At 48.4% G+C, this 71,868-nt stretch overlaps 2 protein-coding genes across 3 annotated transcripts; one reads left to right on the top strand and one right to left on the bottom strand.

Annotated features, from left to right (window-relative positions):
- Nucleotides 1–34,846: 34,846 nt before the first annotated feature.
- Nucleotides 34,847–38,685, top strand: LOC135898708 (uncharacterized). Of its 2 annotated transcripts, XM_070536612.1 has the most exons (9): nt 34,847–35,320; nt 35,947–36,009; nt 36,066–36,122; nt 36,465–36,521; nt 37,199–37,255; nt 37,346–37,432; nt 37,507–37,554; nt 37,615–38,359; nt 38,457–38,685. In XM_070536612.1, exons 1-9 carry the CDS (start codon nt 35,003–35,005, stop codon nt 38,672–38,674), a joined length of 1,650 nt encoding a protein of 549 aa, XP_070392713.1. In that variant the 5' UTR covers nt 34,847–35,002; the 3' UTR covers nt 38,675–38,685. The 2 variants fall into 2 exon arrangements, with proteins under 2 accessions (XP_070392713.1, XP_070392714.1); XM_070536613.1 differs by lacking the exons at nt 34,847–35,320; nt 35,947–36,009; nt 36,066–36,122; nt 36,465–36,521 and adding exons at nt 36,881–36,984; nt 37,071–37,124.
- Nucleotides 38,686–39,021: 336 nt separating this feature from the next.
- LOC135898709 (uncharacterized) lies at nt 39,022–42,371 on the bottom strand. The gene is made up of 3 exons (XM_065427809.2): nt 42,245–42,371; nt 40,194–40,826; nt 39,022–39,860 (listed from the first exon to the last, which is right to left on the bottom strand). Exons 1-3 carry the CDS (start codon nt 42,330–42,332, stop codon nt 39,022–39,024), a joined length of 1,560 nt encoding a protein of 519 aa, XP_065283881.2. The 5' UTR covers nt 42,333–42,371.
- Nucleotides 42,372–71,868: the final 29,497 nt, after the last annotated feature.

The following is a 71,868-nucleotide window of genomic DNA, read 5'->3' as shown; positions in this document are numbered from 1 at the left end:
GAGACAGCCAGAAAAAGGTCACAGTTACGACCTCAGGGAGATGGTGAACGAGAGATGTGGAAGAGGAGAGGGAATCATGATCACGAGAGGGAGAGAGAGAGAGTGAGGAAGAAGGAAAGGAGAGAGATTGCCTCCAGCGAGGAGAGGACGCACATCTCGTTTGGAGTGGCTTTGTTACCGGGGCGCGCGCGCGCACAATTGACTGGACTGCACAAGACCGGTCCTTTAACTCGGCGGTGGGCCAAAACCCGATTGAAACTTTACCCCCGCGCCCCGACTAATGAGGCCTCCCAATTTGGCTGGATTGAATCGGCCATGCAGCAGTGGCAGCAGCAACAGCGGCGGCGGCACACGGAAAAGCTAGGAGCGCCGTCGCTCCGGCGACGCCCGAAAAGAGCCTAACGACGTGCGGCCTCGGACGCCGGCTTCTCACGCACACACAACACGGAGACGCGCGCGGTGGCTGGAACGTGGAGGCAGTAAGGGAGAGAGGATGGACGAATAAAAAGGGCAAGACACAAAAGAAGAATCAAATGAAGACGAAATGGAAAGAGCCGGCATCGGGGCCCTGGGCTGACGGAGCAACGAGCCCGTGATGAGAGTCCTAGCGGGACCCGTCCGCCCCCACTTCCAGCTTCCTCTTCCCCGCCGCTACCACCAGTCCCCTCGCTGTGCCGTAGCGGCACAGCGGGCGGTGTTATTAAAAGTGCCTCATCAAGAAGCGAGCTGCGGCGTGCGCCTCCGCCGCCGTCATTATTATCTGCAGCCCGGGCCTGGGCTACGTAAATTAAAATCTCGGCCCTCGGAGTTAATGAGCAAGCACCGCTGGGCCCCGCCCGGGCGCGGCGGCGTCTGACGAAGATGCGCGCTTCCCTTCTCTGACGCCGCCGCCGGCGTTGGCTGGCTGCTGTGAGCCTGAACGACCGCGCCAAAGGCAACGGGCGCTGGGGAGAGGGGATAGTGTAGAAGGACGATGGGGACTAACATAAAGAAAGAAGCAAAAAAGAAAAGGAAGAAGAAAAAAGGACATGGGAGCGAGAATGTGAGCGTTCGCACTCTCCTTGTTCCTTTCTCCGTGATCTTTCTTTTTGGCACCGCCTTGCCACCACGTGACAGCGCCGTGTTAAAACGCGTAACCCGACCAAAAGAGGTGCGCCGCCTGTCCTCTTGGTGTCTCGCTCTCTCATCCCGCGCCGCGACGAGCGACAGTCGCCCGGCTCGGGACGCTTTGCTTCTCACGTCGCGGGCGAGCGGCACAGCACGCGCCAACCCCCCGCCGCCGCCCCCTTCCCATCGTGCTACGAGGACGAATCGATTTTATTAATTAAAAGGAGGACGACGAACGCCGCGCACTCCTCCTGCACTAAGGATAATTAGCGACTTGTCATTAGGGGACTCATAAAGGAGAATAACGGGCGCTGCGAAAGGAGGACCGCCTGGGTGGTGTGGGCGGGGGGGGGCGGGGAAAGGGAGAGAAAGAGGAGGAAGCTCCCAGCGTCAGAGATCAGAAAGAGGAGGCAGCGAAGGCACAGAGAGGGGAAAGTAAACGCCTCGGCGCAGTATAGTAGTGAAAGCGGGCCTTGAAATTATACCAGCAACGAACCAGCTGCTCGCGCTGCCGGAAAGCGGTGGCAGGAGGAGGTTTGTCGACGACTTTAATCTCGCCCGGCGTCTGTTAGTCTTCCCGAGTGCTCTATAGATCGTAGTATGCGGCAAATTGCGAGAGTAGCTTGCTCGCTCCCGTGAGGGTGACGCAATTCCGAAACCACAGTGAATATGCGCTGGTCGAGACTGGGGTGAGATCGGAACACGGGAAGAAATTAAGCATTAGAAAGAAATCATATAAGACGAAAAGACTGGAACAGAAAACAAAGAAGTGGAGAGCTTGAGAATGAGCTATCACTCATTATAGAGTTCCATATTAACGGTCTCCTAAACTGCCGTATTTCGGCGAGCTCAGAACTTTGGGCATCAGAACGTAACGTGCATCGTGTTCAAACGAGCTTTATATTTCTAGGACCGTTCAATGCGTTCACCACACTGCTGCACCTTGCGCCATAACCCGCCCCTGAGAAGGGGCCGAGGCCACGCATCGAATTTGCGTTCGCATAACAGGACGGTAAGTCCCGTTTCTTAGCGCGCCCGATTTTAGCTGGCGTCATGACATCGTCGATGCCGAGACCGAAAAATGCACGGTAGAAACGCGCCCAGCGCCGTATACTTTTTTCTCCGTCTGCATGGCGTACGGGGGCACGTTCAAGACGGCGCCGACGATCCTTCATTTACAGACTAATTAGTCTTCTCATTACGCACTAACGGATGTCCGTGATGAAAAAGTAATGAACTTCATAATTACGCCCAGAGAAGCCGCTCTTTCGCGGCGTCGCCCTCAGCTCTCGCGCTCCTATACCAGCGCCCTCATAAAAGCATCGACCGGAGCACTAATCTCAACCTAATTAGGCGCTGGCGGTGGAAAAAAAAGAGACAAGAATTGCCTCTAGGCACACGGTATACGCACATTGGCCAGCAGAGGGCGGACGTGTTTGCGCGGAAGGAACGAGGGGAGAAAGGGAAACCATGAGCTCGAGTACTCTCCGTCTCTGCCCGCAAAAACGCGCCAACAACTGCGACGTCAGGAGCCGAAAGGAGAGCGGGACAAGGATGCAGCTCCAGCCGGCCGCCATCTTCCTACAACTTCTCTAGACCCTACAGCGTGCGCGCGCGTGCACGCGCGTATAGCACTTTCCACGCAAGTCTCTCTCTCTCTCTCTCTTTCTCTCTCTGCTGATGGTACTGCGGTGTTGGCAGACGCACTTCCCGGATCAGTCTGCCGGCCACCGCAGGGCCTGGAGGAAAGCCCCTGCGGAGAGCCTCTTGATTACGGCCTTCTTTTCAAAGTCTAATGACGGTCGGCCCTCGAGTCCCGATATCCCCTGGGCGGGATCCTGAGAGAGATTTCCCGCGTTTCGGGAAACGAGGGACCACTGCACCCCGCCAGCTAACGCTCGGTCCGTGGCAGAAGAATTGCGGCTTTACCTCACGGCCAAAGGTCCGCCTCTTTCGGGCTTGGACATGCATGAGATAGACGTTGTATACGGCCGACGGTCTGTGCCCGGGATGTGAGGGGTAAAGCAAGGCTGGAACGAATGTCCCGTTGTTTCTACTTTCCAGCTGCGATCGACCCTTATAACTATCACTCGGGGAACCATACTCTGCAGCAGTAGTTCAGATCATGGCCTTGGCCTGACGCCACCTTCATGTGAGGGGATGTTTAAACTGGAACGAAGTATCGTGCCCACAGAATATTGTACACAACCAATGCAATATTGCATGAGACACTGGGTGCAATGTTTTTTCATGTGAGCTTGAGCAGGTGAGGTTCATTGCGCTTGTGCTGCCATGGAGCAAGAGAAAGTCTCAAGTTGTTTAGTGAACTCATCGCTTGAATGATTACTATGAGAGCTGCTCCCTTTGATATGGCTCACATAATGAATGCGTAATACTGAGCGTCTCGAGCCGGCCACGGAAGACATTTAATTTCTGCCCAGTGATGCGTTAAAGACGGCATCAAGATGGTTCAAAAAGATCGCTGCTTTTTTTTTATAACCCATTTGGACGGCACTTGTTGCTTGCGAGCAATAGCTTGTTATTAGACAGAAATGATATGCCCTAATGACAGGCACTATATATGTGTGAAACTGCAGCAGCCCTTTATAAGATCATCCTCTAGAGCTTGCATGAGACAGTGCAACTTAAGAAGACACAAAGACAACACTGAGCGCTAGCTATCATGAACTGCCATCGACCCTCCCAGTTCCGCATCAAAGATACAGGAAAGAAGAGCAGAAGCTACCACTCACCCAACAATGCCGGTTAAGGTTAGTAAACTACCGACCTTCCATGGTAACCTGTTTACCTGAACGTAATGACCAAGTGTGATTCTGCTGGCAATTAAAGTGTACGCGGCTGCCACATCCCACCAGGAGAACTAATTGCTGCAAACAAGTTGATGCAGTCAGTGATAGGCTCCGAAATAGTGGGGTTACAGGCCACTCTTCATGCGCTGGAGTTACAACCGCTGCATATAATTGGCTTTAAGTAAGACAGCAAGAAGGTTGTTGCAACCTCTGCGTGCTCTGTGCTCAAAACTATTTGGGTGCCTTACTGCAGACCGGTAATTAAAAAAAGAAAGAAAAAAGTTAGTCATGGATGTTTAGTTTCATACACCATGGGAGCTTTACAACGCTCCACCAGTGATGAAATGTTGCATGACGTCTTATTGAGATCTGTAAAGCCGCTTTCTCATATATTCTGGATCGGCAGGCGCCTGATTTCTTTATTACAATTGTTACGATTATGTTAGCTCATTCAATTTCATTCAGTCACTTAGCGAATCGCTGACGCTCTGGTCGGTTCATTTCCCTCCCACCAATTTCATTTAAAGACGTTATGAGAGATCCGGGTAACAGCGTTTCCGTTCGTCCATCCGTCGGTTGGTGTTCGGTTGTTCGGTCGGTTGATCGGTAGATCGGTCAGCATCGTCCCTTTTAGAGCGAAGCTTTTTGGACTTTTCCTTGGACTTTTCGACTGCTGCTGCTGCTGTAAGGGTAGCTATAGGGGCTTGTTGGTATGCCGACCAACACAGATATGCCGAACAACATCTGGCGCCGTGTGTGTCAGATGTGCATTTATGCTGCTGTCTTACCCGCGGCGTCGGCAGGTGGTTCAGGGCTTGCATATACATGGCAGGAGCGTTGTAGAGAGGAAAGGCACCGCGAGAAACTCGTTTAGCTTTCGCCATCACGTCGCAACACTACCCTCTGGAGCTCCCTGTGTATCACCACCACTCTCTTTATGGCTGTTTTATCCGTAACCCCCCACAACCGCATTGTAGAAACTACAGTGTAAGCAGGCGGGGAGGTAGATAGAACGATAGAGAAGACAGTCCAGAGGGTAGGGAGATAAAATGGCAGATATGATGAAGGGAGAGGAGGTAGAGAATGGGTGCAACCAACTCCTATACAAGGGCGAATAGCGGGAGAAGAAAAAGGTGACGTAAGAAGGCAAGGAAATGCTACTACTAGACACGAGATCGGTTGCGGACAAACTAGACAAATTTAGGTTCTAGGTACGGTTATTTACGGTTATTTACGGCTATTTCTGAAAGAAAAAGAACCGCATGCAAATTTGTAAAGCGGACAATCGAAGCAGGGCGAGCCGACGCAAAGCCGCATTAAATTTCCATGGCGTCTAGGCGACACTACGGAAGCGGCCGCACGTCAAATCAACACTTTTGTGCTCGCCATGGTAACTTCGCGGTCAAAATTAATGGGGAGCCCACCACTAAGGCGTGCCTCATAAATAAATTGTAGTTTCGACACGTACAGCCCCGTAATTCAATTTATGTTTACCACTTCTCCCAGTGGCGCAGCGAGAAATTCCATTCGAGCTCACGTTGCAGCTCGGCCTCCTCAATATAGAATTTGTCAGGGATCAAATACACGAATAATTACTTAACTGTCATTACCAAAGATGCTGCAAACAAATTCATGAACGCTACGCACTATCAATATAAGTAAAAGAAGTACGTTTTCATAAAAGTATATATTCTTATGTCCCAAAAGTTGCGCCAGAAGTAACTGATATTGATGTTTCCATGTTTTTGTCTATTTAATAAGCAAAAATATATTGGGCCCTTGCTCCTACATCCGTCGGTTTGTCCGAAATTTTGTAAACATTGCGCGCCTTCTCAGTCAGCTCCTCAAGAAGGACGTTCCATTCATTTGGGGCCCTGAGCAAGCTGGTGCTTTCACCGAGCTGACTGGGCTGCTTACGTCCCCACCCATCCTTGCCAACTTTGATGCATCAGCCCCAACAGAAGTCCGTACCGATGCCAGTGGCCACGGTACTGGCGCTATCTTGGCACAGAAACAACAAGGGTGTTATTGCCTACGCCGGCCGCCTTCTTTCCTCTGCTGAGCGCAAATATTGCATCACTGAACGCGAGTGTCTGGCTCTCGTTTGGGCAGTGGGTAAATTCCGCCCCTATTTGTACGGCCGCCAATTCACAGTCATCACTGATCACCATGCTCTGTGTTGGCTTTCGTCCCTCAAAGATCCTTCAGGGCGCTTTGGCCGCTGGGCTCTGCGCCTTCAAGAATACAACTATTCAATTGTATACAAGACCGGCCGCTTACATCAAGATGCGGACTGCTTGTCGCGCCATCCTGTCGACCCTCCTGACGTTTCTGCGGCCGGCATACCTGTCACCGTTCTCTCTCTGGCTACTTTTCGCGATATTGGAGCCGAACAACGTGGGGACGCCTCCTTACAAAACCTTATTCAACGACTCACTTCAACGACGCCCGATCCTTCCCTTCGCATATTCGAACTCCAAGATGGTATATTGTACCGCTCTAACATGCGCCCGGACGGCCCTGCCCGACTCTTCCTTTTGTCTGGGCATCTGCGTCAAACTGTTCTCACCCAGCTTCATGATGTACCGACTGCAGGTCACCTTGGCGTGTCACGGACTTATGACCGCGTTCGTCGGTGCTTCTTTTGGCCTGGTCTATTCCGTGACGTCTGCCGTTATGTCGCTGCGTGTGATCTTTGTCAACGACGCAAAAAGCCGACTACACTCCCTGCTGGTCGCCTTCAACCACTTAACGTACCATCAGAACCATTGTTCCGTGTAGGTGTTGATCTTTTAGTCCCTTTTCCTACGTCTACTTCGGGAAACAAGTGGATTGCTGTAGCAACAGACTACGCCACCCGATATGCAATCACACGGGCTCTTCCGACAAGCTGTGCAACCGATGTCGCCGACTTCCTCCTAGAGGACGTCATCCTTCACCACGGCGCCCCTCGACAGCTCCTCACCGACCGAGGCCGTTACTTTCTTTCTAAAGTTGTCAATAACATTCTACACTCATGCGCGGCTAAACACAAACTTGCTACTGCTTACCATCCACAAACGAACGGTCTAACTGAGCGCCTTAACAGCACTCTTACTGACATGCTGTCCATGTATGTCTCCGTTGACCATCGCGACTGGAACGTTGCGCTGCCGTTCGTTACTTTTGCCTGTAATTCATCTCGCCATGATACCGCAGGCTTCTCTCCATTCTTCCTCTTGTTTGGCCGCGACCCTACGCTACCTTTCGACACCGTTCTGCCTGCTAGTCTGAATTATACATCCGAGTACGCTCGTGAAGCCATACTCAAAGCACAAGAAGCATGCCATATTGCCCGACGTCGACTTGTGGAGTCGCAGGACAATCAGCGGCGCTCTTAAGACGCCCGCCATCGGGACGTCCATTACACACCGGGCGCCCTGGTTTTCCTTTGGTCGCCGTCGCGACGCGTTGGCCTCTCGGAGAAATTACTTTCAGGCTACTCTGGCCCTCAAAGTGTGTTGCGTCAAGTAAGTGAGGCCACGTACGAAATCGCCACTCTTGAGCCAACCATGGCTCAGCAACGCTCCCACGTGGTCCGCATCGCGCGTCTTAAGTTGTATCTTTCACCCACCTCCTAACCAGCACCGAGCCGGTGCTTCAGCCGCCGGGGGTCATGTGACACGCTGACGAAGAAGATGTTTTAATCCTGGTCGGAAGACGACGACGCTCTGAACTTCGCGCGCTGTCTAGCATGTTGTCAGCTGCTACAATTATTGTAAATATCTTGTAAATATACGTCTGACTGTTTTTAACCCCGTAACAGTTCGGAACCAGCAAAGCAGTGCAGGGCGCTGATATGAAAACCGTAAAGGCCATGAAATGAATGAGGTGATGACAAATATTTCAACGAAATTTTGTCATTCAACAACCTTGTTAACGTTTTTGTACATATGCAACAGCCGGGGAAAAATCTCTATGACGCTGTCCTTCGTTCCAATATATTGCGCAGGAGCAGCTGTCACCGGTCGTGTATTGTGAGTAATTGCACTGAAATTATAGTTGCCACAGAGAGCACACATAAAAAGAAGGAGTTGTGCAAAATATACATTAGAAATGAGAAGATACAATGGAATACACAAATGCGAAGATGCAGCCTGATAAAGGGCAAAAAAGTGTCACTGAAAACAAAGTTCACTGCATGTATACACAAATCCTCGCAACAAGATATTTAAGTATACATATTAGTATCCAATAAATCTACGTATCTAAGCAAAAGTCACTGCATATAATGCGTCAGACAAGGCAAATAAACATCTTGCGCCATCACGGATTCACAGATCATAGAATCCCAAGGCCCGCCCCTCCTTCCTCCAATCCCCCCGATGCATCGCGCGCGATGGAAGGCGGCGCGCTTCCTCCCCGCTTTTCCCTCTTGTGCACACAAGACTGAGCCACCATCATCAGCTCCCCCCTCCCCCGCATGCTTTGAATCGCACATACAGCATGCGGCGCGCGGTGACGATGTTATCGCCCTTGGACTTTATATGGAACATGACGGCGATGGCAGGAATGCGCCTGGAGGGTCCATATAGTTGCGGTCGCAATAATATAATAAAAGTACCCGGCAAGTGAAGAGCCCCGTGACCCATTACTTTCCGCAATATAAGAAGTAACAAAATCCAACATTTACCATGCGACAGTTCGCTGCGCCGCAACAATGTATTTTTTTCTTTTGTGGGGCAGAGGCACCGAAGTGAAAAAAAAAAAAGAAAACCCGAAGGAAAGCATGTTGGCCACGATCGAATGCCTACTTTGGCCACATAATATGGCAACCGAAGGAATATAGAAGAAAACTAAAGACGCTCGGTTGACAGAGAACCATACGCATACTGCTCGGTATCCTACACCGGCGAGACAAAAGACTTTCCGGAGAGGCTGCGATGACATCGAAGTTAAGGTGACGCCCTCGAGCGAGTTGATGAGAACTTTATACCGATAATGTTTCAGAATTCAAATCCATGCACTCCGTAGATTCCACAGCGCTGTTTTGGAGGCACAGACATTTAACTGCTTTGGTGGTGAGGTCCCTTGAAAGCTGGCTTTTCCGCAAAGGCTTAGTAGGCGCAAAGAAGACAGCTTTCAGCGGTCGTCTTCACCATGTTGACGTAAGTGTACAATCAGACGCATAATCGTACGCGTGTAATCAAAGATGTGCCGTCTTTGTGGAAGGTGTGGAATTAAGGTATGTATTTGTGATAATTCGCGTGACGACTCGCTGTGAGCTACGAAGCTTCTGTGAGCGCCGTATGAACAGAACCAACAAGACATGGCCTCAACCGGTCGCTCGGCTCTTGTACTATAGTGAACAATATGAGCGGGGACACGCGAACGCGTGGCAAATAGCCTCGAAACCAAGTTAGCGCGATACACGGATGGCGCTGTAGAAAACAGAGGGGACATGGGGGCGCTCTTCCGCTAAGTGTTTGGACTCCCGTCTCACTAGCGTTGCTACAAAACGGCAGCTGATTGCGTTTCATCGGCAGCTAGCGAAAAGGCGGTTATAGCATGCCGAGTTTGGCAATGTGTCACTTATAGTTTGCGCCAAATGCTCTCTCTCTCTCTATGACACGTACGGAACGTCTGGCAGTGATACCGGCTTGATACTATAGTGCCTGTTATAGCGTTCACGCGCAGAAAAAAAGCAGTATTGTTTTTTATGCCTACTTTTCTGTATCCTGGTTCTCGTGAACGGAGAGAAGCTGCACGCAGCAGTCGGTTGAGAAGGTTTTATTGGGCGCTTGCGACATGGTAACAAACTTTGAATGCACATAAAAAAGTACCCCATTATATTACCATTTGCGTGCCCTTTTCTTGCGCGTTTGGTGGGCTAATAACGCGTCATGGCTCCGCCAGCTTGAATGACGGCCTCCATTATTTCTGGCTGATATCTGTAAAGAGCCTCGACGAAGGCTGTGTCACCTTGCAGACGTTTCCACTCTACTTGTAAAGCTTCCCACAGTTCTTCAACGATCGCCAAGTCCAAGCAGAACGTGGAAAGGTTAGCCCTCATATGTGCACAAACATGCACTATTATGTTCATGTACGCGCCCTTTGTGCACCACTCAAGGTGCATTACCCCTCGTTCATCTAAAAGACGTGTCAGGCCTTTGCTGTATGCACAGGAGACAAGTACTGTTGGAATGGACAGTACCCATCCGGGTGTCGACCATCCAATGCATATGGGATCATCTCGTGATCCACCCATGTGCAATACGCATCAGTCGTAAATCTGCCAGAGATTCTTACAATAATCACCTACACGTTTACTGACGTGCATCCACTTGCGGTCACCTCCTTGATGTTCTGCGGACAGAAGCGTTTGTTCTCCATGCCCCACACTCTTTTCTGCTGGTCCCAGCGGCTCGAGAAAGCAGATTCGTCGGAGAAGATAAGATATTACCAATCCACCGGACTCCATCTTTGGTTCTCAACAACGAACTAAAGCGAGAGCTGTTGTTGGTACCTGTGAGAAGGGGCTCCTGAGTGGCGACGCGACTTCGGAGTGCGGCGTCCCTTAACCCTCGCCGTACCGTGCTGTCACTTACATTTGCCAGGTCGAGATTACCGCGCACATCCTTCGCACTTTGAAGTGGCTTCTCATTGACTTCAGCAACAATTTGTTGATCTTGGTCCTTCGACGTTACGCGGGATCGCCTCTTGTGTGGCGCATCCTTAATGCGCCCTTGATCTCGTTGTGCTTGGACTATCCTGCTGACGGTCTTCAACTGGCAGGCTGTCAAGGCAGCAATGTTGCCCTGCGTGTAACCTTTCTTTCGACGACTTCTTCCCGCTAATGCAAATGCACTCGCGACATCGTTAGGCGCTGAAACAAAGATGACTGCTAGGCACGGACGGCCGGGGTCTATTTTATAAGCATATTGCACGAAAACAAATAAAATAAGACAGGCGTATCAATGCTCAGCCAACAACACCTAGATATAAGCAAATCCTGTGCATCACGGCAGGCTACGTCACGGCCGATCCCTCAGTAGTTACGTAGCCTGATAGGTTATCGGATGTGGTTGAGCGCGCTGATATGACCTCATATCATCGCTAGCGGCCGGTGACACGCAGTAAGCTGCCGTTTCGTAGTAACGCTAGCGAGGCGGTAGTGAAAACGGTTAGCGGTATCGCGGTGCCCTTTACACTTATTGTTTCCGACAGCGGCCGCCGCGAATCGCCCCATGACAGCTTCGAGGCTATTTGGTTCGACAGGTTCGAGGCGTTCGCGTGTTCCCGCTCATATTGCTCACGATAGTGCACTCGTAGATTGGGCATTCCAGATGTCGCCTCAAGAGAACTTCTGTGAAACATAATTCCGATATTGCAGTCTACTGTGCCAACTCGGAGGGGAATGCGGCAAGCTCTTTAAGTCCATCTCTCAACACGAACTTGAAATGTAGGCGAGACTTCGGTAATGCATATTTGAGCATAATTTGCATAGTAATACATTCCAGACATGCAATAATGCTTTTTGCTTTCGTATATAGTCATTGCACCCACTGTAACAACAGCGGCCCCCTTCCCTACGAGCATGCCAAAGGAAGAATTATGCGCAGAAAACCAGCGGAATCAAAGTGCATGGCATACACCAAGAACGGTGGGGGATAGAAGTTCGGAATGGAATTGGGTGTTCATCTTATAGAGACCAATTCGAGTAGATAGTGCTGGCATGGCGAAAAAGAAGTCTTGAACCACTGCATAATCGGCGTATTCTACGACGTTTCTAAGAATTGTGGGCACGACTATTAGCGCCCCAAAATCTCCGTGCTCGCGAAACAAAGCATATACGTTGAAGGAGCGCTTATCACCAGAAACAGGTAACTGCAGGAAGAGAGAACGAGAGAAAGAAAGAGAGGGAAAGTGGGAAATTTAACGAGATTTGAGTGTGCAGTTTGCTGCTCTGCGGCGAGGTGACAGAAAGAGATCAGAAAGACGGGAAAATGTGACACGGGGCAAAAATCGCCGAACTACAGCAACTCTTTCATTTCCTGAACCCAATAGCTATGAACAAATATTTTGAGTTTCTGAAACTGGGATGGGTTATAGAAAAGCCCACGAGACCGGTAAAAAGCCTCGGTGCTCCTGGAAGAGACCGGGATGTGACAAGAAAGGGTTGGGATGTAAACCAGGAAAGCTTCTTCTTGGCTACCCTGCGCTGGGGGAAGGAAAAATAGGAATAGAAATTAACTTTGCAAGCGCTGAATAGCGCCTTTTTTGGTACGACATCTCTTCTTTTGTATGACGCACAAATTTCAAAAGAAAGAAAACAAAATTAACAGCAACGGGCAGCAGAGACGACATACACTAGCGCTTGTGTATGTCAACTCTGCTCTCCATTTTTTTTTTCTGCGCAAAACACTAGAAAGTAAATAGAAAGATGAGAGAGAGGAAAGAAGGCTGGTGGCACTTGTGGGAACAACTGAGGAAACTGTAGTGCCTACGGAAGAACGCCTGGAGAAGGCTAAGAGGCCTCCAGCTTTCGGAAACAAGCATGCAAGGTGCATGCAGCAGCAAATGCGTGCTGTCCGCAGCGCCAACCACTGAACGCGGGGCATACAAGAGACGAACCTTCCGTGTTAACGAGTTAACGAATCTTCTGAAAAGTGGCATTAACTGAATACAATGGAATTCTGCCCAATCCCTCGTAGTGATCATCAGTCACACCGAGAGGAAAATTAGATCAAATAAGGTTATCTAAAAGAAATAAAAGAAATAAAAATAAACTCCGTGCGATAGATTACCGCGTTACGCTCGAATCCATTCCTTAGATAATTACTGTTTCTATCTTTCTACAATCTTTCCCTTTCCCCCAATGCCAAGTAGCAGGCTAGAACTTTGATTCAAGCCGAATTTTCAGCCTTTCTCTCATAATAAATACCTCTTTCTCTCCCTCTCTTTCTCAGAGTAAGAGGGCCCCCGCCGAAAGGCCCATCGCAAGAGAAATTCACACCTTTTTACCACGGTCCCTACGATGGGCCGCACTTGACATACTCACAAGTCACGCCAGCGCCATTTCCAACTAATGATCGCTAACGAAATGGGATATAGAGCGCAATGTAATGAAATGCGCTCGGAGAATACAGTGGCAACGCACGCTGAGAGAGCGACACGTATGTGAAAGCCACGTGCCGAGAGAAGAGAAAACTGCGGCGCCGTTCTCTTCTATACCACGCGCACGTAGAGCGTCGGCTGTAGCATGCCCGCGAAGGGATTCTCAGCCTGAGGTGGTGGTACCACGGCCATCTTTCATATTTACGAGCGGGACGTGCAAATAACCACGCGCCACTGCGGCGGCGCCTCCGAAGCAGACGACAGAGTGCGAGAACCTAATCAGAATGGCGAATGATAACAACAATAAGAACGGCTCGCTCGCATCTGGAAGGCTTGGGCGACACCGATGAGGGGGTGAGAGTGGAAGGAGGGGGGGGGGGTGGACGCGGCGCGAAAATAATGAGAGGCGCAGAAGCATCCGAGTGCGGATGCGAAAAGCGCGCGCGCACACACATAAGCGAGAGAGAGAGAGAGAAAGAGTGCTCGCTCGCGGGGGCGCTTGTTATGGAAATAAGTTTGTGATTATCCTCGCATGAGGCTGGCGCGGAGGCTGAGCGCGGGTAATCAGAGGAGTGCTGCCGCTGCAGCGGCGCCGCGCATGCCTCGAAACGAAGAGCCAGGAGCCTGCCGAGTCTATAGCGGCTTGGCACCCGGCGACGGTCGGTGCTGGCTGTGCGTGCACCTCCGCGTATTTACTCCCCGATCCATGGCGACGCCAACTGTGGGCGCGTGCACGGTCCATGGCTTTTTTAGGGAGCTGTCGCCGCTTGCGTTGTATCGACGGATGACGCAGTATTTGCTGCGGCCACCTTTGCAGCTTTGACTGGAAATGAGAGTGTACCAGTTGCACACCGGAGCAAATTTAGAGCATTTCACTTCTGAGAGACACCCGTTGGGATGACTCAGTGTCTATATATGGCGTTCTGTTGTCAGCGCTGCAACTAAGAAATAACTCGAAAGGATAAGAGACACTGGGATAAGGGATCAAAATGCACGCGCCATCTAACCCGATCCTGCACAGTAATATTGCAAGGTTTTCCTGTCGAACACGAGGTCATGGGTTCGTCCCCTAGCTACTGCTGCCGCATTCATATGAAGGTGGAGTGCAAGAACACTCGCGTACTGTTGGATAGGGACCCCTTTCCTGGCATCACTCAAATGTCCTTACCACATCCAATCGCCGTCGCATTCCAATTATGGTGCGCCGGGGCGCGTCTACCACGTTACCGTACCCGTCAGACAGGTTGGAGACCCCCACCTCATGCGCCACACGTCGAGCTATTGTCTCCCCCAGTGCTTGACTCTTCCCGTAAGTGCAACGGGAGGCTGGCACGGTTCCAGGTAGTTGATCATGGTCCTGAGAAAAGTTGTTTTGCGGCTCTGGAAGGTCGTTTGAGAACAACCCGTCTCCTCCAGCTGAGCGCTTCCAGGTGAGGAGGCGACGCCGGAGGCAAGTCAACCCTCGGACAATGCAGCTCTTGGAGGGTCCCCATTGGCAGAATGTGTCGGCACCGGCACGGGCGCCTACCTTTGGAGGAAAATGATGACAGCTGAGCTGGCTCGACGATTGGCCGAAGATGACGTGATTCCGAGAGCCCGAAGGGGTTAAAGAAGAGAGACAGGGAAGAGAGTTTTTTTTGTTCTTCTTGCCACGAGCCGCAGCGTCCGATTTGCTGCCGGCCGTCGATGACTTTATGACTGTTCATTACTTTGTGGTATTACAGTAAATAATGTAAATAAACCTTCAGTTCTCAAAATCCTCCTCCACGTCGACCAACTCCCGCACTAAACGGGGGTGATCTAAAGTACTTAGTAATTAGTATTATGTGCACGTTGAAGAATTCTAGGCGTGGCAAAATAGTGTGATGCTCCTCTCCCAGTACACTGTCTCTCGAAGTCGACGTGCTGCTTCGGAGGATAAACGAAATAAATAAATAAATAAATAAATAAATAAATAAATAAATAAATAAATAAATAAATAAATAAATAAATAAATAAATAAATCGGTTGGTCGGTCGGTCCGTCCATTCGTTGGTCCGTCCCAACCATTTACCATTACAGCAGACAAATGTAAACGTGGCATTCCTGCTTCTGGAGCACAATTCCAGAGCATATTCCGCCGTGAATACGTGCCAAATTTGAGACATGAATCGCGTAAAGCCTTTGCTCAAATACTTTGGCTGCAGTTTCACGCGGAAGACACGACTCACCACGTTGTCAGACGTTTCAGTATCAATGTAAGAACAAAATTGTCATCACTACAACCTGCGGAATAACTGGATGTCCTTATATTATGCATAGCTGCCGAAGGTTGTGCAGATCTGCGTGTGTTGAATATCATCTAAAAATAAACAAGTAAAGGAACATGGCAATCTGATATGCATTCCGTTACCTGATCCACACAAAATGAAAACAAGGTCTAGGAGAAAGAGTCTCGTGAGAGATAGAGAGAAGAAAGCATACAGGATTACGGCGGTTCACTCCCGTTTCCCCCTTTCCCTCACCCCCAGTGTAGTGTATCAAACCACATGCTCGTCTGGTTGACCTCCCTGCCTTTCCTCTATTTGATCTCTCTCTCTCTCTATCTCTGGCTCCCGTTGAAAAAAAAGGAAAATATGGAGATATCACATATTCTGAAAATGATAGTTTTCGAAGCATATTGAGGCTATGAGTGCATCCAGCCTTGTCTAGGGTCGCGTAGAGTGTTACCAGATGGCCCAATGAAGCCGTGTAAGACGAGAAATTGTGCGTGTGTGTGCGTGTGTGTGCGTGTGTGTGTGTGTGACAGAGAGATAGAGAGAGAAACAAGCCGACGGCACGGGTTGACAAGCATGGTGGTGACGACCACGATGGTGACGATGGCGGCGACGGGGACGACGAGGTCTTACGGCGTTATCATGCCGACGGCTGCCATTCCTGAAGGGCTTGGCAAAACACACTGGGCTTGGCAAAAGAGATGCAGTGTCTAATAAAAGCTGGTTTACTTGGCAGACAGCCTGATATGCTACTCCAAAAAACTGTGTAACAAATGTGATGCGCAGAGTGATGCACAGATACATTGACACACACTGAACGTCTTTGGTTGCGGTCATGTTTGCAGTATAATTTGTTGCCTTAGCCTTATTTTTCGAAGCCGTCAAACCTGGCACACTCAAATTTATTGCCGTATCTTTAATGAATTTTTCTGACAGTGAAGATTCCTAAAATAAACTCATTTGAGACTGAAATAAATAAAGTCCTGTATAGTTCATGGAACTTGCAGCTTGGCCAAAAAGTTTCCGGAATGCTGGTTACCTTTCCACGACCGTTCCGCTAAATAGTCTTCGAACAAGAGGCTCTACATTCGACGCGCTGCTCTGCTTGCGCTATTAAAAACGGACTCCACACAATGCCTCCCTTGGCCACGAAGCGTGCATCGTCTCTCCGTTTTTAGAGTCCACATGCAGCAGCTTTTGTTAGCCTCGACCTTAGAGAGCGCGCTGGCCACGCACCTGGCTTGGTGCTGTCGCACGACGGGCAGCAGTATTCGAAATTACACGCCCAGCTGCCGCACTCCCTGGCTTGCTCTGCAGAACGCGGCGCGTGCGCCGTCGCGCAACGAGCTCGCCTCTCGACGTTTCGCATCGGGCGCGTGCGGTACTTGGACGTGTCATTAGAGAGATAAAGGAGCGCCCCCGTCGGCTGCTCGCGCGTGCGCTTGGTTCCCGCATTAATGAATGCCGAACACATAATTAGTGCGCATGGTCGGCCGGACGCACGCGGATGAAACGGGGGGGAGGGGGGGGGGCACGCAGGCGCATATCTCCCCTCTCTCTCCTGCGTGCACCCTCCCCCCCCCCCCTCCCCCCCGCCTCCCCGTGTCACCTTAGTGCCTTGACTGCACGTTGGGGGTCCCAGCGGGCGCGGCGAAAGTTCGAGGGCTGTCACGCCGTAGTTTGCAACAACGACGATGGGGGCCCGTACGTGCAGCACTCAGCTGTTATGTGTCTGAGACGGTGTTTAGCGCAAGCAGGCGAATGAGGAGGAGGGAAACAGTGCGGAGGAGGCAGTGACGTGCGAGGCGGCTTAAACGCGTCGTACTCTCCGGACGTCGAAAACAAAAGCGAAGAGCCGACGGTGCGTACACGCAACGAACTTCGAGTGGCGACGCTGATAGGAAAAAAAGAAAGAAAAGTTGAGATGCAAAATGAAGCCCCGTAACGAAGGAGCGCGCCGCTTTACAAGACCCGACTCGGACACTCCCCTGACGCTTATTAATTAGTTTAATCACTGTTCGCTCGCAAACACCCAGGTTTCTTTTGTGTAGTGTGCACCAGACATCGTTGTTACATTTTGCCCGCTTTCATGTTGTACGTAAAGAGAAGAGGGTCGTCAGAACAAACAAATTCTTTTTTTTTCTCCCCTAAAAAAAATGGTCTTGCTTAGAGGACAGTGCGAACGCTAGAAAAAAGAAAAAGAAAGAGACTGCGGCAGACAAAGACGGGGAATAAGAATAGGTTGCGAAAATTAGGTATCCAATTAGTGCTGACGAGTTTCCTCGCTGCAGCGACCCAAACTACGGAATAAACTCCGTCCCTAATTTGCGCCAGTGTCCGAGGCCTGTCGTGGGAAAGAAAACGAACGAAATTGTGCTGCGAGATAATTATGGTCGAGGTTTTTTGTTTCGTTCTTGAGTGAAGCTGATTTGAGTGATGTAGAGGGAAAAAAGTACATAGCTGATTTGCTGCGAACCGACTAGTTTTTGCGTATTATCTCGTACGGAGTCAATTCGCGAAATGAGCTTCCCGATTGCGAGGGCGAGGACAGAGGAAAAGTAACGGCGTATAAAGCAAAGCCGCCAACGTCAAGCAAACCAGTCAGCTGTTATGGGTGGTACGCACTTAGAAAGGAAAATTTTGCTTAGTTGAATGATGAAAGGAGACGCATTGAAGCGAATAGGTTATTCTTGACCATGGGCGAGCGGGCATTCGATGCGAACTGCATCAGCGAGCAATTTAACGTGTGCACGGCAGATGGTTAACGGGTTAAGAGAAGATTCACTTGGACTGCACATAAAATTGTTAAGGATGAGTGGATACCCCTGATCGCGGAGGGTTTCATGATTCGTCGCGGTTTTTCCGAAAGGCAGTAGCAACGCTCTTAAATAAAAAGCATGACGTGATGCTGTGAAGTACTTTGGCCATGTTGTCTTGAAAGGAAATCTTCACGCGATCTACGTTACTTCTTTGCGTTCAAACGTCGGCTGTCGACTCTCGAGTTGGTGTTGCCGCTGTGTACAGCCTCGACAGAAATCAACCCGGCATTTATCGCTCGTGATTGGCTGTACGGACGAAGAACCCCTTGTCGAGTTAGAGAAGGAGTCATTCATAAAACGTGAGGTAGATGGCGACCATGTATCTCATGAATATAGCCGGTCACATAAAAAAAAAGAATTAAAGCCTACTTCTTCAGTTGAGGTGTTCAGTTTGTATAGAGTATCAGTTGATATTTTTTGGCACGGGCACTGTAATATTACGTGAACTATTCCAAGCTCTACCACTCCATATTACTTTGGTCATATTGGGCACGAAAAAAAAAAAAACAAAAGGAGAGGAGCAAATTCTTAAGTCTGAGAAAGTGCGGTCTGATATTTGTGGATGCAGCACGGCACCTTCCGATAGTTTCTTGGGGACCGTTCTGGCTTAACCAGCTGCGGCTGCACCCGCAAGACTGCATAGCACGAAATGCGATATGAGGGAGTGAGTCAGACTAGTGGCTTCTTTTTTTTGGCATTTCAGAATGTGCTCTTGTGTTGCCGTTGGCTCACCTCGACGTGCCGTTCCATACACTGGCGCGTTCATCACATTAAAAGCTGGCCGCAGAGAAGCAGGCCATTCACAAGTACAGGGCAGTAGCCCGGTATGTGATGGCCTACATGCGGTTGCCAACATCGCCCGCTTAAGTGCATGCATGTAACGAAAGGCATCTACCGTGGTTAGATTTCATTGGCATCTGTACGCTGGATTTTTCTCCACCCTTTTGATCGGAGCTCTGCGTGGCTTGTCACATTTCACGTTATAATTCAGGGGCGCTAGAGAGAAAACTTATTTCAGTTCTGCTATGTAATTACCCTTTTTTCAATACCAAGATAGCCCTCTCTTATCGTGACAACGGTTTTGGTACACGCGAGATGACGCAGGAATGAAAGACGGGTGCCGACGCCACTTTGAAGATTCCGCACCAACTCGTCGTGATGTCATGGATCTAGAAGGCATGCGCTCCGCGGCATGGGTAATTATTTTTATCGGTAAGCATTCACTAAATTGTATTCCAAAGGAACCAAATACTGTACTTAGGAAGTTCAAAAAACTTTTTCTGAGCTCCCTTTGCGCCCCCCCCCCCCCCAAAAAAAAAATCTTTGGCATACGTGACGTCACACTGACATGCCGATACTAGAGTTTCGATGCGAAATTCTAAAGAGAAGGAACTTAGAGTCTTGACATGTCTTTTCTTTTTGAGTAATCGACCTATTATTGAGGAATTAACGGAAATAGCGTACCGATAGAAGATTTCACCGATTTAGTGTTTCCCTTTAGTGTCCCTTTAAGTTTTTCTTTACTGAAAGTTCGAGCAATCACACCCCCATTTTCCTGATAGCTTAAACTGATTGCGATAATGAACTGCATTTTGGCGAATATAACTGGTTTATCTACAGTTGCTTTACAAGACAGCTATACATTGAATTAGATACGAGGCTGGGAGGAGTCTTGGAAATACACGAATTTTTCTTTTCAGTTAAGCATATTTCAGGGTGATCGTCTGGCTCTGCAGGATGAGCCCTGAAATCAACAATGAGCCACAATATCAGAAACAATTAGCTGAACAGTGAGAACGTAGAAAAATCTAGAGTACCGATCGGGCTGCACGCATTTGCAACATTCCGAAAATTGTGGGCATTTCAAGCTAACAGAAACCACTTTATAAATCTTCCAAAAGGTTAATTAGATTTATACCCAACCGAATATAGACAGTACGGAGTACTGTCACCAAAGTACCTCGTACTGCATGTATAGTTCAAACTACCGTACTTGCGTCAATGTGCTGGTGTTAGCGCTTGCGCTAGCTACTTCTTTTTTTTTTTTCAGGAGCCACACCACCACGCGTGGTCTTTTCCGTACAGCGCCACCGACATCCGTGCGGGCTACAGTTACGTATACACGAGTGCCGCGGATACGCGTCCCGTGCGGACTGTGTTTTGCCAGCGCTGCGGCTCGCCGAATTGGACGTGTCCGTTGCCCGGGTTGGCGGCACGGCGGTGCATTAGGGCTTGATTGTCCGTCGACCCACATCTTCTGACGGACAGGCGTGGCCATGGGGGTCGGGGCACGCGCGCCCGCCTTCTGCGAAGGGTCGGGGCAATTAACAAATGAGCAGAAACTCCCTCCTCCACCGCCACGCTAATTTGATGCCGGCGCTATAGCTGGAGAGCAGGACCGTACCACATAGCTGCCCCTATAGCGGCTCGTCTGCGTAGCGGCTCCACGTAAATGCGGCACTGCCCGCCGCATTAATTACGCTTCCCGCGATGCAATCGCCTCGCGGCGTCGTGAGGTCGTCGCGGTTACGCGGTCGCCCCGCCACGCGCGCGTACGCAAAGCTTGCCACCGAGGTCGCCCCGTCTCGTTTCACCCGTCATCCGCGACGCGCTCGGGAGGTATCAAGTGAAATCACGGTTGGGCGAGATAAATGTAGAACGGCTTAGCTTGCGGCGCTACTGCTCGGTGACGTAAGCGACGCGCCCCTCCCTGGTTAAGCGTTTGGTGGGTTTTTTTCTTCTTGCACTCGTGAGGGCTGCGTGAAAAAGACGACGATAAATTCGGGCCCAGAGAAAGCGCCAGCGAATAGCAACCTGTACCGAGCTTGCCGTACGCGTCGCCTCACATTGCTCTGCTCACGTTGATCAATGAACAATGAGACACCACCGGATTATTTCACGAGCGGGCGCACTCGTTGTAGTCGTCTTCTTTGAACCCTTGGCTGATATGTCTTTCATAGTTAATTAGGCGCCGTGCGCTCATCGCGTAACTGCAAACGTCTGCCAAGCACCCTCTCAACAGTGATGGTGCTGTACAGATCCGTGGTCTCATCAATTGAGAATCAGGAGGCCGTAACCTAATTTATTTATTTACTTATTTCGCGTGTCATGCTTCATTTATACGAGAATTGAGCGTCGTGGCGAAGCCGTACAAATTGAGTACTTGTTGGTGGAAACATCTCCAATGCATAAAAAACAAACAAACAAACAAACAAACAAACAAACAAACAAACTATCAAGTGAACAAAATATTTAGCCACATCAAAACAGCGTGAGAATTATTATTATTTTTTGGCTGCTTAATGTTCCACTACCACAGTGCTCCCCGTTTCGTTTCTGCGATACAACGGATAGTGAAAGAAAGTTAAATTGTAGTTCTGCTAATGCAGCTACGTGCAACTACATCTGCATCAACGCAAGTCCTGTAGCTGCTGTGACAAATGCACGGCGTTATGCCTATTTTCTGAGCAGTGAAATAGTCGCCCAGAATCATTGTAACGACACAATCATCTCAGGCATATTTTGGATTTAGTTGTTTGAGTGGTGCAGTCATGCCACAGAAAATGTTTCTAACACATAAACTGAACACATGCGTCAGAAGCTGCAGCCACGCCATCTGCCACGTCATCTGCATGCTTCTTTGTCAGATTATCTGCCATGCTATATACGACAAACTGCTCCATAGCTTTATCGTGCGTTTTACTTGAAGGTGCTGATAATGCGAAGGTAAACGTAATAATACCTTCAACCACTTGGCTGCCACTTCAACCAAGTTTTGCCTGGGCTGAGCCCCACAGCTACCTTCCGCATCCTTCTACTTCTCCTTCCTTGTACAAATAACTGAACAGCTGTTTATCTTAAAAATCTTGTTTATCATACTTTGTTCATTGACAGGCACGATTTGAGGCCTATAAGTGCCTTTAGTAAGCGGTGTACTAGAAGCAAGGAAACAGGCAAGTGCCGAAGCGCCCATCTTTCACTCCAGCGCCTTAACTCCGTCGAGCCTAATTTAGACTGAGCTTAGTTGAATTTCTCCGCCAGGCAATCCGAAATGAAAACAAAATATCCGTCGGCTCTTAGCATTAGTTCATCCAGCGTCGGATCTCAGCCGCGAGGCTTTCAACGACCCCACTGATAAAACGAAAGAAGGGAAGGAAGGAAAAAGCAAACGAAAAACAAACACGAGGCTATGCATTACGGCAGAAAAAAAAAAAAAAAGGCAGCGAGCAAGAAGTCGCTCGCCGCCCTTCGCTGCCCCAAGACCTCGAGCTCAGCAAAGTGCAGAATGCTGCTCGCTCGTCGCGTCGTCACCGCCGCGGCGAAGAGATGCAGCAAGCACAGCGCGACCCTGTCGGCCGTATAGCGAGACCGTTCGTCGTCGTCGTGCTTAATGTCATTCGACACTCGCACCGAACGAAGCCATCTGCTGGGCTTGGAAGAAGAAAAAAAAAAGAACGGACGCCAACCGCCACTCGACGCGCGCTGCTTTCCGGGATACCGCGCTGCTGCTGCTTTCTTTTCTTGTTCGCCCCGTGCATTAGCTTCGCGAAGCGTATTATTTTTTGCCCCCTCTTCTTTCTCTCACCTTTTGGTCGCGCGGCATCTTTCTTCTTGAGCCCCAAACGCGTTTCTCCTTTTATTCTCTCCCTCCGCGCGCGAGACAGCCTTCCGCCGGTCCTCTTAGCCTCCTCGGCGGCCGACGCGCTGCCGACATGCCCGCGCCTCCCGTGCTTAAAACAGCATTTAACACTCAACCCGCAGCCCTTGCCGACCAGCCAAATCCATTACTCTAATTACCATACAAAGAGCAATACCGTGTACACGCGAGAGCAGAAGAGAAAGCGCGCCGCCCCGTTGCTGCCGTATACTCGGTCGCTCAGAGCTGGCCCCGCCGGTCAGCGCCACTGTATCCAAGGAAATTAGGGAGTTCCACTTGGGGCAAAAAGGCTCCCGCCGGTGCCAACGTGCGGCGGAAAGCGGGATGAAAAAAAAAAGGAAGCCCGAAAGTAAGCATGGCCCCTCACAGGCCGGCGGTCCGAAGGTCTTCCTACATAAGTAGGAAAGCAATGCTCGAAAGCGGACAGTCGAAAGACGCTCAACCGAGTCGCGGTCGTAGCAGCCTTGAGACTGCAATCTTTGGCGATGTTTGAAGCGTGAAATGATGTGTGCGTGACTAACGCGTTCTGTGCGATTACAGGCGTTGACTATGGGTCAGAGCGAACGTGGACGCTCGAATGGCTCAGTATACTATAGTATATTAGGCTCCAGAGCTTGACCTTTCTTCGGTAATGCGCAGGGCCATCTACCTCTGCATTCTATAAATTCTTTCTTTTCAAGCCACTGGCTTTCTTTGGCTACCACTCGCCGCGGTAGCCTAGTGGCTACGGCGTTGCGCCACTGAGCTCGAAGTCACGGGTTCAATCCTGCCCGTGGCCGACGCCTTTCGATGGAGACGACATGCAAAAGCGCTCGTGCTCAGATGTAGGTGCACATTCAAAAAAAAAAAAAAAAAAAGACGTGGTCAGAATTAACCCGGAGTTCCCCTCTACGGCGTGCCTCATAATGCGATCGAGTTTTGGAATGTAGAACACCAGAATTAGTTTTATTTCATTTTCTGTGCCAACTTTTTTTTTTTTTTGCATGCTTGGACGCCGGTGGCCGCGTACCTCACTGGCGGAAAAGGGCAGCGTGCTCGCCAGATGTCGGAGGTGGTGGGTTCGCGCAGTTCCTTTTTTTTTTTTTGAGGAGAGCTTTTTATTTTTCGTATTTGCCCGAGAACCTGCGTGAGATGCGAAATAGACATCTGGGGACTTTCGGCAGTGATTTTTATAAGATTTGGGAATTTGTTCTGGGGACCCGCGCTTCTAATGTACGTATGCCTAGGCACTGTGGAGGACGGCGCGATTGGATCCTGTGAAAGCACAGCTCAAACTTCTGTCCATATGGGAGTATAACAGCCGATACATAGTCCGTAATGGCGAAGCGGCAGTTGCTTGTCGCCAGTGGTTGGCCCGTGTCACTGTGGCGCACGTAGCATAAGGTTTGCTGCTTCGCCGTGTGTCTTGGTGCTCTACCAGAGCCAAAGTAGTCGGCGACAGGAGAGAGAGAGAGAGAGAGAAAGAAAGAAGCTTAAATGATAAGCTGGATATATCAGCATGGCGTTTCGCCTGACATGCTACTGCAGGTACTAGGCGATGATCATGATATATACAGTGACAAACATTTAACAGCACATACAGTCACACATATACGTATGTACATATAGACTACAGAGATATTTACAAAGCTTCATTAAGGCTGGTGGCCCACAAAAACGTCAGCAGCGCGTTAGAGGCGCGTAACGCACAGGTGGTGCTTTGCCATGGGTTGAAAATGTGCCGCAGTTCCAACCTCGAGACCCGTTGAATATGTAGTGTCGCCTGAAAGATTGTCTCTCTGACGCACAGCGGAAGCAATGTCACAGAACACGTTGCAGGTCGTAAGGGGCGTTGCCTTCAAAGCACATTGGGGAGTCCGTCAGCTGCATCTTGCACTTGAAGGAGTTCGTGTAAGCGACGTTGAGTCTGATGCGGTATAGGCATGATTGGTCTCATCTATTGAGTCCTTGCGGCATGTAAAAGTCACACAATGGATGTGTTTTGTATAGCGGTCCGTACTGGTGGCTTGTATCTGTCTATAGGGATCGCTGGAGACGCCAAGCGTGTGCTGATACCACTGTCGCCGTGTCTTCTCTCAGTTGGACTATTTCTCTCGAAGTGGTATGTCCAGCTTCGGCAGCATGGTCAGCCTGGACACTGCCTTGTATTGCACAGTGGGCTGGTAACAACTTCAGCACAACGTTATGATCCAGCTCACAGGCTTTATTGTATAAGCATCTGATGTCTATTACGAGTTGTTCCTGCGTGCGTGGTGACTTCAGCAACTGCAGGGCCGCTCTTGAGTCAGTTAAGATGGCCGAAGAAAGAAAGAGAGAAATAGATAAACGGGATAGTAAAACCAGGGAGGTTAACCGGATGAGTTTTGGGTTTGCTACACTGCACTGGGGGCAGGGTAGCAAACCCAAGGCTCAGCTGTCTGGTCTATGATGTAATTAAAAGCTGCCCGCAGTGCAGCTAGTTCAGTGTAGCTAAAGTGCGGTGACTGAGAGTGGGAGAGATGGTAACACTCGCAGACGGTATCCAGACACCAATGTTAGATGTAGGCGTAACGGGCCATCAAAGTTATTATGGAAGAGTCACAAGGGCACGCTCTGCGTATGTATTGGTCAGCATTTGTAAATGTAAATGTAATGTAAATTTGACCTGTAAATGAATATGTTACAATAAAACAGATTCGCAGCAACAAGGTGTCATTATCCATTAGTCTGTGGACACTAGAGCGCTATCTACCTTTCTTGGGTCGTATGATGATTTTGTAATCGTTTCGCGGTAGCGGCGTCATCCTCTGCCTACGCTTGCGCTGCTCTCTCGATCCGCTGTTATTGTTGGCGGCGGTGGCTAGGCCTCCGTCGGTCGGGCTTGCTTTCGCTGAGTTTTCTCAGCAAGGATTATTTTGAGTGGCCGGGCCGGTTCCCGTCGCGTTCCGTCTTCCTTGCCGCTGGAGCTTCTTCTGGCGTTTGGCCTGAACCAATTCCCAGCTTGAGCCGTTGTTGCAGGGGCCGGGCAGATATGGCATGACTGGCGCCACGTCATCGCTGCTCCCGGCACTATCGAAGTCGTCTGCGTCCATTTCCAGGGCGTCGAATATGTTTTCAGGTGCAATTTACATGGCTTGGCCAATTCTCACCATCCTGTGGGCAGTTCTGCGATCGGAGTCGGTGCTAGGTTTCACTGCCGTTGCTGCGTTGGGCCTAGCGGCCCATGTGCTCCTGTACTCGGAGCTAGTCCTCCCGTTAGGCTTAGCGGCTCACCGCCCGCTTCGCAACTTACATGTCTGATAAAAATCCAAAAATTGGTTTTACCGCTTGAAATCTGGTGTCCAGATGATCCAGCACGTGAGTTCTCTCCGTTCCAAATAAAAATTGGTTGCTTAGGGGAGTTGGTGCGGTCCAAAATGGTCAAACACTACGGAGCCGATGCGACGATGAGTCCAATGAGGTCCCTCTTCGTCCACAGCCATATCAAAAGCAAAATCCAAAAGGCGGATTCCATAAAACGCAAGGCGCACAACACTGCGCTCCGACTACTCCAAAACACCTCAACCGAAAAGCTCCTAGCCCTGGGACTGCAGAACACGTTCGCAGAACTGAGAGAAGCACAAGTCACGGTCCAAATGTGCAGCCTACAGCAGACAGCCACAGGGCGAGCTCTCCGCCAGAGACTCGGCTACGTTGAGCAGATACGGGAAATCTCGAGTACCGAAGTTATCCCCGACGAGTACCGCAGCACGCTTAAAATAGCACCAATTCCAAGGAACATGGATCCCAACCTCAATAAAGGTCGCAGGGAGGCAAGGGCCGAATGTCTCCAGAAAACTTACGCTCCCCAAAAGACAACGGTGTATGTGGACGCAGCGATATATACCAGACAAAGGGGAACCAAGAACGTACTAGCAACGATGGTCGACTCGGCGCTACGAGAGATAACCAGCGTTTCGCTACAAGACTGCACGGTAGTCGAGGTTGAAGAAGTGGCCATTGCTTGAGCGGCAGCGGAGAGCTATCGGATCGCACAGTCGCTTAGAATACTTTCGTACTCGCAAACAGCCTGCCACAACTACTTGCATGGCAGAATCAGTAACCGAGCACTCCGCATACTCTGCTCAGTAGACTTCGAAACACAGCAACAAAAAGGCACATGTAGAACCACATGAAGCGATCACACACAAGATCGTATGGCTACCGGGACACACGGGGCTGGCAGGGAATCATGAGGCGCATAGGATAGCTCGAGAGTCCACTAGTTACCGTGCGTCCATCAGCCATAGCCTCGAGGAACCCACGCCTGTACATAGAGAGTATTCGGCCATTTTAGACAGTTACAGAGGCAGGAGGAAGCGGTAGCACCCGCCACACAAGTCCCTTAGCAGGGAAGAAGTTATCGCATGGAGACAACTACAAAAAGGGGCGTACCCTAACCTTAACGGGCTAAGTAAAATGCACCTCACAATATTGGCCTCGAGCTCCACCACTGGAAAAGCTGGCGCCACCGTCGGCGTGACGTGCTAGGAGGGATCACGTGGACATAGCGGCCGCGTCGGCTGCTTCGGGCGCGCCGAAGCGAGCTGAAAACGAGTTTAAATTCCCTCGTGCGCTGCGGTCCTCATTTAGTGGCGAAATTTTCCCGCTTCGAGTGTCTCCTTTACAACGCTTGAAAGCACTAAAATAGGTAGTGGCTGCCTTTGAAGGCGCGCAACATGGTAGGCTACTGCTCGGTGCCGCAGGGCCGGACGCACGTAACGGAGGCCAGTGTCAGCCTTATTCACACGTAGCCGCAGGACAAGAAGCTGCGTGAAGCTTGGCTCGCGAAACATAAAACTGGCAAACAGTCATCGGCTACAACAGACGCGAGGACGATTTCTGCTACGGCGCCCGGTCTGCGATGTTCTGAAAACGCGCACATAGACGCTCGCCCGAGTCCGCTGCCCGACTAATGTTATGACGGTTTGGTCTATGAACTTGTCGATGCTATAGATACTGGCAAGTTAAGTGGAGTGGAAAAGCAGCGGTAAGAAGCACATTTAAAAAAAGCATGGCATATGGTCATGTTTGTGTTATGAAATAATGCCCTGGATTACAAAAAAGGAGCAGCGGGAAATAACACGCTGAGAACACCGATATATATTCAGTGCGACGCAACTCGAGAAATAGTATTGAAAGGTCAAAGAATTTAGAAGAAAAAAAGATTGAATCGTCGCGACGTCGCATCACAGTCCCCGTAGGCGTCGAAGTCTCTACAATGAAATTATTTTTGAACAGCTCTGATAGCGCCCACGCAACAATGATTGCTTGTATACTGTCAAATGCTCATATTCTGCGGCCTAAAGCTCATGGCACGGTGCGAAAACGCGCGCGCGGAGAAAGCGACATAGTGCGCGGACAAGCATGCAGACGCGCAGTCGGTCGCTGCGAATCTGCGCGATCGCTGCATTGAGGCTTCGTTCTATTACACTCCATTTAGTTATACAAACACTATAAGAACATATGTCACATAGTTTGCTCCCAGCGTTTACCTACCTTTCACGCAAGAAGCGGGTTGGGGAGACTCCATCGCGGCGACCGCGCGCAGTGGCGTTCACTGTACGTATTCGGTAAAGAGATAGCGTCTGTAAACGATTGTGTGCTTTCAGTTTGCCCAAGATTATTATTTAGACAGTAAGAAACTTCTCTCGTTTCGAAAGTACTTACAGAAATGTCTGGGAGAGCTCGCGCATGGTGTTTTCAGTGAGCGCTGACAGCAAAACCTATGAGGAGCGCGCCACGTGATCCCTCATACTACGCCAGCGAGGCGCTTCCGATAGATGGCGACTCCGTAACTCCTCGCCGCCAATATAAGGACTAAAGTCCTTGATGCAATGAGAAACCCACATTATACCATATAACATGGACATGTTAACAAACTGAATTCATCCCAATCCTATCACACCCAAGTGCGGAGCAATAGGAGGAACTGCTGTCCAGCGACCGCTGCTAAGACCAGCTAGGTCTAGTGCGGCGTGCACGACGGAGAGCAGAAGCCAGCGGAGCCCTGGACTGAGGGCAGCCGGCTATTGCGATAGAAGACCTCTGGGAAAGACACAAGGAGGAAGACTCCCCTGATGAATCCGCCCAGCCGCAGAACAACACAATTACTAGAGCTCAATAAAGTTTTCACTCACTCACTCACTCACTCACTCACTCACTCACTCACTCACTCACTCACTCACTCACTCACTCACTCACTCACTCACTCACTCACTCACTCACTCACTCACTCACTCACTCACTCACTCACTCACTCACTCACTCACTCACTCACTCACTCACTCACTCACTCACTCACTCACTCACTCACTCACTCACTCTAAGCATGCAATGAATAGCATTCGAGAGATTGTCTCTCCTCGACTGACCCTTCTCTTGATAGGCAACTTTCTACATTTCTTGTGGAGAACCAAGGTATCTGTGCAATATTTGAGCAAAGATTCCATAGACATTTATGTAGAATGAAACAAATGCTTGATTGCAAAAGGTCCGGTTGCTTGATAGTTGATTTGGGCAGCCTGCCCTGTTCAGGACGCACGACGCATGTTCCTTTCTTTCCCGCCTTCCATGTGTTCATTACGTCTTGCTGTATAAGTCAAGCTTTTCTCATTTTTTATGTGTCTTAACATTTCTTCAAGCAGACCACCGAATTCTGCCTTCACAACAAAGTTGAGTTAAACGTTACTAAAGAATCAACCTGACAGCAAGACATAATAGCACCAGCACTATCTCATTGTAATTTAAGTGACGGGATATTCTTCTCGTTGCGCGGTGTTTAGGAAACAACGTCACAATGTTCAAGAATAGTACTTCCGGCCTCCTGGTGGCTCCTCGGGTGACACCCTTCATTTTGGGAATAAAATTAAGGTTGTCTTCCCCAGGAATTAATCATCGAAATGGCATTCCAGAGAAAGACTCGCGAACAACAACCATGTCAAACAACAACGTCAAAAAATATGCACAATGAGTTGAGCATAGACGCATTAGCAGAGACGCTTGAGCATAGGCGCTTGTGGTTAAGCAGAGACACTTGTACACAAGCCAGTCCTATTTCAATCAGAGAAAAGACTCAGCAGGAATCGATGACAGTGTGCAAGACACTCCAATCAAAACAAAAGCTGTCCTTAAAAATGTAAACTAAAAAGAAAAAAATGGCATTTACGTGACAGTAATCAGCACTGTGTATGAGTGGGAAGATGAAGCCACGCGCACCTTCTTCCCCGCATCCATCTGCTGCCCACGAGCAATCAGGCTCACGTCGTCTATTGCGCAATTCTTTCAGCTTGAACGTGCGCTTTCAAGGAGTGCCAGTTCAATCTTCGCAGGTCTCATAATGAGGTCTTGTCCGACTCGGTACAAGATTCCGCACGGACTGCGCTAACTCGCAATTGGGTCTCTACTGAGAACCATGGACCATTCTGAGATCCGCTCAATCATCGCCGTGACTGGCCAGTAGGATGCGTTTGATGTCCGTCTCAGTAGGCGTCGTCGTCACGCAACAGAACGGCACGAAGGCGTGGTCCATTTACTTCCTGCCGTTAAATGATGTGGGCTATTTTGGTCCCGCCTACACCTGTGTGCTTACCACCTCGTGCCTCCTCTAATGCCAGCTATAACCTAAATTTAGTTTCTTGCTTGCGGTTATGATAAAAAAAAGAAAGATTAATGACAGCATTTTCTTGACGTGATGAGTGGGCGTTCAGCTAAAGAAAAATTAAATTCTGGGCTTTTACATGCCAAAACCTAGATGTAGTTATGAGGCACGCCCTTGTGTGGGACTCGGGATTAATTCTGACCACCTGAGGTTCTTCAACAGACTTCTAATGCACGGTAGAGGGGCGTTTTTGTATTTCGTCCCCAACGAAATGCGGTCGCCACGACTGGGATTCGATACCGTGCCCTCGGGCTTAGCGGCTTAGCACCAAAGACGCGACGTCACCACGGCTGGTTCCCGAGCTATCGCATAAGGCTCGTCTGTAAGGCGTTTCTTTTTATTCTTTATTTTTTCATAAAACCTCTCGTAGCACTCGGCGTTGGTACTGCGGTGGCACCGTTTTTTTCAGCAGTTGAAGCTGCAAGGTGCAAGCGTTTTTTTTTTTGTGAAGCCAGGTAAAATTACTAGCAAGACACTTCGTTCTGGAGTAATTGGCCCATGTTAGACAAACAAACGTGAATACAAACAGAAAAGGCTACATACATACATACATACATACATACATACATACATACATACATACATACATACATACATACATACATACATACATACATACATACATACATACATACATACATACATACATACATACATACATACATACATACATACATACATACATACATACATACATACATACATACATACATACATACATACATACATACATACATACATACATACATACATACATACATACATACATACATACATACATACATACATACATACATACATACATACATACATACATACATACATACATACATACATACATACATACATACATACATACATACATACATACATACATACATACATACATACATACATACATACATACATACATACATACATACATACATACATACATACATACATACATACATACATACATACATACATACATACATACATACATACATACATACATACATACATACATACATACATACATACATACATACATACATACATACATACATACATACATACATACATACATACATACATACATACATACATACATACATACATACATACATACATACATACATACATACATACATACATACATACATACATACATACATACATACATACATACATACATACATACATACATACATACATACATACATACATACATACATACATACATACATACATACATACATACATACATACATACATACATACATACATACATACATACATACATACATACATACATACATACATACATACATACATACATACATACATACATACATACATACATACATACATACATACATACAGGAAGTAAGGAGTGACCGATAGAAAGGACAAGGGCGGATATCTCTTTCGGACACAGGAGAAATGCCATCGGTTAAGCCCCAGTAGGAATCGGGGCCAGAGGTATGCCGCAATAAGCTTCAGAATCGCAATCAGCCAGTCTGTTGTTTCGCGACGCGCAAGAAGTCGGTATTGCAAAATAGGACACAAGCGTTCTTAGGGTCACAAGAATCTGACGATTGGTCTGTTCAGAAGACGAGAAGAGAAGAGGGAACGGATGCGCGCGTCCAGCCCCGTGCATTCCGACACGCCAACGCCTCAACCGGGAACAACAGATTGTACCGCAATTGAATCTCCTAGAGGCAGTGGGCTGGCAAGCCTGCGGGCGGGACGATGGCGGCGGACGAGTGGACGCGGCTCCTCGATCGAGCCGCATTGTCCTGCGGGGCGCGCGTGCCGCCCATAGACACGCGCCCGTATTGCAGCGCCACGCGGTACCAATATGCCACACGCTGCGCAGCCGGCGCTTCTGGCATGCTCGCACGCCGAGAAGGAGTGGGCGGGGAAAGGAAGAAGACAGGCGGGGCGTGGCCCCGACCGCATGAAGGTCCCTGTCCACGTTATGCAGTCGTGCAGTGCGACTGCAGACAGAGTCGGCTGTTACCCTTCGCGTAAGGAACTGTGACTGTAGCCGGAGACAAGGGGAGAGATCGCGGCGGCACAGAAACGCCGAGTAGCGTGATGGCGATTGATGGTCTTGAAACCATCAGTGGTCTTCCTTAGGGGTTGATACGTAAAGGGGAACGGGTGGTTACTTTTTCCCATGTGTAGAATAGGGCATGCGACGAGTGGACATGCTTGCCTCGAGGAGGTCCCGTTTTCGCTTATCTCACACGTGTTGGTGTACTTAAGGGACATGGTTAAGACACTTTGGACGCCATTTACGTTAGATAACCGGGACACAACAGTAAGGGACAACTGTTTGTGTCTACACACTGCAAGCGCAATTCCTCACTGCTCTTATTAACCGACCATTCGGACGCGTCTGTCTGAATAAAAAACCCCGAGTCAATAAAGCCGGAAACAATGGCAATACTTCGATGTTCGAAAAAATAACTCGGAGCCAGCTTCCTAAGGCAGGCAGCGCACGGAAGAAAGCCAAGCATTGTGATTGTACAGTGAACATGGCTGCACGCTATCAGGAAGCGACAGAGGTGGCAGTATGCGCGGTTAAACGAGGCTATATAAAGCCAGCGCGAACGTGCATGGCGCGGGGTGTGGGCTTCTTGCACGGTGGACACGTAGGGGAAAAAGGGCCGGCAAGACGAGTGGTTCGAACCGACTGCACGCGCATGCACGCAGGCGGAGGACAATATGAAGCCCGCATCCATTATTCAGAGGCCAGACTCTGTCCCACGCACCGGAGCGGTGCCGTTCTGATCCGGCTGTTATTAGGGGGGTATACAAGAGCGGTTGCCATGTACACGCCTTCCCTCTTCCACCCCTTTCTATCTGTACGTCTCGCTTTCCTTTGCGACCAGCGACTCGTCCAGTCCGAGAAGAACGGCAGCGAACGGAATTTGTTCTACTCGTCGCCAGGCGGTCGAGCTGCTTCGATTGTCCTCTTTCGGAGCTGTCACCCCCGTCAAGCCGCTGTACATACTGTGACCAATTCTATTGCTTGTTCGGTTGCTCCTCGTATAGGCGCGTCTGCTCGCCGATAGCTGTCACCAGCTGCTGGTCTTGCGAAAGGCGCCATCCCAAATCGAGGCCCCCCAATGACATTGGCTATGAGGAAGCTGTCGCGATACAAGGTATTCAAAATTGCCCGAGTGTGCCGAGCAGGCCATTTGAATGGTAAAGGGCGATCGACAGCCGTAGTTAACCTTTTCAACTGAGACTGTAGGGGCTTAGCAGAAAATAATACCTATAGATTGAACAGTACACAATTCCGCTTTGCAGCATAAAAACCGCGATAACAATAAGCGTACGCTCGACTTCGATGCAATCTCGAAGATGACGCTGGAAGTGAAAGCATGAATTGTGCACTGCAGCATTGGATTGTGACGCAATTTTAACATGCATAACCTCACACCAACACATCGGCTGTATTTAAATGCTCCCAACATTGAAAAAATGATACGATAACCTAACCGCAGTTCGTTTCAATGATGTAACACCGGCGTCAAAGATTTGGCGCTGTGGTGATGATAGACTGCGCTCAGCATACTGTGATATGTGAGGCAAAATTGAGAACCAGTAAAGCATTTTTCGGTGCTTATCATCCCAGTTTCAAAAAGCAGTATAATATGCGGAAGGTGGTTTTCGTAAGCTGACAATTAGGTAACGCTATTTCACAGCATTTACAACGACAAAGGCGTACTTTAGGCGTTAGTGACAATAGTCTGACAAGCCAAGGCCTGTTATAGAAGACCGTTTTCGTAATAGCAATTACGCTTACGTTCTACAGCTGAACACCTTCCTTTCAATCCTTAGTGCCTCTAACGAGGGATTGACAAAGCAAATAAGCTTTGAATGACTCTATTGGGGACAGCAGTCCTTGCAAAATACAATTTCATAAGGACGATACTACTACATCATCGTCAACATATGTCTACACATGTAAGTGGTGTTGGCTACCCCTTTGCATGTGAACGTTACACAATAAAAAATGCAAGCACAATGCCTGTTATTTGGAATGAACTTTAATATTGAAGGAATGAGAGTATGTCTGCAATTGAGACGCCATTCTACTGCATTTAAGTACCTTAATAGATGAGAACCTACTAGAAAAAGAATTGACTCGCCATCCCAACCCTGCGAAAGTGAATGGCCAGCGAAGCTGCTAGAAAGTCAATCAAATGCCGTCAAAGGGGTTATGAAATGTTTTACCGTTCTGCCTAGCACGACACCGTTGTTGAGCATTACGATTTTGCACTCTTCCACGCTCATCGTACTCACGCTGCTCTTCGGGAGTCTTAACTTTGCATGGTCTACCCATAGCGGTCTTGCAATAAACTGAATGAGTTGCTAGGCCGGTCTCCCTTTTATATACACGATTTTACGGAGAGAGCGGGGATACTCTCGAACCAGGAGCGCTGCGTTCGATTCGCCGTTTCCGTTTCCGGTAACCCAGAGTGGCCCTCTTGCATTGGGCTGTTAAATTTGCTCGACAGAAGCTGACGCGTGCCTGTTTCAATGTGTTTTCTCCTTTTTGCGTGCGCTGGTTAACAGTAGAAATGCCTTTCACCGCGCCTACGTCGTCCGGTCAGCACTGTGTAGTGGTGGGTTGTGGCAACAACCAGCGAAAACGAAAGAATATCGCGGATAGCTTGTGCGAAAAACACGCTGTGAAGAAGGAGCAATGTGGTTGCGATATGTTTCTGTTGCACCGCTTCCCCGCGAACGTCGACTTGGGTCGTCAGTGGACTTCTCTGATAAACAGGAAAGACTTCGTGCCAAACAGAAATTCACGTGTGTGTTCTGCGCATTTCGTTGATGGAAAACGCACGGAACAAAACCCGCTGCCGATGCTGAACTTGGGTTACCAGCGAAAGGTAAGTGAACACTTGTTCATCGCTACCTGACCCGTTCTAAAGCACCGCATTTCGTATTAGTGCCTTAGACTTTGGGCCTTTACAGCTCTAGTGAAAAAGCTTTGAAGTCATGTACCGTAGCTTGTAGCTATTTCTGCCCCTCGATTTCTGCGGAACCTGAATATGAAACGTGCCGCAGTTTCATGCTCGATAGTGGTGCTGTGAAATGTTACAATTGAGCTAGGCTTCATGCTATCGGTGCGGACATATCTAACTGGTGAGACGTTAACTTTTTACATCTTCGTCGCTTCGCTTGTCCGTGGCGCTCTATCAGCAATTGTTGCTGAATCGAAGCCTCCGTTCCTGGCTGCGATAATAGATTTGCTGCGGTGGCCTAGCGGTTAAGGCGTTTCACTGCCAAGGCCGAAGTCGCGGTGCCGATACGCAGCCGAGGCGGCGACATTTCTATGGAGGCAAACCGCAAAAACGCTCCCGTACTAATGCTTGGGTGGTCTGAGAACTTCGCGTTGTCAGAATTAATAAGTTCGTCTCTACTGCAGTGCGTTTCATAATTTTGTAAATGGCTTTGGCACATAAAACCCACAAATCTTTAGCTGCGATAATAAAAAAGCTTCGTAATATTCCAGGTTATCTTTGGGCGCAGACGCCTGAACCGTGACGAAAATACGCCAGCACCAACTAAGCGGAAGGCAAGTGTAGAGATTGTTGTCACTGTGTGGCTGATAATGATTTATTTTCATTCCAGAGAAAAACGAGCAGAGACACACGAGATGAAGAGTCACGTCAGGTTCCTTCGCAGAGTGTAAGGCTTTTCTTTGGTCTAATTTGTCAGAATTTGGACATACCAGTGAATTGAACTATGGAAAATAGCCAGTGTGTGTCGTTATAAGAACAATGTAGCCAATTAGTCACGAGAAAGATTTAAGTATGCTGCGTACCACACTAGGGGAACATATTTCGTTTGTTAAACAAGCTTGTCTTTGAGAACAAGAACTTAGCTAGTTGATGTTTTGCCTACAAATAACTTCACTTACTTGAAATGCCCCAACTAGGTCTTTCCTGCGCTGTGAAGTGTTCATAACTATGTAGGCCAGCGGAAGTTCTGTCAATGCAACAGGTTTAAAGCTATTGATGTGTTTTACAGGTCACTTATGATGCACAAGCTTCCACATTCACCTCTCTTTTGGACAGTTTGGAATATGTGAGTAGGCATTCACTGTCTTGACATACTATCACTGAGAATATGTGCTCACTGTTATGTGTCCTACACATACCAGGTTGGAGATAGTGCCAAGACAATTCTAGATGGAACTTGTGCATGTCAGGAAACAGAAGTAAGCAATCATGCCAACAGCTTAAGCTTACAGGTACACCAGACACGATGAAACCATGCCAACTGTTGCTATCATTCTCTCAACAGGAGACTTCCCACAGTGAACCTGCAGTGTTCACTGATGCATTTGAAAGTGAACCAGCTGTAAGTGACCTCCTGCACCACTTACTGGCATAAGTGCTGTTCAATTCTTTACACATTATGAAAGAGTAAGCAGTCATGCAAATTCTTCTGCCTCCTTATATTGTCATATTTAAAGATAACTCAACTTCAACAGGCTGCAGCACACATGGAAACCACATCATTCAACAATGTTTTGGGGAATGAAGATGTAAGTGCTCACACAGCCAGTCTAGGCTTCTGAACACGGTGCCTGTTTAAGAAGTACACACATTCACATGGTTTCTCCTTTCATAGGCTCAGTGCAATGAAGATACGTTTCCCAGCTCTGGCACAGTTTGTGAACCAGATGTGAGTGGTCAGGACAATTTAGGCTTTTTCATATGCTGCTTCAAGTGGAACTGAGCTGCCAATTTCTTCTGCAGGTTTCCCTTCACATTGGAAATTCACTAGTCAGATGTACATTGGATAAGGCACCAGATGTGAGTGTACAGGCACTGTCCTCTCCACATGATCATGTCTACTTCCTGTGTGACACTGCAGTGATGATTGCTGCTGTGCTTTGTTTACAGGCTTTCACTTATGGTGTAGCTACTCCAGACAGCAGTGTTGCAGAAAATGAAGTTTGTGGGAGCTTAATATCAGATCACGAAGTTGACGTAAGTATGCACACAGATTATTTGAGTTGCCAGATGACGTGTTTAAGTTTCTCACAAAACTGTCATTTTGTCAGATTCACGTAAGCAAAACCGAGGACATCATGACAAGGAAAAATACAAAGGTAATATTTTGTAATGTTAACGTGTTCTACATTATGACATGCCTTTCCGCTTTCTTGTAGGTGATGAAAGATAGCTCCACACAATGGGAACTGCCACCAGCTGACCATTCCTACACCAGCACAAGACTTTCTATGACCATGAGAACTATATCCTATCGAACACTGACCAGTGATGACATTCTTTTTTACACTGGCATTTCTGTGGCTGCATTTGACAAGCTCGTGTCAGCACTGAAGACTCAAGACAAGACAATTCGCAAGCTCTTGACCATCGAAGACCAGCTGTTATTGACACTCATGAGGCTTAGACTTGGCCTCCTTTGTGGAGATTTAGCAAGACGGTTCGAGGTCTCTGTAGCTTATGTTTCTAGAACATTTTCGAGAGTGCTGGACGACCTGGTGAAGATCATGCAAGAAGTTGTTGTGTGGCTTCCCCGCTCAAGGTTGCGGGCAAGCATGCCCGAGAGTTTCAGAAACAGCGAGTACAGTCATACAACATGCATATTCGACTGCACTGAAGCACTAATGCAAAGGCCACGGAAACTGATGGCCAGATCCCAAAGTTACAGCCAATACAAGGGTGCAAACACGATGAAATTTCTTACCGTCATAGCACCAAATGGATTTATAATGTTTGTGTCAGATGTGTATGGAGGCAGGGCATCAGACAAATACATTGTAAAGACATGTGGAGTAGAAGAGTACCTCCTTCCAGGTGATGAGATAATGGCAGACCGTGGTTTCAAGCTTGACCCTTATCTTGAGGCTCAAGGGATTAAAATGAACAGGCCTGCATTTACAAAAGGTAGGTGTCCACAATAGTATTTTCATAACCTCCATAAACTTAAGAGCTACACAGTAATTACATGTACATGACTGCCTCTTCATCTTTTTTTTCTCAGGAAAGGATCAGCTACCTGAAAGTGAAGTCACCGAAACTAGGCGCATCGCATCGCTACGAATTCATGTTGAGCGGGCAATCAACCGAATCAAGACATACAGAATTTTCAAGCAAGTACTGCCCATCAAGTCAAGAAAGTATGCCAGCAAAATTGTCCTTGTTTGTGCAGGACTCTGTAACCTTAAACGCCCGCTCATCAACGAACAGACAAAAGCATAAATGTCCCGTGTGTACTTTAATTTAGCCTTAAGCACTCTGAGAAGCGAGTAGGGTAAACTTCACTAATGCCGTTTTAAAGCGAAAGCTTTATTGGCCTGGACTTGCAATCAAGATTAACCAAGGCTAACCATGCTATGCCTTAGCTTTTGCTACGTATATACTGGCATAGCTGAGCTAAGCCACTGCCAATTTTTTTGTAACCTCACTGGTTTCGTACCTGTGAAGCTTATGGAAGTGATTTGAAGCCAAGGTGTTAAAATGTGGTTGAATGTTTTTTTATTCATTCAATATACTTGGATGGCTCCAATGAAGCAGACATTATGAACAAATAAAATTTCACTTGCTCATCACAAATTGCAAATCTCGTCATACTTTTTGCACATAGCCAGCTTTTTCTTATAATGTAGGTCCTCAAGGTGAGGCAGGAGATGCAAAAAGTAGAATGTTTTGAGCCTCTTCAAGTTCTGTTCAATGTACCGTGTGTCAATAGGCACATTTACAATGACATCACTTTCAGCCGACCACACATAAAAATAGCAGGTGCTTTTGCCACAGCAAAACATGGTAAACTGCACTTGGTCATAGTAACCATTTTTGCCACCTGGACAAAGCATAGGTTCCCCATTCACAAGCTTAACATCATATTTTCCCTTTTCAATTAATACCGTGCAATCTGAAACTGTGGGACACTTGATCTCAACTAGAGCATCATCAGCACAGATGCCATCAGGGCTTGCAGACAGCCAAGGATGTGTACTGCTCACTACCATACCCGACTGCGCTACAGCCAAACCAGTCTTCCTCGTAAATGCTACTCTTGCAATGGCTTCATACTTCAGCCCATGCTTTGTGGCAGCATTACCGGTAAAGCCTGAATTTGAAAGCGCAGAAACAGCTTTCGAAGGATCAGTGCTTTCCCTTTTAGGAACCCGCTTCACATTTGATGCAGTTATGCGAAGGCGCCTGGCCATGCGCCATAGCGGGCACCCCTGTTCCCTAGTGGCAAATTCAAGGGAAGCCCGTCCTTCATTCGAAAGCACAACAAACTTTTGATAAAATACTCTGCAAGGGTCGCAGCCTTTTGGGAGTTCCGAAGGGTCTGCATGTGAGTGGCGAGGCTGGCTTGGCAGATCAGTAGCACGTGGGTCCCAAGCAGCCGCATTCAATGTACTATGAAGCAAGGTACCTGCAAGATATAAAGCAATTACACACAATTCACACTGCACTGCCGGCTAACACCACTTGTATATATAATGATGTGCAATAACCAAACATGATATCTACTGTATTTGACAGGCACCAACACCTATCGCAATCTGCATTACCATTATGTTAAATAAATGGCAACAAATAACCCGTCAGTCTCCTAACGTATGCGTGTCGATGCCAAAAAACATACTGATGCCATACGTGGCAAAAAAAAATGTAGGGTTTCAAAGGAACAACCGCCGCTGTAATTTTAAGGCATTTCACTTAACACAACTGCACTCATTTCATGTTGGAAGAAATGTGCCCTCACCAGGAATGTTGAAGAGATCTGAAAATGGTTTCCTCCCAATGTGGTTCATCAGCTCTACATCATTTCCGAAGTGATGAAACTTTCGTGTGGGTTTTGGGGCCTTGTTTTCGGAGTCCACAGTTCGTTTTTGCAGCTTAAAGTCCATATCTTCAAGCAGGACAGGTTCCACATTCCTCTTTGTTCCCCTGTTCCACTGAGCTGTTCGGTCAGTACATGATGTGCCGGTCATTCCCGAGGCCACAGCCATATCGACTTTCCACAGTATTGCACCAACATGGCTGCAAACCCTTGCTTTCCCAGCCATACACGAGCAACCAGCAGTGATCACCTGTCCGGTGTGCCTTACGCAAGCCCATGCTGTCCAAGGCTTTTGATTTATGGCCTGCGATGGTCGAACATCCGCCTTGAGGTACACTAAGTCTGCGTTAACATTGTGACAAAGCACCTGGCCCACCCAGCCACTCTGTACAAAATTGTAGGAGTCTAGGCTTTTGTATGCCTCAGCTTCTTTGAGGTCACACGCCTTGCTCTTGATGAGGTAGCACACAATGTGGGCACTAGACACACTTGGCCATGCCTTGACATCGTCCACCCAGCTGTTGACAAACATTGGGTGCACGTAAGTCACTCCATCTGAAAAATAGGTGACATCAATCAGTGAGTGAATAAGCAGGCTAAAACTAGAACGCTGTAAGAATAACTAATCAAGCTTCCTTGCGCACAATATTTACATATACTGCAGCAACAAATACAATGATTAAAAATTATATTCTGAGGGTTTACGTGCCAAAACCACGATTTAATTGCAAGGCACGCAGTAGAGAACGACTCAGGATTAATTTTGACCACTTGGGTTTGTTTAACGTGCACCCGATGCACAGTACACGGGCATTTTAGCATTTCACCCCCATCGAAATGCGGCCGCCGCGGCCGAGAATTGATCAAGCGTCCCCGGGCTTAGTAGCGCAACGCCATGGCGCAACGCGCTACGCCACCAGGGTGGGTTATCAAATAGAATGGGAACATGCGATGGAAGAATACAGATCATCGATCGCATATGTGTTAAACTGCGAGATAACCCGCCGTGGTTGCTCAGTGGCTATGGTGTTAGGCTGCTGAGCATGAGGTCGCGGGTTCGAATCCCGGCCACGGCGGCCGCATTTCCATGGGGGCGGAATGCGAAAACACCCGTGTACTTAGATTTAGGTGCACGTTAAAGAAACCCGGGTGGTCGAAATTTCCGGAGTCCTCCACTACGGCGTGCCTCATAATCAGAATAATCAGAGTGGTTTTGGCACGTAAAACCCCATAAATTAATTTTAAAAAAAACTGGGAGATGCACTTGGAGGCGACATTGTCATGCCCGTGGCTCAGACTGCAACGTCCCTACATTCCCTTCATTAAAACATTAAATGCTGTTTGTAGTGGGGTACTCCAGATTACTTTGACCAGCTCGGCTCCTTTAGTGTGAACACAACGCACGGCAGTGGACGCTGCGGCCGGCCTTAAGTCCAACAGCGCAACACCATAGCCACTGCGCTACCGCGGAGTGCTCGTTTTTCTGAGACGGTAGATATCGCTTCGTTCCCACATCGTTTCCATTTATTACGCGAGATGAGGCTTCGTAGCACGCCAGTGATGCGGGCGGATTATTAGGACTGATAGACGGCTTTCCGCGATCGCAGATCAGTACAAACTGCGTCGTTCCGCACATGTCTGAGCGGAAAGCACTTGCGACAGAGAGCGAAGATTTCGGTAGGACACCGCCGCGAAGCGATCCTAAGCAGCTTGGTTACAGACCAGTCATGCGATAAGATATCGTTCATAGCAGGATAGCGAGCGATGGGAAGATGCGGTGTCCGCGCCGCCACAAACGTGCGAGCTGACAGCTGCTGCTAACACTCCCGTTCAAAGTACAACTCACAGACGCACCTGTATGTAATTGCTGGCTGCGCGATCACGGACACAGCGAACGATGAAAGACAGCATGCATTGTTTATTCTACGCGAAATTGACGCGCAAAACATTGCGAGTTGAGCGCACACACTCACCGATGTCGATCGTATCCCCAGCCGACAATGTGATGGGCCCGCTGGCTCCTGGTTGCGTGCTTCTGTTCGTTGTGGCCACTGTGGCCATTTGCTAGCAGCGATGAAGACTTCGCGAGCAGAAAGATGCGTGTGTAACGCGCTAACAAAAATTCCGCAGGAATTCACAGACACAAACGTCGGCACACCTCATACGAACACGTTGCCAAAAGGCACTGCCGGCGCAGTTAACAGCCCAGCATGGCGCGGCAATGACGCTTCCGGTGAAAGCCGACAGGTGGCGCTAGTATGATGCATATGGCGGCGCCCAGCTGCCTTAGGTAAAATAGTCTATATGAAGTTTAGCGACGTCCCTCACTTATTCGTATGCTGATGTTGTCCCTTTCCCACCGAAGCAGTTTATGCAACCATAATCTTTAGCGGAAAACACATGCAGGGAGAATGAACGTGCATTTTTCACAGGTGCCTTATCATCCATCATGCGGTTTTGACGCTTGTTTTGGCTTTCCTTCATTGAAATGAGCACTGAACTATGTGTTGTATGCTTGATTCCACAGAAGATATGCACTTTTTCTCAATTCTCCTTCTTCTTATGTTCTTTTTTCTGACAGACGCGAAAAATTGCTACCAACTAGAGGCTAACAGCCTCGCTGTAAAAAGAACCAGTTTCTGCATTAGTGGCAAAGCAGGATACGCTCCCTTAGAAGCGAAGGTTCGTACTTCACTTGTCTAATCTAGCGTAGGGTTGCAGACACGAGTTCTTGCTCTGCCTAACTAACCTGACTTTATCGTTTCCTTCTTCTCTCCATCTCCACTACTGACAGGCGTTGCAGTAAATGAAGACTCTTCAGCTACGTTTTAGTTATGTCACCGCACCTTCAAGCCGGATGGTCAGGTGAGAGATCAGATGGTATACTCACACAGCCTGTGCCGCTAAATCTTGGTTCGTAACCATCACTCACTTGCTTCGGATATAATATCCGGCGTGCCTAAGTCAAGGCGCACCAATGCCGTGGTTCACTAAAATGCCATCTGATAAAGAAACGAGGGCGACTGACAAATGAAGCCAAATCTCTATACTGCTAGAGTGAAGATTTTTAGACTAGTTGGTTCGTTGCTTTAATTGAGGTCACAGCGCTGGATTCATACGGACAAGAAAGATGACAGGACGTGTGCTAACTATTAACTGATTTTATTTCAGAAAAGCATATTACTTACATACACATTTGGTACATACCGACAAAACAAGTAGAAATAATCGCACGTGCAAGCCAACATTTGACAGGCAATTTTTCATATAGCAATTTCTCAATAGCAATTTCTCGAAAAGGTCTCGCTGCAGAAAGTCAAAGCGGAAGTAAGAAGGTTCTGCTCTATATTTAACCTTTCCCAAATTGCGAAATGTTTTGTAAATAGTGTGGACCTTCATTTAAAAGCCATGTTTTCTGTGAAGACTCACAAATTAGAAAGGCCATTCGGAGTGATTGCTTTCGAAAGAAGTGCATGGCAGAATGCGCTAGCAAGGTTTCTGCAAGTTAAGCTTAGCCTGTTCCGAACTGACGCCCCTTTCCTGGTGAGAAGCTCAAATGAGGTAGTGGAGTACCTAAGGAACAATCAAAAGAAAGCAATGTGAGCCTGCTCTACCATCGTTAACGATTTGTGCTACTCCACGCCTCAAACTGCCCTATTGCGATGTAATGAAACTTGCACAGATGCCCATGGCGTAATCGAGTTCCAAACTTGCAAACAGGCATTTCATCCAGCGGGTTCCTAGAGCTTCTAGCTTTTTACCTAAGGTCAACCTATGTTGAATGTGATGGGCTCATCTATCTTCAGAAGGAAGGCGTTTGTATCGGGTCATGCATAGCCCCTTCCTCGCCCGCCATGACAGACATTAAAAATAAAAAAAAACTCGTGACGCTAAAGATTTTAAGAAACTTCAAGTATGTGGACGACTACTTAGTACTGTATGAATTCAATTCGAATAACACTAAAATAGTGAATGACGTGGTTGCCATGTTTAATGAATGTCTTACAATCTAGTGATTACGCATGAGTTACTTATAATAACGCCATCCGGTATTTATACATCAAATTAATTTTGATCGCCAATCATTGTTGTTGGGAATGTTACACTCGGGGGAAAAAAAAATGCTGCTTCCGCATGCCTCGTCACATTCAAAGCTGGTGATGCGAGCCTATGTTTTGTGAATGCGATCCGCAGATCATGCCCCTACCGGATGCCTGGAAGGTTTCTGAGACAGAAAGAGCGGCGGCTGGAAGCGGAGTGCCGTGTTTACGTACTTTAGTCAGTAACGGAAAATGCACTGAAAAAAAAAAGAGAACTAAGGGAACCAGGTGGCACGTGTAAGCGCATTCATGAAAGCAGAAAGAAGCTGGTTATACCTTACATGCATGGGGTATCACATTGTTTAAAGAACGTGGCCCTAAAAAATGAAAGTGCACGTCGTATTTTCAGCTCCGCAAAAGCTATCAAGCATATATGTAAGGCCACCGATCCGTTTAGAAAGACTGGCGGAGGATGAGCGAAGAATCACCAGCCGCCGTTTGCGCACTGCGCACAAAGTGTCGTATATCGCGTCCTTTTCTCGTACGGGAAAGTGTGCATAAGGCAGACAGGTAGATGCCTCAGTGACAGGTTCAGGGAGCATAAGCAAAAACTGAACTGTTATCGAGATAGGCATGGGTCCGTGCACTGTGACGATTGCGGGCGTAAACCACTGTTTAAGAATGGATCCATCATGCATAGAAATACGAATAAGGATACGCGAGAAATTATAGCGACAAGCTTGATTGCAAAAGAGTATGTTAACAGCATCAGCGACCCATCGATTACACTGAGCAGATGAGAAATTGCCTATCTGGAAAACGTTGGCTTGCGCGTGCGATAACTTCTCGTTCTGCCGGTATATGTACCCGTGCTCCACTAATATAAAATCAGTTGATAGTCAGCACACGTCCTGTCGTCTTTCTTGTACATGTGAATCCAACTCTATGACCACAATTACTACGATACTGATGGCGGCGTATCAAATGATACGAGATCCCTTCTCAGCGAACTGCTATTTCGGCGAGGGCTTGTAAAGCCGCCCTGAGACATCGAGCTACTATTGTGCCGTGGGTACCGTCGTGCACTAATTATTTTCCCCCTGGTTTTCGGAGCCGTTTCTTTGCCTGCACGCAAGGAAGCAAAGAAATTAGAGGTGCGCCACCTGAAGATGGGCGATCACGAGCAAAACAATGACGGCAATCACACAGGAAAGGAATGGATAGAATAGGCAGGAATAAATTAGACGTCTCCGCGCCACACCGGCAAGGCGGAAATTAAGACCTTCCTGCGTGTGTCACCTTTCGCTCCGAGAAGCCACTCAATTCGCAGCAAAGGAAGTCGCGCGCCTCGGAGTAAGAGCGAGAGAAAGACACGGCACACTGCGCGACACAGGGGGAAGAGGGGGTGGGCGTCGCTCGGGAACAATGGCTCGAGAGAGGCGACGGCAGGACGGGGGGGTGGGCGGCGGCAGGGAAGGGCCAAGGTGCAGGAGGTAACACGGCGGCCGGCCGAGCTCTGTTTTGTTGTCCCGACAACGGCGCGCGCCGGCACGACGACGGGTCCGGAGGCGCCAGGAATCCAATCAAGTCGCGATTGTGCAAGTCCGACCGGGTCTGTCCGGGAAAACAATGCCTCGCGTCACCACCACGCACGCCACGATGACGTGCGGGACCATATGAACTCTTCTTGGCAAACGAAAGTGGGGAATCTCGGTCCGAGCAATGAAGGCGGGGATGGCGCGGCAAGGAGTATGTGCGCGAACGTGTGTGTGCCTGTGTGTGAGAGAAGGAAAGATAGCATGTGTGACTATATGTGGGTGAACCAGTGTGCGCGCACATGCGTGTCTAATAAAAAAGTACGTGTGTGCGTAAGTGGGAATGTGTGTGTGTATGTGTGTGGGAGAGAAAGAGAGAGAGCGAGCGAAAGAGAGCGAGAGATAGCTAGAGAGAGAGAGAGAAAGAAGGAGGGGGAGGGAGGGTGGGGGGGGGGGCAGTTGTCGCGCGTTTATGCATTTTTGGTGAGAAGCGTGCCTGCGTGCGCGTTTGTTTCTTCCAGCACATTTGTGGCTCGTTTGCGTGCCTGCGTGCGAGGCCTTTGGGTTCAGGGTGCTGAAACACGGTGACGACCAGCTCCTTCACGGGCTCCGAGCATTCTGCAGGCGGAGTGACAGAAGGTGGGTAAAAGAAACGGCGGAGTATGGAAGGGACAAGAAAAGAGAGCCGGTGCTGCTGGTTTGGGATTCCCGCGTCAAGTCGGAACAAAAGAGGGTAAAGTGACGGCCGCCGCAAGATAGGGAGAAAGCAGCTCGCGCGCCGCCCCGCCTCGTTATTTTCGTCGCGTGCGCGCGCCAGTGAAATTGCTTTGTCAAGAGATGCGGGCGAAAGCTTCAGCAGTGAAACGGCGCAAACGAACGGCCCTGCCCACAGAGACAAAAGAAACAAAATAGTAAAACAATAAAGAGTGATAGAATAGTGCCAAGAAAAGAAAAGAAAGAAACAAGGGCGCACCGCCGGACGCGACGCGCTCACGTCGCATTCAGTGCTTGTCCTCTGCCCTCGCAGGGCAGCACGGGGGGGCACGGAGGTGGGGTAGCGGAAAGGGGAGGACGGGGGGCTCGTTTTGTTTTTACAAAATAAGGAAATGTGACTCTTTTAGACGTATAATTACTCCTCTAATTACGCGCCTTATTGTGCGAGCCGGGCGCACAATGTGCACGCCTTAATGACACGGCCGTTCGGTGACGGCCGCGCTCGGAGGAGCTCGGCAGCCCGTAGCGGAGGCCGCGTGTGCGCCGGGGCTCTAATTATGGCTGCCATTGTGAAGCTCGAAAATAATGAAGGAAAGATGAAGCGGCGTAATTGGCTCGCGCTGCTGTCAAGTCCGTCAGCGCGCCACGCGCGTTTTGCTCTATGCCACGCCTGCGGGCGAACGGGGCCTGTTCGGAGCACGGCGATACGATTTTCTGTTCTCTGGAAAAGAAAATGGCATCTGATGTTCGTGTCAGGATTCTTGTCCTATTTGAGCGCGTCTTATTAGGCGAGAGGGATGGCCGAGTAGGCGGTACGCGCTTGTGGTGGCTTGACCACAGTACAATTATTTCGTATCCCTCTTTCTTCATGAAGTGGCCTACTGACCATCGTTCCAGATCCGCAAGAATGGCGCTATTTGGAGTTAGACTGATTTTCTCCGCTAGAGGATGGCTTAGCGCACGCGGTATGCGGCGTGCGTTTCTCGCGATTATACCTGACATCCTATGATCATAGGGAGGACAACTTGCAGCGGGACAAACCTTTCCCAACATTGGACTGCGATTGAACTGCTTTGAAAAGTGCTAGTGTTTATATTCCTAAAGCTGGAGCAATGGGCTATACATGTAAATGCAAGCCGGTCATGGTCAGCTATATAGCATAAGGTCGTACGCCATCCCGACTGCATGAATCATCATCATCATCATCAGCCTGGCTACGCCCACTGCAGGACAAAGGCCTCTCCCATACTTTGCTAACTACCCCGGTCATGTGTTAATTGTGGCCATGTTGTCCCTACAAACTTCTTAATCTCATCCGTCCACCTAACTTTCTGCCGCCCCCTACTACGCTTACATTCTCTTGGAGTCCAGTCCGTAACCCTTAATGACCACCGGTTACCTTCCTTCCTCATTACATGGCCTGCCCATGCCCATTTCTTTTTCCTGATTTCAACTGGGCATGGGCATGGACACGGCATGAATAGTGTAGCTTAATACAGCGCAACCTATTTAAAAGGTGCATGCAAATGCGGAGGGGTTGGGCAGGCTGTGCGCGGCCAGCTGTGAAGAACCTAACAAGCTGTTAGTACTCTCTGTTATACAGTCTCGATTGCGATTTCTGTCGTATAGGAGCAAGTGCATGCAAACGCTGTGGCATCGCGCTCTCCGAGCTCGAATTCTGAGCGGACCAGTTCGCGCTGTGTTCACGTAAACAAACGTCATGCTGATGTCGATCATAATAATGATGTTGATGCAAATAATTAATGGAATTATAAAGGAGGTTTATTGGGGTTCGTAGCGACCACCGGTTCTACGATGCATCGAGCACAGTCCCCGAGCTCGAGCTTCTGCTGCGCGCTTGATGCTGCCGATGCTGCTGCCCCGGGGTGTGCACGTTCGTTATCGTCCTTACAGAATGATTACTATTGAGACCTTTATGATGTATAGCTACTGAAGTCTGCGCAATATCAGAACTGTCTTCTGTTTTTGATTTTTCTGGTCTTGAGCATTAGCATTCTCTCCACTTTATTGGTGGTGGTGGTGTTTAAGTGGTGTTTAGCCTGGTGATTAAGGCCATCAATTGCTCCGCCCGAGCCTCTCTTATAACATCACTGTGGTGTTTCACCACATGTCCATCAGACAAGTCTCTCTGAAACATCCGATGAGGAGACGGGAAGTTTATTTGCAGTCTATAAGTTCTTCGGGGAACATATTCTTTGATTGTAGCGCCATGTGACACACACACAGACTAGAAGAAAACGAGACGAGTCTTCTTCCAGTCTGTGTGTGTCACTTCTCGCTACAATCCAAGAATATGTTAGCGTACCAACTCGCCCAACTTTCTATCCTTCGGCAGGTGTTGCAGGCACGTATGTGGAAGGGACGTCTGTTGCAGATTTTTCAGGAGAGCGTCTCTTTCGTCTCGGAATTTTGGGCACGACCACAGAAAGTATTCAATGTCTCCTGTCTCGCCTTTTGTCGTACATATAGTAGAATTGGTGCGCCCCGTCTTAAACAATCATGCTGGTGTACTAGCAGATCCTGTCCTTATTCGATGTAGAAGTGAGGCTTCCTCTTGACGAAATCTCTTGGTTACGCATGGTATATGTGGTGGAACCCAAAGTGACCCTAAGGAATTTCGAATGTCAGATTTCTTAACTTGATTGCTCTTTGGACCCTTGACTTTGGGAGGATGATGGAGCACTGCGTATGTAAGAGCATCAATTTTTTCGTTGCCAATAATGCTAATGTGGGATGGAATTCATTGAAACAATACCGTGAAACCTTTGTTGCCGAGTTCTTTCCCGAGGGCTGGTGATTTGCGTGGGAACTTGATGGAGGGTAGGCCACGGTATAGTTGTTGCAACGCGTCCTTTGAGTCCGTAAGGAGGACCACATTTCATGGATTCAATGTCTTTAGTTTGCGCAGAGCAGCAGCTATTGCCACGTTTTCAGCGATTGTCGACAAAGCTGTACAGTCGAGACGGCCAGACCACGCACATCTCAGAGAGGGAATATAAAATCCAACTGCGCGGCGATCTTCGTCTACTTTGACAGAGCCATCTGTGTTTATTTGAATGTGATTCGAGTAAGTCGTGTTCAAATGTTCCAGAACTAGTGACTTGACTTCTGCAGCTGGAATGCACCTCTTCGACTGCAATCGTGGTACACTTAATTGCATGTTATATTCTCGAATTTGCAGGATGGGTATATTATTTTCTCTTTGTCTCGAGCAGCGTAACCCTATGTCTCGAAGCGTGTTCAGCACTGCATAAAAATGTGAGCGCGGCCTGTTGCCTACACGTCATAAGATGGCTTTGCCTGGCGAAGACTCACTCAGACATAGTAGTTGGTTCATGAGAGTCTGGGAAGCGTGAAGTCGCAGAGGTAGTGATTCAGCTTCGTAGAGCGCTTTCTTCTTTTTTTTTTGGTTCTATGCCAGCTGAGGGACTCCTAAGCATAGGCGAAGACCTTTTCTGTGTATAGTTTCCAAGCGCTGGTATTGACTATCTGAGGGTGACATCAGAGCTGGGTGGTATAGCTGAATTTCAATGGGTACAAGATTCGACAAGTTACTAACGTGCGATTTCTTGGCATTATCTTGGACCACAAGCTACTCTGGCGCCGCGTTGTCGATCACGTTGCGGCGTCATCGTCACAGAGGCTTCATGGGCTCAAGCGAGTCGCTGGCATACGCTAAGGCAGCCACCCGACGTCGATGATTCGGCTACATACAGCGTTGGTTACAAGTCCCCTTTATTGTTTTTATGTCACCTAATGATATTTCCATTGGCAATGGGCAGAAAAAGAGAAGTGCGACTGTTTGGTCTTTCATTTCCTATTTAATTCCTTACCTTGAAAATTACCCGCCGTGGTTGCTCAGTGGCTATGGTGTTGGGCTGTTAAGCACAAGGTCGCGGGATCGAATCCCGGCCACGGCGGCCGCATTTCGATGGGGGCGAAATGCGAAAACACCCGTGTGCTTAGATTTAGGTGCACGTTAAAGAACCCCAGGTGGTCAAAATTTCCGGAGTTCTCCACTATGGCGCGCCTCATAATCAGAAAGTGGTTTTGGCACGTAAAACCCCAAATATTATTATTACCTTGAAAATTTTCAGCCCTCTCTATGCAGAACGACGCAGATAAGTCATTGAATATGTCTTCAGGACGTCTTGCTCCCTTCTTAAACAGATGAAGTCCATCCTTCTCCCCGTGATGAGCCTCTATAACACATCCCGTGGGTCCCATTGAACGTTTCCTTTTAAAGCGAAAGCTTTACTAACCGCGTCGAGCTGAGTTTCACCGTCGCCCGCAATTTGACCTTCATTTGACAGCAGCTGCGCTGTAGCCTTGGAAACGCATCACGTGACTCGCCGCGCCGAGCTTCACCGCCGGCTTGGCGCATGCGCTTTCCGTAGCTGGGTTACCGCCTGACCACGTGACTCGCTGCGCGCCTGGCTAAGAGCGCCGGGCTCGCCTAGTTAGTGCGAGCTTGGACATGGGTGAGAGCGATGCCGGGCCGTCCTCTCCACGGTGTAAGAAGTCTTCTCTGAGCGTTGCGCGGGAGCGGGAGGATTTGAGGCAAGCGGCGTCTGACCACCCCGCGGATATCGCCCGGCGAGCTGCTTCACTAGAGAGGGTCCGCAATCCAACAGGCGTCGCACCATCGAGATCAACGTAGCGAAAGCATTCACGCACTGTCCCTTTGTGCTGCGACGTTACGCATGTTCGTGGCGTCTGTTTGCATGTATAGCACATGCGCTTTCCCTGTGGCACAACAGACGTCGCACCGCCGAACGATGCGTGTCTACCCAAGCTTAATCACAGTCATGTCTAGCCACCGACCTAGGCACAGCCGTCATACCTTGCTTAACGATGATTGTATGCCTAAGCATAATAATTACAGCTAAATCAAAGCTTAACCAAGTGAAACCAAGACTTAACCAGGCTAAACCAAGCTTTCGCTTTGCATCCAGGGTTAGCTGAGCTAAGCCTCAGCCAATTTCTCACCTTGCAGGCTAATGCAGTCTCAGAAAATTGTATTCGTGAGCAGGCGCTTGTGATGCAGTATATTGCTCTACCCGAATTCGTCTCCAGCACAGCTTTTCTACGTTTCTACAATATAAAAGAACTATGCTGCAATAAAGTAGACATGTTTCGGCGCTACGTTTCGAAAGAATGCAGGCATCCTCGCTGGCAATTTCTACCTTCCACACATATAATGATGCCAGAGTGGCGGGGGTATGCAATCATCATGTATCAAAGCCATTATTTTGTGTCAGAAACGACTGTATAGGAGGTTGTCATATAGGAAAAACAGGAATGCACTCGTTGAGCTAGTCAGGAGCACGGCCGTACTGAGAGACGGTCTCGCGGCTGGACGTCGTGATAGCCAGACAGATGTACTTCGACCCTGGCGCTGCTTAGACCTTCTCCCCGTTTTTTTTTTCTTATTAAGTATTGACCGCTAGTTGTCTTTGGCGCTCTCGCTCGGTTCTACGACTACACAACCAAATTGGCGTTGTACGAAACGGCCATTTTATAATCGGTTCTCATCATCGCTGCGTAAATAACTGCCTGTCAGCCTTTCGTCGGTGGCCTCTTGCCCGCTTCTACGCGAACCGCCGCCATCGCTGACTCGTATTGCGTTGTCTTGTCCCCGCCGCAAATTATTCCGAGGGCGCGCTCCGCTCAGAATCGACAGCTTTATTGCTTTCCCAATCTCAGCCTGCAATCCTTGGCCAATGTGAAGAAGAGCAGCAATAAACGTACCAAGCGCACAGAGAGAGAGAGAGAGAGAGAGAGAGAGAGAGTTAAGGGAAGCAAGGACCGCTGCTGCCAACCTCAGATTGAAGCATCAGCCGCATCGATGGACGCAGAGAGAAAGGATCAGTACAGGCAAACAGTTGCACGCACCCGGAGGAGGCTTGCAAGTCCACCCCGTGGTGTCAGCACCGTCCAGCCTGTCAGCTAACAGGACCGGATAGTCAAATGGCGAGCGGGGATAAGAGGTCCATGCCGAGCTCGTATGTACGCAACAGCGCGCTACCCAGCAACCACTCCCCGCTCCCCCCCCTATAGCCCCACCGCAATAAAAGCGCATTCCACGAGGGCTCGCGGAACGCGACGTCTCTCTTCACCTTAATTGCACGTCGGGGCGGGGAATGCGTCGCCGCGGTGGCCGCGCAGTGCCTGGTCCTGAGCCCGTGCTTCTGCCCAGCGTAAGTATACACGCACACGCACGCACACACCGGGGCACTCATTCGATTGGACCCGTTACCAGGGACCGGAACACGCGCGTGACGGGAGCCGATAGCGAGTAACAAATAAAGCCTGAAACAAGAAGACGAAGATGCAGGCGGAGAACAAAGCGGCTCGTTTAGAACGGGTGGCGACAAGTTGCGACTCCGTGTTCTGTTCTTTGGAACTCGGCTCGTCTCTGTTTATTTCTTTCGTTATTATTGTTTTTTTTTTGTCGGGAGAAGCTGATTTACACCATATTGAATTGCAGGGAACGGTTGCAGCGAGAGCCACGCATACACGCCGGGACTTTGGACACGGCACTCCGCGAGTGAATTAATAAACGAGGCCTCGCGGCATTCTTCTCGAAATGTCAGACGCTTGGTGTCATGGCTCAAGAGAGCGGGTCGTCGATGAGCAATCTGAAGTCTGTGCGTGTATGTATGTATGTATGTATGTATGTATGTATGTATGTATGTATGTATGTATGTATGTATGTATGTATGTATGTATGTATGTATGTATGTATGTATGTATGTATGTATGTATGTATGTATGTATGTATGTATGTATGTATGTATGTATGTATGTATGTATGTATGTATGTATGTATGTATGTATGTATGTATGTATGTATGTATGTATGTATGTATGTATGTATGTATGTATGTGTGTGTGTGTGTGTGTGTGTGTATGTATGTATGTATGATTGGGACACAGATACATTATGGAAGACGTTTTCTGGAATTTCTCGCCAACAAAAAAAGCAGATCAGACTTACTCTTGCTGTGGAAACTCTAAAGACTCAGAAATTCGAAATTACAGTTAAGCTTCAAGCTGGCTACCTAACTTCCCAAATAACTACTCATCCGCTGTGGAAAAAAAGTTCGCTTTCCCGAACTGCAGAACATCGCTCAGACACATGTGTCTCAGTTCCAAATCTTCTATTGCACGGCGCCTTGCACGCTGTTGCCATTGCATTATTTCTTGAGAGCTAGCGACAACAACGACAACAAATACTGCCCAAGTATATTAATATTCTGTTAATAATAATGTTGTATGGCTATTTATATTTTGTAAGCATTTATATGTTTGTACGCAAACTTTGTGAACGCGAATGTCCCAGTGCTTTCTTTTTCAAATGGTTGCTTCCGTTATAAAAACTGTAAGCACAACTATCACGTCAGAGAAGAGGAGTAGCCGGCGCCACACATTGGAACAAACGTTATCTTAAATACAATTAATAAATAAGAAAGAACAATAAATGCTATTGGATGACACTTAGTTGGAATTTTGGATACTGTGCTTCACAGCGTTTACACTATTGTATTCAAAGAAAAGGAAGTTTGGCAGAATTGTAAAATTTAGACGCCACACAACGTTCAAACTAAACAATGCATTCATTTGCCATGGCACTACGGCTATATACGGTGACATAAAAAAAAAATTATGTCGTGTATTTCATGAAAATATAACAAATGAAATACCTCGCTGTTCGCACCTCAAGAACTGCCTTTTGCTGACGTTCCGGGAAGCGACTCGGAGCATTTTCTCCCTTCTCACGAGCCAACGCTCAAAGTGGCTTTACGTAGCCGACACGTAAGAGTCTATAGGTGTGGCCGTCTTCGGGTGATGTCGGGAGAGTGCGTCGACGCCGCTTATTATATGATCCCATCGGAGCAATTCGGCCATCAAGATTTTGACAGACATGCGTGGAAAAAAAAAACAGCGTGGCAGTTATTCCATGGAGTAATTCCGAACCTTTACTTAATGGGCGCCTGCCTATCACGAAATGCATCAACGCAACATTTCATTATATCCGCAACCTCGCAGCAAATGCCTGGGCGTGTAAGCCGCGTCCAATGAAAGGGTTGCAAATAAGGCGCGCGATCCATGTTTGTTCAGTTCTCGTTGATATGCGGCAACATATAACGTCGATTTCACTGTGCGATTGGCAGTAAATCGAGCTTGGCGGAGTAATCTGAAATGTTAGAGATTGATATTAAGATATTCGAAGGCAGCTGAAAGAGGCGGAGACGTTGCTGAAACAACCAGCGGAAATCACAAAGTACTACGAGAGTCTCAAGGCAAATTACACTGGTCTATGCATCCCTTACAAAAATCGTTACAAAAATGCTCTGCTTACGTTGCTTCCAATGAATTTCCTGCTGAGATACAATTGAATATTATTAATAATTTTTTTTCAGGAAGCGGAAGAATTTTTTTCCCTGTCTTAGTGTTGGTGTGAATGATCTGAGGTGCCGATTCAGTGCGAGGTGAATCACCGAATGTAAATTTGGTGAATATAGGAGGCAGGTTATGGGTGATGTATAGGCAAAGTGCAGAGTGTGTGAGTTAATTGCGGCTTTGCTGTAAATTGCGTATGCAAGCGCTTATCGGCGTAAAATGAGTGTTCTATGAAAGAGGCAGAATTTAGGCAGAAGGTAGCTGCGGAATCTTTGTAGATATTTTCCAAGATATTTACGTAAGCCTCCTACACTCCTTCATAACGTAATGCCTCTATGACTGCTGGTATCTCTACTGAATCAAATGCCTTTTCGTAATCTATGAAAGCCACATAGAGAGGCTGATTGTACACTGCAGATTTTTCGATTACCTTATGTATGACATGGATGTGATCCATTGTACAGTATTCCTTCCTGAAGCCAGCCTCTTCTCTTGGCTGACTGAAGTCAAGTGTTTCCCATATTCTGTGGAAATTATCTTGGTGAATATTTCATACAATGCTGGAAGTAAGCTAATTGGCCTATAATTTTACAATTCTTTAAGGTCTCCCATTTTCCAGATTAGTATATGTTGGCATTGTTCCAGTTCACTGGGACCCTTGAAGTCGTCAGACATTTCGCATAAAGAGCCGCAAGCTTTTTAGACATGATGTGTCCTCCATGATTAATTAAATAGGCTGTTATTCCATTTTCTCCTGCCGCTTTTTCCCGTTTCATGTCTTGCAAAGCCCTTCTAACTTCGTTGTTAGTTATAGAAGGAGCCTCTTTAACCTGTTCATTACTACTTTATGGTTCTACAAATGCATTCCATGACTCTGCTCTTCCTCGTGCTATCAGATTACGGCATTTGCTCCCGGACAGCATTGCATGCTGGTCCAACTACGATTAATTAGGTGACGCCTTGACTGACTACATGCCTAAAGAAATGTGAAGTTTTGCGGTGGTCGCACAATGCTTTCTTGTACTTGCACTATCTTTTACACCTTATTGTCGCGTTATTACCGTTATATCACTATGTTTACCCTTCCCTTGGAATGTCGCGTTAGCGACATTACTGTCCTTTTTTTTTAAATCTTTAATACTGTTTAACACTGTGGTCTTGTTAATTACTCAACTTCATTGAAAACCATCTCTGTGATTTATCCTTTGATATTATATTACGCTTTCTTTTGTTTCCCTAGTGAATCATGAACTAAATAATTCTTTTTCATCTCGATTGCACTATAGATGTCATATATTCTATGCATTTTCTATGTACTGCCCCCCTTAATCAATGCCTGACTTTGAATTCTGTAAGGTATCTTAAATAACAATAAAGAATGGTGTAGAATTCTTCAAGGTTGCCCGTGATGTACTTATGAACTAGGATTCTTATGCATTATTGTTTCTTATCTGGGAATCCTCGAAAACGTGGCCGTTAGTCAGCACCGTATAAACCTCACCAGTTCTTCTAACCTCACAAAGGCTAATGATATTCCAAACAATGCCTGATACCTCCTCAAAGAGTCCTGCTAAGCTAGGCTGGCTATATATTGTCTCTACATTGACTCCAAACTGATACAACCTGTTAGCCCCCCATTCCGAGAAAACATGGTTACTACATCGAGAAAATCACGACCAGCACCGTCATGATTAAACATTTATACTACCCGACCTCCAATGTCTAACCTGAGTGTTCCGAAACGCATTCTTAGGCATTTTCAACAGAATTTGCACGCCTCCACCGAGCCCAATCCATCCTCAACCGTGAGGATAGCGATCTTTTCGTTCCTCCCAGCTAGGGTACCTGCACCAGGCGAGTGCTCTAACGTTTGTTGGCTCCGCCAGATGACACCAGCGAAGCGCCGTCGTCGGGCAACGCGCCTCGCAATGAGCGTGAAATATTTCTCAGGATACGGTGCGCTTCATCCATCCGCTGCGTCATCCTCTCGTCTCCTCCCCGCCGCCAAAGGCAGATAGTTTTCGCCCACCGCGGTCGGCCCCAGAGCGCTTTTAAAAACGCACTTTTTTTCCCAATCGCCACGCGCCGGTGTGCGCGCGACGTAAAAGGAGAGCCTCGATCTTGCCGCCGGTGTGTTTTTCGGGGCGTCCAATCAACACGATTGCGGGGCCCGACACAGGCCGCCTGGGGGCGAGCGCCGGGCGAGCGGCGAGGCACTCACCCTCCCCGCGCGCTTTTTCCCGAAAACGTATTTGATTCGGGCGGGTGTCGCATGGGGTAATGCGCCCGCTGCCAATGACACGGCCGGCCACTCCAATTTTCGCCGCCTCGCAGCGCGCTCTTATTGCTCTGCCCGGGGCGGACACGCTAACCGGCGCCGCCGCTGCGGGGGCCGACCGCGTGGCGAGGCCACGCGCTGCGGGCATCCGCCGCAGGTGCCGCGTTTTACGCCCTGCATCGGGCACCGCGTGTAGCACTGGACTTCAGGGAACGGCGGCTCAGTTTTCTGCTCCGGCGTTTTGCACGCGATAAGGTCCATACTTCAGTTCAAGTCAGCCTTTCTCGCTTCTCCGATAGGTTTACGGGAACTACAGGTTGGCACGCACTTATGTGTTCTCCGTGATCAGCCGTTATCATCAGCATCTGTTTAGGATTTGCGAAGCAGCGGCGGAGTTGTCGCTGAATGTTGCACACGGGATATGCGTGTAGTAACGTAGTGTTATAGTAGTAGGTCGCAGCAATGTCCATAAGAAATGCAGCAGTATTGTATGAACTTTGAAATCACTGCATGGATGCCCTCATTTGTTAAGTTTCCCATCGGCGTGGAAGTACCTCTCTTCTCCATTTTAACATGGAAAGCTTCATTAGGCGCTCTCTGTGAATGTGCAGGCGAGAACTATTGGAACTGCATATATTTCCATAGCCAAGGGCTGTTACATAACCTGATATGAGCTGCTAAACAAACTGTGCTGTACTCTGTCACCGCTTTTACGTATCGGCAGCCCGAGTTCTCAGGCTGTCGTCATCTTTATTGGCCTCCTAACCACCAATTACAGGAGTGTGGAGCTAAGCGATACCTTAGGCAAACATCACGTGGTCGGTATTTCGACGCCCTCATCGCATGGTGCTATAACTTGAGCCTTGTTGTTTGGCTGTACAGTACCTGAATATTTTTTTTCTTTACGCAACCTCCTGTACTTCGTTTTCCTGACATGACGGTTATAATTTGTCACATGGCTTATGGCTCTGACACTTATAAAAAAAGAGCATGAGAAAGACAGACGGTCAAGGGAACTTATGTCAGTAGTATATAAGCGTGAAAGGAAGTATGACAGAAACATAGCAAAGTATTAACACTTGAGCGGGAAACACTAATGTACCTTTGTCTCGTTGGCCTGTATCCGTCTGTATCAGAAATTAAATAAAGAAAAGAGAGGAAGAGAGAGGGAGAGATTGGAATGCTGTTGACGAAAAGTTAACCTTCAGTGGAGCCCTGCTAGAGCAGTATAGACGTTGCAAATATTGCCTGTTGGAAACTACCCTTTGCTCTACAAATCGTAGTGTAAAGGTGGTCTAATTATCTCTACTCTGAAACACATCGTGGTCATTGTGGCGAAGAGCCTTCAGTTCCTATGGCATTACAAAAGTGAAGAGGGCAACAAAGTTATAGCCTAAATAAAGGACAGGCGTGGAGCCTTCAAACGTACAATTGGTGCTGGCATGGGCCTTTGAATATGAAGGCTTTAAGCCCGTGGATAACGGAAGACTCGGACCGCAGAGACTTGGGGTAACCCGCACCATTCCTTAAGTGACAATTACAGGTCTGTATATTGCATGAACATAAAAAAAAAGCCTTGAACCTAGCTCAGCCATAGAGGAATTTTACACTGTTGTGGCTCTTGTTAGGTCCAGTACCTTCTATGCAATTTGAACAAACTGCAAAAACATTAACACGTTGGTTACGCTGTGGCGGGTTATATGACTTCGTAAAAGCCTTCAATTTCCTTCTGATGCGATGCAATATATCTTTGACAACACCTCCAATAAAATTTTACGTGCATAACATAAAACATCTTCGTGTACGTAAAGAGTTGGTGCGTAACGTATATATGCTTCTGACAAAGCACAATACGCACAAAAGACTTCGGTACCGCAATATCTTTTGTTACGAAAATGCCTTCAATTGCTGTCATGTGCGTTTCGGCAGCCTGTTTACAGAGGACACCAGGATGAGATCGGCGATTATAACATATCTTCTACTGAATCCAATAGTGAAGAACGCTGGGCGCCTTTTGTGGCTCTGTTTGTCAGACGTAACCGAGTCATGATTGAATGTGCTACTTGGTAAGCATTTACGGCGTGTTTATGGCTTCCTTTCACACGTCACTGCCCCAAACCACGCTGTAATCGCGATGCGAATGCATTCCACGTCATTATATGGTAGGGAATGTTTGCAGGCATAACGTCAAATCATAACAACCGACGCGCGGTGTCAAATGGACGCACGAACGTCAGTCGGCACCAGTCCAAAAATGCGTCGGAACTACATTCTACGAGGTTCGCTGCCTGTAAAACGACCGAAGTACCAAGAAAAACGCAAAAAGGGGTTGAGAAAGGGAAAAGAAAGAACATACGCAGCCATTCACGCAGGACAAATAACACAACGGGAGCATGTTACCGCGCACGACGAGCGTCAAAGCGGAACATCTTTCCTAGCGGCTTATGAAAAGTGAGACGCGGTAGTTTGCCGCTCTGGCGGCGCGGTCGCCCTCCGCTTAGTGTACGGCGCTCCGCGCGCGCGCGCTGTTCCATTCGTAGATTGGCTGCGGCTGTGCGCGCGGACGGCTGACTGGCCGTCTCGGCCGCCGTGCCGGGAGGCTTGTTGCTGTATTCGGCCTTGATTTCCACGAGCTCAATCATGTTAGCGGGAGGGGGCTTCTAAGGAGATGGGCGTCTGCTGCGTCGCCGGCCGGTGCAGCGGCTTCACAGCGCGCGCGCGCGCACGGGAGAACGAACGCGAGCTTGTGCCCACGGCTGGACGGAAAGAAAATCCAACATTGAAAACAGGAACGCCCGCCCGTGTGTGCCTGCTGGGAGCGATCGGGGTGATACGTTCTCCGTCGAGCCACGAAGCAACGCCGCGCGATATGGTCTAGTCCCAGAGAGCCCCCCCTTTTTTTTTTCTTTCTTTCACCGTGTTGCTCGCTCCATTTTTGTTTTTCATTTCCGCCTCTCGTTCGCCTCGGTCGCTTTTCATCTCTCGGCCGTCGCCCTATTGTTTCCGCCGCAGCTTCTCCAGCGCTTCTCGCGTTTCGGCCTGACGCGTGCTACTCTCGAAAACAAGGTACCCGCGGATTAGATGGGCTTCCAGAAGCCCCCGAGAAAGGCGAGCAAGAAGGGAGCGCACGCGAGTATCAGCACTGCCAAGTTGGTCCAGAGTATCATTTGTAAATGCCTGCGGAAAGAAGGAAAAGGCATTAAAGCAGAAGACCCTGCGCGCGGGAAGTGAGTGCCCTCCTCCCCCTCGCCTTTTTTTTTCAGTTGTTGACACTCGCTCTCCTGTCTGCTTTTGAATTCCTGTTCCTATTTTTTTTTCATTTTTTTTTTCATGTGGCACGAAACATTAGGCGGTGTACCTAGCTTTCCCGTTAATAAGCCGTCATACCTGCCGTTCTCCGTGTACATTAGGCGGTGTACCTAGCTTTCCCGTTAATAAGCCGTCATACCTGCCGTTCTCCGTGTACAGAGCTGCGTGTACATGGTACTCGAGTGTGATTTCGAGGAGTGCAAATCAGCAGGAGTGCTTCTTGGCAAACGCTGTGCGTGTGACGGCACTAAATGCGGGCCCGTGGCAGAATTCTCGCGTAATGTAATAGAAGATGCTATCTTCGCGCTCGGTACATAAGCGCATGTAGTTAAACTTGCACCGGTTAGGGTTTCTGACTTTTTGATCATTTGCATTGAATAGTGGCAAAGGGAAGAATAAGGAAAGTGAAGAAAAAAGAAAATTAACGAAGGAAAAAAATGGAAAACTGTAAGAGGGACAAAAAAAAATAAAAGAAATGAGTATGATTCTGCACTTCGCAGGCCGAAATTATTTCGTAGGACGAGATTTACACGCAGTTAATTTTCTTATCAAAGGCAATCGCCGTGAGGAGGAGCGCATCCCCAAAAGCATTGCATCGCGGAAAGGTGCTTCGTACTCGGCATTGGAAGGTAATTAATATGTCTGGAGATTTGTTAGACTAGCTATATTTGGAGAGAGATTACGGTCATAGTAGAAATCTCTTTCGTGATCCGAAGTGCAAGGAAAAACTAAAAAAAACATAATCTATGAAAAGTTTGGCCGCAGGCGCCGTCTCCGACGCTGATATAGATAAAGGAGGTGGCAATTAATCCCTATATTATGACGTGTGCCAGTGTATACGCTTGTATACGCTTGTATACGCTTGAGGGACATTAGCGTACGGTGCATGGACGGCTCGTAACGTATTGTGTGCCTCCATGAACGAGGCATTCGATGCCGCGCAGACACGTATGCGGTGCAAGGGTAACCCGCCAGGCAATGAGCCAGGTAATCACCCAGGCAATCAGTTCAGCTACGTAGAAGACAGCCGATGCGACAAGCCTGTGAGACCGAGTGAGAACGCTTAGCACTACAAATGCCACTGATACCAAATTATTCAGGCCGCTTCTTACGCGGAGTTTTAACGAAGGTATATGAGGCTTTAGCATGAGGCTAAGCCCTCTGAAGCGCGATCGGTTTCTCAGGGATAGGTGATGCCGATTGATATAATGTCGATTTGCTTTGATATTTATTTATATAGAACGTGGTGTTCTTGCGCCTTATCATAAGTACAAGGGCTGCGACAGTTCGAACCGTGAGCGATGAGGTAGTTTTTCTAGCGATAAGGTGTCAGATCCGCAAGAAAGCTGACTCAAGCAACTCGAAGGCGCCTTCATCAATCTCTTTTTCCATGCCAATGCCAAGGCTATCGCTTATCGCGGGATCAGAATAAGCAGATTTCAGAGATTCTTATCACTCTGATTTCGGGACCAGGACAAATTTTTCTTCAATATAGAAGCTTTCTGACAAACCAACTTGGCTTTTCACTGGCTTTGTGCTATTCTCAAGTGAGTGAAGTTCTTCCCTTTTTATGAAACTTAATTCCTGCACCTTGCGGATTTCCTCAGAACTGATTTTCGAAAAAAAAACAAAGGTGACACTCTACAACACTAAAGAAAGAAAAGCTATCAGGCTAGTAGCAACAATAGCTAAAATAATCTGAAAGTAACATTAAGCTAGAGAGCTGTCCTGCTAGCTCAAAAAAAAGAAACCTGGGGACGGCGGAGGAAGGGGGGATAGTTTGTCACTGTCCACCTAGTGGACTGTCCATTTCGGCTACTACTCTAATGCTGCTTGGCTGGGCTGTGCTACCACTGAGAAGGAGGCAGGCGTCCGCCGCAGTCAGTCTCCTTCTCACTTTTACAGCTCCAGCCAATCAGTGGCGGCCGAAATGGACAATTCATTTAGTGGATAGTCGCTGAAACAGTAAAGAGAAGGCCGTGACAACATAGGAACAACAACATAATTGACATACAATGACACACTATTCGTTAAAAATGAAGGTGGAGAAAATAATGCCTGGACACATTAAGAAACAAGTGGAAGGCGATGGTCTTTCACACGTGGATAGTTTTGAAATGAGTGAAGAAAATAAACTTGCTCCTATATGATGCAATGCTTAATGGCAATGAGTTCTACCCTGTAATTGATAAAGCTAACAACAAGCTCTGCTATTTATTCGCACGTACAAGCTTGTAGCGATAATTTGGTCTTGATGGGGTGCCAGGTATAGGAAGAATGTGGGCAATCACAAACGGAAAGTTACTATGGAAAAGGGGATGAAAATGTAACTCAGGAGAGCTTTCTGTGCATGTTAAGTGGGTTGAGTTAAAGAAATTCATTCAATGTGAATACGCTTTGATACCGTGCATATGGGGACATAATGAGACGGGCTGCTTTGTTCTGCACTGATTCGAGCATGTTCCTCAGATGAGCTTCGGGGGAATACAACATAGCAGGGGCAGATTTCAAAGAAGACTGTATTATTGAAACATATGCGTTGAGTGGGGTGCGTTTATGTGACCGAAATTTCAGTATGTGTTCCTGGACAACTTCAAGTACTTGAATTTCTTTTTGCAATTGCACATGTTTACCTTCTGCGGATTTCTATCTATGTTCTGTGACTTTCTGGACGCATGTACAACCTGGACTCACGCACAACACTTTCTTTACGCTCTCTGCATGTATTTTGTGTTCTTCGGCACATTTCTGTTTTATTTTCTTTGCCAGGCGACAGGGAGCAGCTGGGACCACCTAATGGTGTGAACCTCTTCTACTACATCATGTAGTATGTAACAAAAGAAACAACATCTTATTTTTGCTATATACAATGATTAACATCGTTATCTTAAAATACGCGTAAATCTCGGGCTGATATTCCCGGTTTCTGGACGTCTTCAACCAAGTCGCCTCTTCGGCGAGTGTAGTAAATTTTTGTGCGTCTGCCTGGCGGCGATTGTACCTTCATCTTCGCTTGTATTACGTTGAAAGTGAGTATTGCGCGTCCCATTCCTCACGGCAGAAGGTCGTCGGCGGGAGGTGGTGTCTCGTCACGAACGCCGACGCAAAAGCCGAGAGATCGGGCGAGACCTTGGGCGGCTTCCGGAGGACGGAAAAGTGCTTCCGCGCCGCCGAGCTGCGCCCGCGGCCGCATTTACGGGAGCAGCACACGGCCGCGCACCGCCGCCGAAGGAAGGACAAGGCAGTGGCGCGCCGTCGGCTCAAGAAAGCGCGCCCGTTGCCTCGCGCTAACAATAACAAACGGTAATGAGCGGCGGCTCGCAGGGAAAATAAACGGAGACGGATTTCTCGCGCGTCGGCGAACATCGATGTGCACTTCCGAACAGAGCGGCGCGATTAAACGCGCGGCACAGCGCCGCCAAACGGCTACAAATGGAGACAACGGTGCGCCCGGCCGTCCCTACTCCTGTTGCCTGCTTTCCCCATTTTCCCGCCTCCTTTGTTTGTCTTTCTTTTCTTGCGGCGTGAGCCAGCTCAAGCACGCCATAGAAGGGAAGCCTTGGAGGCGACGGCATCAGCGGTGCGCAGCCAAATTGCGTTAGCACTGAGAAGGGTGACGTTCAGCTCCCGCACTCGACGCCACGCCGACTGCCGGCTCCCGTGGGCGCTGGTTCTTCCCCCCTTTTTTTTCACTACCGCCTCGCGAAGCCTTTTCCCCCCATTCTTTATTTTTCCTCATCCTCTTCCTCCTGACCATGCCATCCTTCTGTCACCCTGAAATTCGCGAGCTAAGGGGAAAAGGAAACCGGCGTTGGTACGTGCTGCCATCTGGCGAAAGCGCGCCCAGACTCATTCCCCGCTGTTTCGCCCTCTGCAAAGAAGTGGGCGGTAGTTATGTGAGCATCGCGAGGACAGCGGCCAGGCGCAGTGGGCGCGTTGAGAGGCGAAACGAACGTAGTTCGGCAGCGCGGCAATTTTTGAAACGCGTTACCGGCCTGTGGTCTCACGTTCGGCCTGTGTCAGTGTCGTATAATCGGGCCGCAGCAGGTAAGACCGGATAACGGCCTGCATCCGTGACAGTGGCTGCCCGCTAGTTGTGATCGAGAAGGCATAGGCTGTAGCAGGCATACACGTAGCTGTAGAAGACGTGATCACAGCCTATTCTCGGCACGCGAAGAAAACATCCGTTTGCTTAGTTCAAAACATTAGAGGATTCCACAAAGTTCCAATCAACCTTATACTCTATTAGTTTCCCTTGCTCACTAACTCAACATCAGCAGTAATGACCCAGCGCTAACTCTTCCGTGACATTTGTCAGTGCAGCGTTATTTAACCTCACATGTCCCAATGAGTCATCTTTTTGTACGCTATATTTGGTAGCTCATATTTCTCATATTTTCAGTGAAGAGTTTGGCAAATAAATTGAAAATGGATTATTTAGCATGCGAATTATTTTTTACGGATTATCGTTTCATTGTTTCTCGTAAGAATCTACTCTCCGCGGTAAGAAATAAATTATTTTCATTTTTTTCGGTGAGGAGTAGTGTTTTCATTTTGTGGAGTTAGAGATGGCAGTAAAAACGTTTTTTTTTTTAAGTAAGAGAATAGATATAACGGGGGTCGACGAGGGCTTGTTGTACCTAAAGCAAAATCTGAGTATTACAGATGATATTTCAAGAAATCGACATTATTTCGTATTTATACTGCTATAAATAAGCGCAAGTCAAGCAGTAAAGTTAGTGGGCTCTCTCGTGAGCAATATTTACAATATTAAAGTAAAATTTTTTAAATAATAACTGATGCCTGTGAGGACTCACCCCAATTGATAATGTTTTACAATACACCGTATATCTAAAATTGGTCCCACATTTAAGAGTTATAACCTTCTTAATAAATTCAATAATCGTCAGCATAGAGCCTTTCATTCTACCAGGATGTCCTATGGAACTATGTTGATGAGCATCATGCATCATTTTCCTCGGCACTTCTACATCTGCTGTGAACTAAGAAGCGTCTTAGTTCGGGTGCAGATGGAAGACCCTGAGTTGCAAGCGCTGCGTGACCACCCTCGTTCCCTCTGTCTGCAACTCGTTCCGCACTCGTTTGTAGCTGGCTGACACTGGTGCTACATGTCAGTGCCTGCACCTTGCCCCTTATTTCGGCTGCCTTTCAACGTGCGGCAGCCGCAAAGGGAAAATGCAAAAAACGAAAGTGATATTTAGCGCAAGATAGGCATGCATAAACAGGGCAGCTCACGCACCTTTATTCCAAGCGATGACACGAAATTGACTTTTATGACCCCAATATGTAGCGTTATTTACGACGAGAGACTAGTATCAAGTGATGAAATTCTATAAAGAATTTAATATTCAGCAGTGTCTATCCTCTCTGCACACTGGGAACCAGTACAGTATAAACGCAACCTGCGCAGTTTCCAGTGCGAGCAAGGGAACTGCAATGAGAACCAGCGCGCGTACAGAGCAAACCAGTGCGCCGCAGTGCCATGACAGTGAAACCAGCGTCTAGTTCAGTGTGACTAAGCTCTTATGCAGCGTTCACAATGGTGTCCCATTGATTCCCAGCGAGCGCCAGCGTCCCCAGTGCGATTCAGAGTTTTGCAATAGGAAAGCCATGCATAAATGCAGAAAAATAGTTTGGCGCTATATGTACAAACGATAGGTTGTTAAAGGTGTCATACTTCGCAAGGGATGAAATAATAACAATTGGTGCTTACCTTAGAGCTCTGCTTGTTCGTCCCCCAACCGACCGGTGCACATGGACGTCTATGGTTCCATAGGCGCGAGTATATGAATAAACGTCCAGGCCATCACCGCATTGTTGTCGCCTCCTAGTGTCACTGTTCCTTAGCGCTGCTCTTGTGCAGTGCCAGACAGCTAACGGCATTTGCAACGTGTTTGAACTTGACAGCACTGCAGAGGCGTTCCTGTCACATTCGATCCTTCCGCATTCATGCGTCGCGGACACAAGCTCGTCGAGTATAGGCACCACGGCTTCAAACTTTCCACATTGACAGCACCGCCGGATCCCACAGCCTAGCGAACGTAACAAGCGCATCTTGTAGGAAACGCGCCGTACTCACTGCGCTACAGGCTATCACTAATCTCCAACCAAGACGCGCGGGACAAGCTGCCATGCTCTGCAAATGTACAGCAGCGCTTGCCCTGCATGACTAGACAAAGTCGTCAGTTCTTGCCCTGTCGTCTGTTGGCCAAGACTTCCGTTATCTGTTTGACGCAAGCAAATGGTGAAGGCGCGCGTTTGTGTCGCTCGGAGTTCCGTCGGTGCCGTCTCGTTTTAAGTCGAAGACCAAGCGGCTTGCGCTGGCGGCCTTTGTAGGAAGTTGAAGTAGTCGCAGTGTCATTCGACCAGTGCTGAAGTTCTTACAAAATGGCCTCCCCACGAGTTCTTGGTCTCTCTGCTCTTACTGAAGATCACCGCCACCTCGCAACAAATATGGTAGGTAAAAATCGCTCATGTATACTCCACAGTACGTTGTAAATTTTACATCTGTAGCCACGTTACACGCAACTTAATCCCATGTAGTATATAGGTTGCGAGCAAGGAGCTTGGCTCCGCATAACGTCAGCAGACAGCAACGTTTCGTGCGACCATAACCCTGCCGATCGGGGGCGCGATGAGATGATAGGGTATGATAGCACGAAAGCTCCGCGCAATGACTAGTTCTCGTATTCAGAAATGTGCCTTAACTTGGCGGCTATGATTGCCTCGATGTAGATGACATGCATCGGATGTGAACGTGCCCAAAAGGCTCATCGCATTTTCTTCGGTGTGTTCGCGTCAGACGTTGTTTTGACCAAGCCATGCATGAGTATCAACTTAACTCGCGTTTCTGAATACTGAAGTAAAGCACAAAGAACCTATTTGTGAATTTTTCCTTGCGTGACGCCGCGCGGCTTGGCGTAAACGTACTGACGCCAAGCGCACGACACGCTGAATGCGTTCCAAGCGGATGCATCTAACGTTTTGCAGCGAAGGTGTTTATGGCTTGGCTGCCATGCGCTTTTCGTGTGCGTGTGCAAAGACCGTGAGCCGATCGCGAAGATAGTGCAGAAAGTGTCCAAGCGTAATGGCACATACCCCTGTGGACTCCTGGACCTGCAACGCGTCCTTGCACTACCCTTGTCACACCTAGAACCCATAGGCCCCACGCCCAAGGGTAAGAGCATGTTATTCCAATGTTTTTGACAAAAGCAACAGAAACAGGAAGTTCAGAGTGACCAGGAGAAAAGGGGAAATAAATAAGACTCGCAGAGGACTGTGAAGAGCACAGACGCTCAAGTGCCAAGAAGGAGGCGCTAGCAGTGGGTGACGTGGCGCTGATAGACCTCGCGTGATGCTGAAATCCCGTCGCTGACGACCAACCTCTTGAATAACTTGATTTAAGACCAGGAGTAGATCTTCCGCATCACGAGGTCGTTGGCTGGATCCCAAGAGACCAAGGTACCAATGATGACTGCGTGAACCGTCACTCGTTGGTATCGCCGGGCTATATGTTGACGTACGGGCTCATATTTGGTCAGTTCGGCGTGGCGGGCTTCGGTGAAAGCGTGTGGGCGGTTGTCAAAGGGACAGCCGATGTCTATGATGACTGCCTCCTCACCACGCGCTAAGACGACGTCAGGCCGAAGGTTGATATTGGTGTAACGACCCCGGCATGCAGCACGGAGACGAGCCACGATGTTGTTGTGTCGGGCCGTGCACAATGCACTCTTCGACATAAAGTTACACAGGACTTGGAGCAGCGTCTCCCACACGCTGCATACACACACGCTGCATTGCTGATCCAGGTCAGCTGTCACCTGCATGCATGCTGCGTTGAGTGGAACGAGATTGAGCCTGGCCTTGTTGATGAAGCGCCAGTCCGCAGACCGGGTGAAAGAGCCTGTGTGCATGAAGTGCGAACTGGCGGGGTTGGCGGTGACATACTGCAGAATCTCAACCTGGTTAGGCTTACCATGGGTGGCAGAATCACGGGAGGCTGACTGAGTGGCCCGGAGGGTACGGATGACCTGCCTGCGGTGTTTAGGGTTCAGAGTGTGACTACCGCAGGTTATCCGAACTTCGTCCGGGTGCAGATCCCAGTGAACATTCAGGCAGCATGAAGCCTTGCGTGCCTCTGTCCAGATCGAGCGAAGTTGAGACGTATGGCATCCTGAACTCTCCCTTGGTGGACCCTCTGTGATAGGCCTCAACGTTTCGCTGCTCTGCCAGCAGGCGTAGACGCTTCGACGCCACCTTACGCAGGCCGTCAGACGCCATGTCGCGTAGCTCGAGACCCCAGAAGTTAGCAGCTCGAACGCATTGGTGACACGGCAGATGTCACTCAGTTCGGCAGCAAGTGGCATTGCAGCTCCCACGAGTGAGGGCTGCCATAGATGTATTCGTTCAACGCATTACCTGTAAGGTATAACATCCTCTTCAGGACGGGACGCAGCGCATCGTCGAGGCGGTGCCAGTCGTCCCTGCCGAGGTTGCCGCACCTCAATATGAAGTTCAATGCCGGGATCATTAACGTTCGGACAGCATCCAGGCGCTGCGAGGGGCCAGCGTGGAAGTCAGAAACGCCGATCCTCTCTGGATTATCTGGTCTACGATGGTGACATCATCGGGGAATAACCGAAAGCCAAGGATTGGATCTTAGGCCAAAAGGCCGACCCGCGTCGGCCATGACTAGGTTGGCACCACTCTCTGTTTGTCGGCGTCCCAAGTGCTTGCCTATCAAGTTTCCTTTCCTTCCGCTCTACCGTGGTGGCGGTCCCATCGAAACGTCACATGTATCCAATTTCCTCCAGCTCCTCGGGCCGGCGGCAGTCCTGTCATCCACGCGAATGACAAAAAATGTGTGCGCGTACCTTTCGTTACAGTGACCACCGATTAAGAGAATAAATAAGTTCATACCTTTATTCGAAATTATCCTCTGTGTCGTGTATTGAACAGTTTCACTGGTCATCCACCTTCACAGAGTTCAATGGCACAGGATTTTTTGGAAATTAAGGAAAAGACTATGCAATACCGGCGGTTGTGTTCATAAAGCACAGAAAAACCATCATGTTCACATTCACGCCATTTATTTTCAGCTATTGGGTCAGAGCCGTTTTGGCCTCAAGACGCAAAAGTCCATCGCAAGCCGCGCCGCCACATCGCATGACTTTCAGTACCTTACTGTTATTCACCTGGTCATGTCGGACGCTTAAAGAACCGGTGACAAGGAAAGCGAACTTCGAGCTAAGTATTTAGAATACGGAGATATATTGTTAGCAGTGAACCAACACAATGATGGGGCCACAATGGAGGTTACTGTTATTGTGCACCAGAAAAGAATTTGTGTATCAAGTAGCCTAGCACCTATAGAAATGTATGGTGTGGTTAGCATGGAGTCTGTGTTATTGCTTTACAAAAAAATTTCGATGGTTAAGAAATATCAACAGATTTAACGATTATTCCGGCTCTGAACAAATATGAAGTCAGCCAGTGTGGCTGGACGGAATGGTCGGTAGCTTATGATGGTCTATCGGTAGGGTCATAATGGTCTAACAGGGCCAGGTGAAGACCGTCGCCACATGGAGCGCTGTGTGTGCCCTTTCGCGTCCTCCCTTGTTTCTATTCATGCGTGCGATATACCAGTAGACAGCCATGAACTACCAACAAGCCCACCCAGGTACGCTTGATGATTTCGTTTGCTGAGAGCCAGATGAATTGCTGAAATCTGTTTATCCTTTTTAGAAATTGAAATGTTCGTTAAGGAACAACAAAGCCTGGCCGCTAACCATACCGTAGATTTTTAAAGCACTGGGTCATCGCAGACAAATTCTTAAAAAACAAAAACAAATCCTACTCTGCTTCACATTAATCGTAACCTCATTGTACTGGTGTAGTGTTGTGTTTGTTCTCTGTTAACATATATCTACGGCTTCCAAATACTGAGCTCGAATTGCGTTTATCCCATCACCACTTCATTTAAACCTTTGACATGACCAGGTGAATAACAGTAACCGTCTGAAGTCCTGCGATGTGGCGAAGCCATGCGCCATGCCTAAAGATGGGCTCTGAACACATTTAATGCGACCACAGCAGGCTCTCACAACGTAAACCACCGTCTTGTTTGCTCGCTCTTAAAATATTGCCGCTATATTCTCAAGAATCAGCTTCTTTGCGGTTCACACAACACCATTTTCGTTCGCTATACAGTATTGCTTCAGTTGCCCTTCATAATAAGCGCTGCGACCACACCGTGCTATGAACCTGCGTTGCAGTTAAAACCACGCAAAAAATTGTCAAGCAAGAATTTCGCACGCTAGCTCAATAGTGGGCGCGTCCAGTCATTGTCCAGCTCGCAATGTGCAAGCGCATGTATGCGATATTCAGTGGCAGTGCTTGACGAAGCTTTGTTTTTCAAAGCCACACGGTGAAGCTTAACTTGGGATGAGACCCTGGCGACCTGACGTAAATAAAAACCAAATTTCGAGCTTTTAACAGCCGTGCAATAGTTTCGTCATTAACTTATTGTTGAAAAACACGTCGAAGCGGATGTCGGCGTGAACAAACAATCGTAACTGCTAGGCCTATTGGCCAGTTATAGACGCATAGGCGCTGCTTGGTAACGCTAAGCACCCAAACACAGCGCGTTCCCGAAAGAAGTCCCATCTGCGCAAAATGAAGACATCGTTACGTTCTTATCTCTCATCTCTCGCGTGTAGAAAGCGCTGTTCATCCCCCGCGTACGCTTCAAGATGAGCCGCAGCCGCCGCACTGATAAGTATCTCGGAGCCCCGTTCGAGCAGTCAGGGGAAACGCGCGCGTAACTTGTACCCGTCGTGCATTAGCGATAACAATATGACGAGTAAGCACAACCTCAGTGCCCTCCGTGGCGCTCTTCATTTACATCAGACGTGGGCTCAGGGGAGCGTGTTTTGTTATCTGAGCACGTAACAAATGGCAGTTGCCGTCGGAAATAACAATGGTAGTGAGCCGAATAAGTCATCCTGAGTTTCAAAGCCAGCTTGACTCGCTTATTTGTTTTTCGTCGGGCAGGTGAAAGCTCTTGCAGAAATAAAAAAAAAAGAAAAGGCGAAGGTGAAACCAATGAGCCAAGGCAGCAGGACAGGAAACAGTTTTATTCATAATGCGGCATGGCACATGTATTCGCCGTGCAACCGACAGGCAAGCGAGGCTCCTGCGATATGCGGGTCGGCTACGCCGAATACTCGGAGTGAAAGCAATATCTAAATATAACGCGCTATGGACCGTAACAT

This window comes from Dermacentor albipictus, chromosome 3 (assembly GCF_038994185.2).
Source record: "Dermacentor albipictus isolate Rhodes 1998 colony chromosome 3, USDA_Dalb.pri_finalv2, whole genome shotgun sequence".
Lineage (NCBI taxonomy): Eukaryota > Metazoa > Arthropoda > Arachnida > Ixodida > Ixodidae > Dermacentor > Dermacentor albipictus.
Note: the sequence above shows the minus strand (reverse complement) of the source record. Positions and strands in the feature narration are given on the sequence as shown.

Excerpts from the sequence above, each read along its gene's own strand:
- LOC135898708 (XM_070536612.1), top strand. The coding sequence starts at position 35,003 with ATGCCTTTCACCGCGCCTACGTCGTCCGGTCAGCACTGTGTAGTGGTG. Across the intron at positions 37,256-37,345 it reads CATTGGATAAGGCACCAGAT|GCTTTCACTTATGGTGTAGC; the intron begins GTGAGTGTACAG and ends CTTTGTTTACAG. Across the intron at positions 38,360-38,456 it reads CAGGCCTGCATTTACAAAAG|GAAAGGATCAGCTACCTGAA; the intron begins GTAGGTGTCCAC and ends TTTTTTTCTCAG.
- LOC135898709 (XM_065427809.2), bottom strand. The coding sequence starts at position 42,332 with ATGGCCACAGTGGCCACAACGAACAGAAGCACGCAACCAGGAGCCAGC. Across the intron at positions 40,827-42,244 it reads TGGGGATACGATCGACATCG|ATGGAGTGACTTACGTGCAC; the intron begins GTGAGTGTGTGC and ends CCTATTTTTCAG. Across the intron at positions 39,861-40,193 it reads AGATCTCTTCAACATTCCTG|GTACCTTGCTTCATAGTACA; the intron begins GTGAGGGCACAT and ends TATATCTTGCAG.